The sequence below is a fragment of the Eptesicus fuscus genome, chromosome 1 (genome assembly GCF_027574615.1).
Source record: "Eptesicus fuscus isolate TK198812 chromosome 1, DD_ASM_mEF_20220401, whole genome shotgun sequence".
NCBI lineage: Eukaryota > Metazoa > Chordata > Mammalia > Chiroptera > Vespertilionidae > Eptesicus > Eptesicus fuscus.
Window position 1 is genome coordinate 42979768 of NC_072473.1, and position 63685 is coordinate 43043452.

The following is a 63685-nucleotide window of genomic DNA, read 5'->3' on the forward strand; positions in this document are numbered from 1 at the left end:
GAGGCCTCACCCAGATCCTGGGACGCATGGTCTCACCCGGACCCAGGGACGCTTGGCCTCTCCCAGACCCAGGGCCACTTGGGCTCACCCGGGCCTAGGTGCACGAGGCCTCATCCGGATCCAGGGACGCATGTTCTCGCCCGGACCCAGGGACGCTTGGCCTCTCCCAGACCCAGGGCCACTTGGGCTCACCCGGGCCTAGGTGCACGCGGCCTCACCCGGATCCAGGGACACATGGACTCGCCTGGACCCAGGGGTGTGTGGGCTCTCCCAGACCCAGGGGCGCTTGGCCTCGCCCGGGCACGGGATCCAGCGTCATCCGGGTCCAGGGGCACTTGGCCTCACCCGGACCCGGAGTCCGGCCTCACCTGGACCCAGGGGCATGTGGCCTCACCTAGACCCAGGGACGTGAGGCCTCATTTATACCCAGAGGCGTGTGACCACACCCGAGCCCAGAGGCGCGCAACCCCGCCCGCACCCAGGTCTCAGCGGGGCCCCGTCTTCCCGATCCCAATTCCTGCCGGTCAATCCCCCCTCAGCAATTCCCCTGGCCATCCTTCCAGAGCTCCAGTATGGCTGCTGCAGAACTCGTTGGGCGGCGGCTCGGCGAAGCTCCGGTGCACCCGGTGCATGGCGGTGGGCCAGTCTGGCGTCGCTGCGTCGGCCCTTGGGTCTGCATCGGTGGCCGGTCGCCGAGCATGCGCACCTGGCTGCTTCTGGGGCGTTGAGATTCTTGACGGACTCAGAGGTCAGCAAGCGCGGAGTCTCCCACCCCATGTCTCATAGGTGCTCTTCTGTCCGTGCTTGGCTGCCAGTGGAGCCGTCCCCTCAGCCGGAGACCGCCGGGGGAACTGTGCCGAGCACGTTCCAGGCCGCTGTTGTATCGCCTGAGCCATAGTTCTTTTGTGTCGCCTGAGCTGTAGTTCTTAAAGTGTGGTCTTTGGGTCACCGGCATCAGCATCATCCCACATACCCCTCTTTTATTCTAGTTGTAGAGCATCTACTCAGCTAGCCCTATGGTGGTCTTGGATGGTGTCTGCTCTGCTCTCTTGTCGTAGTCTCAAAGTTGTTGTGGTAGGCAACAATCAGGCTTCCGCCCTATGCCTCCATCTTGGTCCTCCTTTGTATAGTTAAGTCATGATTGTTGTTGGTGTCACTGGGGGGGCTCTCTTTGTCTATAAAGGAAGAGTTGCTGTGCAGGAGACACGTTTATGGGCCGGGTCTTGGTGCAGCAAAGCTTTGGCGCTCACTGAATATTCCCGTTGAATGTGTCCCTTATGCACGTGGTTGAAATCTGGTGTCATCTCCCACAGACCACTAGATGCCCTCGTTTCTGGGTCTCCAATGGGGTGTAGATCAGCTACTGCCTTAGGCACTCAGCAAGGATTACAGCAAAAACTGTAGTTTCTTCCTCCTGTCTGAGTGGCCCTGGAGCAGTCCGACTAGAACAGCGGATCATCTGGTCCGCTGCCAGAGGGCAGGCCACCCACATGCATAAGCCGTTGCTTGGGGCGCAGGTGTGCCTGCAAGACTTGCGGGGCAGGTCTTCAAAACGTGCGGGGCGGGTCCCAGGGCGGGGCGGGGTCTCAGGGTGCCAACAGGCCATGGTGCGGCGAGCCGCGATGGCTGTGAGTCTGGTCCTTCTGCCTTCCACGTATCTAAGTCCCATCGTTCCGCACTCCAGCGCAGCAAACACTGATTGCTGGGCGCACCTCTGCAAGAGTCCCGCCTCTCCCCGCAGGCATCTGGGTCTCCCGGGGTTCGCCAGAAGATGGGTTTCAGGGTGATGGAGAGCTAATCTCCCTTAGGTTTGGAACAAAAGCCCCTTTCCCCCACCACCAGCCAGACCCACGCACCTCCACACCTCATCCCCTCTGATTTCGCTGGGTGCGAGGCAACAGAACAGCCTTTAACCTCCGCCGCCATCTTTTTCAAACTTCCCGATTTGTACTTCTTAATCCCTTCATTTCAGTCAACTCTACTGAAGTCTAGCGCCGCTGGGAGGTGCACGGAAAGGGCGCCCAGGCCTCCGTCCGGTGTGCGGTGCGCGCGTCCCGCGGAACCAGGCGCACGAGGGCCGCGCGGCTGGGATGGGCGCTGAGCGGCCGCCGAGCTCCAGGCACCGCCATCGCTGTGTTCCGGATGTCGCCGCCGCGGCGTCCCCCCAATTTATACTTCTTAATCCCTTGAATTCAGTCAACTCTACTGAAGTCTAGCGCCGCCGGGAGGTGCACGGAGAGGGCGCCCGGGCCTCCGTCCGGTGTGCGGGGCGCGCGGCCCGCGGCACCAGGCGAGCGGGGGCTGCGCAGCGGGGACGGGTGCTGGGAGGCTGCCGGGCTCCGGGCGCCGCCGCTGCGGCGGCGTCCCCAGCGTCCCGGGCCGGGCGGCCTGCGGGGGCGGCGGAGTTGCGAAAGTTAGTGAGTTTCCCAGGGTTTCGCCCGGAATGGGGTTCAGTGCAATCGGAGCCGGTGCTCAGCGCACTCCGGAGCCTTTATCTCCTTCCTGCCAGTGAACTCCGGCCAGGTCATCAGCCGCCCCCTCCTCTCCGGTTCCATCCTCCCCGCAGGCGCGTGTGCTCGTGTCTCCGCCCGTTTCTCCATACCTCAGGCTTTTACGGCTTCCCCGACTGTCCCCGTGGCCTTCTCCTTCTCCCCAGCTGTGGGCATTTCAGTCCACCAACTTTCCTGTGGTTCTGGACGATGTCCGTTCTGACCTCTAGTTGTATTTTTGAAATTGTTGTGCCCGGCTGCAGGTTAGGTGTTTAACCTATGCCGCCATCTTGGTTTCTCTTGAATGTTTGTTAAAACTCCCCTGTGAAGCCATCTGGCCCCGGGCTTTTGTTTGCTGGAAGCTTTTTGATGACTGCTTCAATTTCTTCCATAGTTATTGGCCTACTGAGCTGTTTAGATTCTTCTTGATTGATTTTTGGAAGGTTATATTTTTCTAGGAATATGTCCATTTCCTCCAAGTTGTCCAGTTTGTTGGAATAGAGTTGTTCGTAGTATTTTTTAACAATCCTTTGTATCTCAGAGGGGTCTGTTGTTATTTCACCTCTTTCATTTCTGATTTTGTTTATTTGGGTCCTCTCTCTTTGCTTCTTGGTGAGCTTGGCTAGAGGTCCATCAATCTTGTTTATCCTTTCAAAGAACCAGCTTTTGGTTTTGTTGACCTTTTGTATTGATTCTTTGTTCTCTATGTCATTTATCTCTGCTTTGATCTTTGTTATTTCCTTTCTTCTGGTTACACTGGGCATTTCTTGCTGCTCTTTTTCTAGCTCTTTGAGTTGTAGGGTTAGGTAATTTATTACCATTGTTTCTTGTTTTTTGCAATAGGCTTGTAGAGCTATGAACTTCCCTCTCAAGACTGCTTTCGCTGTGTCCCATAGATTTTGGATTGTTGTGTTTTCATTGTCATTTGTTGCCATGATGTTTTTTATTTCTTCCTTGATCTCTCTGGTGACCCAGTCCTTGTTTAATAGCATGCTGTTTAGTCTCCATGTGTTTGATTTCTTTGGATTGTATTTATTGTAGTTGATTTCCAGTTTTATGCCACTGTGATCTGAGAAGATGCTTGATATAATTTCTATCTTCTTGAATTTGAAGAGACTTTGCCTGTGACCCAGCATATGGTCTATCTTTGAAAATGATCCATGTGCACTTGAGAAGAATGTATATTCTGTGGCTTTGGGGTGACATGTTCTGAAGATGTCAATTAATTCCTTCTGGTCTAGTGAGTCATTTAGGATTGCTGTTTCTTTGCTGATTTTTTGTTTAGAGGATTTGTGCAATGGTGATAGTGGGGTATTAAAGTCTCCTACTATGATTGTATTGCTATTAATCTCTCCCTTGATATCCTCCAGGAGGTTTTTTTTTTATGTATTTGGGTGCTCCTATATTGGGAGCATATATGTTTACCAGAGTTATTTCTTCTTGTTGGATTTCTCCCTTTAGTATTATGAAGTGGCCTTCCTTATCTCTTGTTATGGCATTTACTTTGAGGTCTATTTTGTCAGATATAAGTATTGCTACTCCAGCTTTTTTTCATTTCCATTTGCCTGAAAGATATTTTTCCATCCCTTCACTTTCAATCTGTGTGAGTCTCTTGTTCTGAGGTGGGTCTCTTGTAGACAGCATATATATGAGTCATGTTTTTTTATCCATTCAGCCACTCGATGTCTTTTGATTGGAGCATTTAGTCCATTTACATTTAAAGTTATTACTGAAAGGTATTTGTTTGTAGTCATATCTATTTTTGTGTCTGTATTCCTTCTTACCTGTTTATTTCTTCTTTTTACAGTATTCCCTTTAGCAATTCTTGCATAGCTGGTTTGGTGGTGATAAACTCCCTGAGCCTTTTTTTGTCAGTGAAGCTCCTGATTTCCCCTTCAATTTTGATTGATAGTCTTGCTGTATATAGTATTCTTGGATTCAGTCCTTTGCTTTGCAACACTTTGTATACCTCCTTCCATTCACTTCTAGCTTGTTGTGTTTCTGTTGAGTAGTCATTTGACAATCTGATGGGTGTTCCTTTGTAGGTAACTCTCTGTCTCTCTCTTGCCGCCTTTAAGATTCTCTCTTTATCATTTATATTTGCCATTGAAATTATGACATGTCTCGGTGTGGGTCTTTTGGGGTTGATCCTGCTTGGGACTCTCTGTACTTGCGCAACTTTTATCTTTCCCATATCCGGGAAGTTTTCTGTCATTATTTCTTCAAATAGATTTTCTAATCCCTGCTGCTCTTCTTGTCCTTGTGGCAGCCCTATTATACGCATGTTACTTCGTTTCATGTTGTCCCGAAGCTCCCTTAGGCTTTCCTCCTGCTTTTTAATTTTTTTCTCCAATTGCTGTTCAGATTGAGCTTGTTTCTGTACCTGATCTTCTAACTCACTAATTCGGTCCTCTGCTTCTTGTAGTCTACTGTTGAAACTTTCCATGGTGTTTTTGATTGTAGCTATATCACTTTTCGTTTCTTCCTGATTCTTGCATAAGTTGTTGATTTTCTCCTCCATCCGATGTATAAATTCCACGACCATTACTCTGAACTCCTTTTTGGTCATGTTGCAAGCTTCAGTTTCACTAATTTCCTTTCCTGGCGACTCCACTATTTCTTTCCTCTGTGAGTTATTTCGTTTCCCCATTCTGGCTATCACCAGAAAGCTCAAGCTTCCATTTGCGTAGACCTGGGCCATGTGTTGTGGGGACTTCGCTCCACCCAAGTTTCACTGAAGTGCTCTGACACTAGGACATGTGGCTGCTGTTGGTTGGTGGGAACCAGACTTGCCCAGGGTCAGTGTCCCCTGTGTTCCGTGTGGTCTCGTGTGCACACTTAGAATCAGGGGCCCTGTCTGCACCACACTGTTGGTATGTGCCGAAAATGAGATCCTTAGCATGTGCCAGGAGTCAGAGTTTCCCTGTGTCTGCACCAAGAATCGAGTGTCAGAGTCTCTGTTGCCTTGTGTGGTTTCTCGTTGAGAATCAGGGTCCCTGTGTGTGCATGCACCAACAATTGGGGTCGCTGGCTCTTAGTGTGAATGCGCTGTGAGTCAGGGATCCCAGGCAGCTGTGTCCGGCCTGCCAAATTCCCTGAAGTGGAGCTGCGTCCTATGTGTGCTCTCTCTACTGAGCCAAACCAGCTAGGGTGCACACTCTCAAATTCCTGAAGGTGAGCTGACTCCGTGCACTCTCCCAGATTCCCCGAAGGGGGGCGGGGTCCGTCCTGCACGCCAAATTCCCCAAAGGGAAGCCCCTCTGTGCACGCTCTATGATTCCCCGAAGGGGGAGCTGTGACCCTCAAGCCAAATTCCCCCAAGGGGAGCCCTCTGTGTGCACTGACAGATTTCCCTGACGGGGAGCTGCTTCTGTCCCACGCACCAACTTCCTTAAGGGGGAGCACGTCCCTGTGCAAAGCTCTGAAGCTTGGGCGAGGGCCGGGTCTATCAGTTACTATGGCGCTATCCGCATGCCTGCAGGGAGGGTGATAGGCTCTTTGACTCACAGAAATCTGCCTGGAAGTCTAGATTCTAGTTGTTTGTTGGTCTGAAGCTGTGAAAGCAATTCTCTGTCCCCAGTGGCTGCAGGGTCCTGGTTTGTGTCAGAAGCCAGGATCTGAGTCTCAGGCAGCTCTATTTCTCAAGATGGCATGGTCTCCGCGTTCGCACCAGCTGCCGAGAAGTGTCAGCTTTATGCGCAGGGCTCCGCCGTCTAGGACTGCCCGGTTAGGCAGCCCATTGGGAGACCTGCAGAATCTAACTAACCCTAGCTCATACACACACACACACCACACACGTCTACACTCTCCTCTATGGGTTCCTCACTCACTCTCTCTCTCTCTCCCTACCTTCCTGCCGGTCACCATCTTTTTTCTCTCTGTACCCTGTAAATATTCTTCATTTAAGTTAGTGTAGCCTTCATTTCTGACTGGTTCTTCTTTATGTTGTTGATGTACTCACTAAGTTTCTTGAAGTCCTCACTAAGTTCCTTGAACATCCTTATAACCATTGTTTTGAACTCTGTATCTAGTAGTTTGTTTGCTTCCAATTAATTTAGTTCTTTTTTCTGGATATTTCTTCTGTTCTTTAATTTGTGACATATTTCTTTGTCTCCACATTTTTGCTACTTCCCTGTATTTGTTTCTATGCATTAGGTAGAGCTGCTATGTCTCTTGGAATTGGTAGAGTGGCCTTTTGTAATAGGTGTCATGTAGGGCCCAGTGGCTCAGCCTCCCCAGTCACCTGGGCTGGGAACTCCAGGTGCAGCCCTGTGGGAGCTTTGTGCACTGTGCAACTGTAGCTGAGTCTTTCTTGATATTGACACCACTGGGAGGTATTGACCACCAGGCCAAACAGTTAGGAGGATCAGCTGCTACTACAGCAGAAAACCTGCTGTGCAAGACACACCCCTATGGAGTAGGACTTGCTTTAGTGGGTCTTTGGTGCTCACCAAGTCTGCCCCGTGAGTGTGTTACTCATGAATGTGGTAGGGTTGTAACTGTGTGGTCAAAGCTGATGACCAGGTGCACTGGGGCCTCCCTGGAGGTGGAAAGTCAATCACTGCCTGTACCCAGCCCAGCGCCACCCAGCGTGAGTTACAAAGCGTTCTGGAGATGGCTGCTAATTGTGTTGGGCTTGGAACTTCCAGGAGGAGGCCAAGCTAGGACCCAAGGCAAGTACCAGGCCTGGGGCCAGTTATTAAGAAGTACAGGTCACTCTCACCACTACTGTTTGACATAATACTGGAAGTATTAGCCATTGCATTACACAAGAAGAAGAAATAAAAGGCATTCAAATTGGAAAAGAAGTAAAACTGGCCTTATTTGCAGATGACATGATATTGTACATAAAAAACCTGAAAGATTCCATCAAAAAACTATTACACTTAATAAATGAATTCAGCAATGTAGCAGGATACAAAATTAATGCCAAGAAATCTATAGCATTTCTATACACCAATAGTGAACTTATAGAAAGAGAGACTAAAAACGCAATCCCATTTACCATCGCACCAAAAAAATTAAGATACCTAGGAATAAACTTAACTAAGGAGGTAAAAGACCTATATGCAGAAAACTACAGGACACTGAAAGAAGAGATAGAGGAAGACATAAACAGAAGGAAGAACATACTGTGTTCATGGATTGGTAGAATCAACATCATTAAAATGTCCATACTATCCAAAGCAATCTATAGATTCAAGGCACTCCCCATTAAAATATCAGCGGCATATTTCACAGAACTAAAAAGAACTCTCCAAAAATTCATCTGGAATAAAAAAAGACCCCGAAAACCACAGCAATCCTGAGAAAGGAGAACAAAGTAGGTGGGATCTCAGTACCAGATTTCAAGCTGTATTACAAGGCCACTCTTCTCAAAACAGCCTGGTACTGGCATAAGAACAGACATATAGACCAATGGAATAGAATAGAGAACCCAGATACCGACCCAAGCCATTATACTCAATTAATAATTGACAAGAAAGGCAAGATCATTAAATGGATTCAAGACAGTCTCTTCAATAAATGGTGTTGGGAAAATTGGATGGACACATGCAAAAAAATGAAACTAGACCACCAACTTACACCATACACAAAAATAAACTAAAAATGGATACAGGACTTAAACATAAGACGGGAAACCATAAAAATACTAGAGGAATCCACAGGCAGAGGAATCTCAGACATATGCCGAAAGAACTTCTTCACTGATACTTCTACTAGTGCAATGGAAACTAAAGAGAAAATAAACAAATGGGACTACATCAAAATAAAAAGCTTTTGCACAGCAAAAGAAACGATAAACAAAACAACAAGAAAACCCACTGTAAGGGAGAACATATTTGCACATGTTATCACTGGTAAAGGTTTAATCTCTAACATCTACAGGCAGCTTATACAACTTAATAAAAGGAAGATAAATGATCCTATAAAGAAATTGGCAATGGACCTAAATAGAATCTTTTCAAAAGAAGACAGAAGGAAAGCTAAGAGACATATGAAAACATGCTCAAAGTCACTAATTATCTGAGAGATGCAAATCAAAACGACAATGCAGTACCATCTCACACCTGTCAGAATGGCAATCATCAACAAATCAACAAATGACAAGTGCTGGCGAGGACGTGGAGAAAAAGGAACCCTTGTGCACTACTGGTGGGAATGCAGACTGGTGCAGCCACTGTGGAGAACAGTATGGAGTTTCCTCAAAAAACTAAAAATGGAACTCCCATTTGACCCAGTAATCCCACTTCTAGGAATATATCCCAAGAAACTAGAAACACCAATCAGAAAGGATATATGCACCCCTATGTTCATAGCAGCACAATTCACCATAGCTAAGATTTGGAAACAGCCTAAATGCCCATCAGCAGATGAGTGGATTAGAAAACTATGGTATATATACACAATGGAATACTACGCTGCTATAAAAAAGAAGGAATTCTTACCATTTGCAGCAGTATGGATCGACCTGAAGAGCATTATTTTGAATGAAACAAGCCAGGCAATTAAAGAAAAATACCACATGATCTCACTCATTTATGGAAAATAAAGAACATTATAACCTGATGAGCAAAAGATAGATACAGAGGCAGTAAAACACCGAACAGACTGTCAAATTACAGCAGGAAGTCTGGGGAGTGTTGGGGAGAGGGGGAAAGAAATCAACCGAAGGACTTGTATGCATGCATATAAGTACAACCAATGGACACAAAAGAGACTGGGGGCGGGGGTGGGATGAGGGCATGGTACAAGGGTTAGGGGAGGCTGGGGGACGGTCAACGGGGAAAAATAAGGAGATATATGTACGACTATATGTAATACTTTAAACAATAAAAAAAATCACAAAAAAGAATTACAGGGCATGCTGAGGCCTGGTGCTGCTTGTTTGAGAGCTTTTAGGAAAGTCCAAAGCATGAGGCAAAAGAAGCCAGTTGTATGGAAAAGTCACTGGAAATGGCTTGGATGAGTCTGAAAATAACAAGAGGTAGGGTCTCAGGGAATCACTAGGGTGGGGCAAAATGTGTGATCCAGGTTGATAGAGATTCATATATGGTGCCCTGTCTGCCAGCTGCATTGAAGTGAGGGCTCAGCAAAGAAACAATGTACTCTGCTAGCACTTATGACTTAGAGAAATCTGTCCCTTCAACTCTTGCCCTCATTCCGGGCAAGTTAGTTCCTTCCCCAATATCCCAGGTTCCTTTCAAGCTGCTACCCTAGCACTGGAGCTCAGAGACAGTGAGTCCAAGTAAGTTCGTGTGCGGGCCCTTTAAGAGGAACTGCCTGGGACTCCAGCAGCTTCCATGTCACTCGGCCACAATTCCCGCTGGTTTTTATAGCCACAAGATGTGGGGACTTCTCTTCCCGGTACTGGAACCCTGGCCTGGGGAGCCTAGTGTAGGGCTGGGCCCCCCCTATTCCTCAGGGAAACCTCCACAACCAAGATATCCCTCCTGGTTTTAAAACACCACATGTGGGTGTGGAACCAGCTGGTTCGAAGATTCTGCACTGTGTCTCTACCTTTCCTACCAGTCTGGATGTCTTTAGTTGTAGGACTTCCAGTCAGCCAGATTTCTGGTGGCTCTGAATGATGGCTGTTCTGCATTTTAGTTGTAATTTTGATATGGTTGTGGCAGGTGGTGAGTCCCATGTTTACCTACACTGCCATCTTGATGGAACTCTCTATTCTATTCTTGATGTAGCATATGCTGGATAGCTCTGTCCTCCATTACTATTGGACTTTCTTTTTAACATTTCCAGTGGTTTTGGCTCAGTAGACATGTCAGATGTTTGTGTTTTCATGCAGGGTGTTTTACCCCCCACATATTTTGATTTAAAAAAATAAAGTAACATTTGTAGTAGTATCTAAATATTGATCTTAGAAGGTTTTTCTGTGCATATGAAAAATAAATGAATGTTATTTCATATAAAATGATGGGATTGGAGGAAGAATGAATGGTAATAAGAATGTTTTGATTTGATTTGTTTTCTCTTTTTTCTTGATGGAAATTTCTTGAGGTCACAATTGGTAGCTTTTCCCTGCATAGGTTTCTCTGCTATTTTAGATTCAAGTGTAAGTTTGCAATCATTTGCTTAATCATATTTGAAAACAAATTATAGGCAAGTTCTGTACTTATAATACGTGGCTTTCTTTAAACAAATTACATCAAGTCCTATAATTTCATCTGACTAATGTGATTTTCCAAAGTACGCCAGTCATTAGTTCATTTATTTGTGATTTTTTTCAATCAATAACAATGAAAGATAAAAACTCTTTCAACACCTGTCATAAGTACATGCTAGAACATTATATTTGAAACTTTCTTCCCACTAACTTCATTGTGGGGCAAAAGTAACTACTTTCTTTTAGTTATCCTCAATGCTTTTATCTATCACTACTTATTAGGCATGAGGTTTTGACTAAGGCACAATATCATATTAATCTTCATATACTTATAATTTTAAAAATATTTCCTTGCCCAGAAAATTGTTACTCTTTCCTTTAAGGCTCAACTCATAGCTCTCTATAGTTGACATACAATCCTATATAATAAAGAGCTAATATGCTAATTAGACCGGAGTGCAGAACAACCTTCCGGAATGACCAGTGGGCAAGGCTACGAGGCAGCTGGGGCTGCGAGGCAGCGGGGGCCACGAGGACCAAGTCAGCTGGGGCCGCGAGGGCCAGGGCAGCCAGGGCCATGAGGGCCTACCCTTGCACAAATTTAGTGCATTGGGCCTCTAGTATTATATTAATTTCAGGTGTACATTAATTTCAAATGTCTAACATAGTGATTAGACATTTACATACCTTATGATGTAATCAATACATTGAGTCTAGTAAACATCTGTCACCCTGCAAAGTTATCACAGTATTATTGACTATATTCCCCTTCACCTTTTTTCACTCATCCACTACCCTCCTCTGGCAATTCTCAGTTTGTTATCAGTTTCTCTGAGTCTGTTTTTGTTTTGTTTTGTTTATTTGTTTGTTTTTTTAGATTTCACATACAAGTAAAATGCAGTATCTGTCTTTCTCTGTCTCTTAATCACTTTTCACAGTTTGTAATTATTAATTATGTAATTATTTTATTACTAGAGGCTCAGTGCATGAAATTTGTGCATGGGGGAGGTGTCCCTCAGCCCAGCCTGCATCCTCTCCAATCTGGGACCCCTTAGGGGATGTCCGACTGCCAGTTTAGGCCCTATACCTGGGATAGGGCCTAAACTAGCAGTCGGACATCCCTCTTACAATCCAGTACTGCTGGCTTCCAACCACTCGCCTGCCTGCCTGCCTGATTGCCCCTAACCACTTCTGCCTGCCAGCCTGATCACCCCCTAACCACTCCCCTGCCAGCCTGATTGATACCTAACTGCTCCCCTTCCAGCCCAGTCACCCCCAACTGCCCTCCCCTGCCGGCCTGGTCGCCCCTAACTGCCCTCCCCTGCCGGCCTGGTCGCCCCTAACTGCCCTCCCCTGCTGGCCTGTTCCCCCCCAACTTCCCTCCCCTGATGGCCCAGTCACTTCTAACTGCCCTCCCCTTCTGGCCATCTTGTGGCTGCTATCTTGTGACCACATGGGGGCAGCCATCTTGTGTGAGGTGTGATGGTCAATTTGCATATTACCTCTTTATTCTATAGGATTGTCTGGCTCCACTCCCCACCACCACCACTATAAACACTTTTATATCCTCAGCCTCTGACACATTTTCTGGTACTTAATTAATAAGTCAAAAAATAACTTTAATATTATATCATTCCTGAATTTTTTCCTAATATGTTCAACCACCACTCCCTGTCATACTAAGCTTAGTCTCATAGGGTGATTGGAGTGCTGCACAGAGCTGCAACCTTCAGAGTGCATCTTCCTGGAAGGCTCTTTTCAAAGTCTTGGACAAGTGCTGTGTTATGCTGCTATGGCACGGGGGTGACATTCTTACCCCATTCTATAACCCCACTACTCCAATCTACAACCCCAGTGACAGCATTGACCATTTCCTCTTCTATATATCAATGGAAATTTTCAAGTAACTTGAAGGAGTGACCAGACCTCAGGTTTGACTAGTGTTCTGACATAATAATTAACACTCCTCCTTTCATTCCCAAAACTGTCCCAGTTTGGACTATATTTGGAATGTATAAAATTGTGTTTCAGCACTTTCTAGGGCCACTTCTAGCCAATGTTTTTATTACTTTGCAAGTTCTTTGAGGACATGATCAGTTCTCATTTCTTTTCCTTTATCTAGAACTTATCATAGTGTCTGGCACTCAGTGGCTGTTCTTTTTTCATTTGTTTTGTTTGTTTTTTGGAGTAGCACAATATATTCAACATGATGAAAGACAAAAACCTACAACCAAAATACTCCAACCAGCAAGGCCACTATTCAGAACTGAAGGTGAGACCAAATTTCCCCAGACAAGCAACAACCAAAGTGGTTCATTACCACCAAATGGGCACTATAAGAAATGCCAAAGGGAATTTTTTTAATTAAATTTTTTAAATGTTGGCCTGGCTAGTACTCTCAGTGGTTATCAATGGCCTGAGCACCACAGGGTTGCAGGTTCAATTCCCAGTCAAGGGTACATATTTGGGTTGCAAGTTTGATCCTGCATGTGGGAGGTAACCAATTGATGTGTCTCTCTCACATCAATGTTTCTCCCCCCCCTCCGCCCCACCCACTTCCACTCTCTCTAAAAATCAAAGGAAAAATATCCTTGGGTGGGGATTAATAAAAAATTAAAAAATGAAGTGATTTAAAAATATTTTTAATGTTGACATTACTGCATGTGTCCCCCTTTCCCTCTTTTCCCACCTTCACTCATACCTGCCTCACTCTCCCTTGGCCTTCACAAAACCATAGTTTGTATCTATTGGGTATGAATATATGTTGTTCTTTTGCATAAAAAGATATTCCTGCAATCTTTACCTCAAGAGGTTTGCATTGTAAAACAAAACAATAACAAAATATACATGACACCTACACACTTACATAGGTTCTAGGACAGACAAAAACAACTTTAAAAATTATATTGCTGAAGGCTTTGAATAGTAAATCCATGTTTATATCTGCTAAGTCATTTATTTTTCTTCTACTTTAGGTTATTGAGTAGGAAAATTTCACAATAATAACTAGTAATTTCAATGAGGATTTACTATGTTGTGGGATTTTCCTGAGTTTAAATTTGCTATTGTATGTCTATGTGAACATGGTAAAGATGCTCACACCAATGTGAATTTGGACAGGTAGTAGAGAAGGAGAAAAACATTCTATGCTCCATTAGCTAAGAGAATTCAAACATGTTTTTTACAGGTACCTCTCATTTGTCATGAAAATATATATTTAGTCTTATAAACAGTTGTTGTTTTTGTTTTGTTTTTTTGTTAATTCTCACCCAACGATATTTTTCCATTGATTTTTTTAGAGAGAGTGCAAGAGAGAGAGGGGGAGAGATGAGAGAGAGAGAGAGAGAGAGAGAGAGAGAGAGAGAGAGAGAGAGAGAAAGAGATTGTTTCTAGAGAGAAGCATCAATTGGTTGCCTTCCGCACTTGCCCCTACTGGGGCTGTGGAATGAACTTTCATCCCAGATATGTGCCCTTGACCAGGAATCAAACCCACGATCCTTTGGTGTTCAGGCTGATGCTCTAAACAATGAGCAACACTGTCTGGGGCTAAACAGTTGTTTTAAGTGACTTTGGAGCTTTGAATAAATTCAGGGACAGAAATCTCAATGTCCTAGAAATTATTTTGAAGAGAATAAAAATTTAAGTCAGATAGTTAATGTGGAACTTATAAAAGGAATAGTCTAAGTGAAATGGGTGTCTATGTGTTGGCTAATTCATTAAATGAAAATATTGAAGTCATAAGTATTAGTGTAATCATTAGAGGAGTTATTATATGCTGTCTGAATGTCAGTTATCAGATATCAATTCTGTGTGCATATGATGTTTTCAAATGTGACTCTTCTAAGTAAACATGTAGTTGTCCATATTATTCTTAGAACTACTGGTAACTTTTCTTCTTTTTTGTATAAATAAGATTGAGGTGTAACTGGATTACCCTAGTACACTGATTATACAGATAGTCTAGTTTTAGATTAGTGAGCATGTTACAGTGAACCGGAATAAATCAAGCAATGCTCAGAGAGTTTGGAGTCACACTTTATTCACCGCGGTGGGCTTAGAGAAAATGAATTGAAATTCTAAGCAAAGCTACAAGCAGAACTTCCCTTTTTATTAAAGAGCCAGCCCAATGTGTGCTTAGTGGTTATGTTGCTGCTGGCCTTGAAAACAACACAGTTCTATCCAATTAAAAATACACCTGGCATGGCATTGAGAGTATGGGCATATCTAGTCTCTGGCCTACAAGGTCAGACAGTTATGTTTATCTTCCTCATTATTCAAGCAGGCTAAAGCAGGTTAGAAAGCAAAGTTATTTTTTTTTTTTAGAATAAGAGGCCATCTAAAAAATAGCAGAGAATTCCAAACAGTAGTTTTATAAAATAAGGGTTAGTCTTCTCAAGCACAGCTGCTATCTGAAGAGCTTGTCAGTGCTCACAGGTCTATAGCCTTCCATTATGGTTAGTCGTCGTCGTCTTCTTCTTCTTCTTCTTCTTCTTCTTCTTCTTCTTCTTCTTCTTCTTCTTCTTTTTTAACTGAACCCCTAGTGGTGTCTATTTTTCACCCTTTACATAATTTGAGAACCTAACTATGTTCTGTTCACTTTTCTAAACACTTTTCTTAATTATTGTATGTAATCTTTACCCTGTGAGGTAACTACCAATATCTTCACTTTATTTTTTTTTTCTTTTTTAATATTTTTATTGAGGTATTATATGTGTACATATCTTACTATTACCCCCCACCCCACACCCCCACATGCCCTCCCCCCCCCAGAGTTTTGCGTCCATTGTTTATGCTTATATGCATGCATACAAGTCCTTCGTTTGATTTCTTTTTTTTTTTTTTTTTTTTTAATATGTATTTTTATTGATTTGAGAGAGAAAGGGAGAGGGAGAGAAATATAGAAACATCAATGGTGAGAGAGAATCATTGATGTCCTGCCTCCTGCATCCCCCCCACTGGGAATCGAGCCCGAAACCCAGGCATGTGTCCTGACTGGGAATCGAACCCTGACCTCCTAGTTCATGGGTCAGTGCTCAAGCACTGAACCCCACTGGCTGGGCTGCACTCACTGTTCTTTTTTTTTTTAATTTTTTTTTTTTTTAAATTTCTTTATTGATTAAGGTGTCACATATTTTTCCTCATCCCCCCATTCCCATCCCACCCCTCTCCCCACGCATGCCCCAATCCCCTGTTGAACTTAACCGTTGGATAGGCTTATATGCATGCATACAGGTCCTTTGGTTGAACTCTCCCCCTCCCCCCACCCTCCCCCTACCCTCCCCTATCCTCCCTCTGAGGCCCGATAGTCCGATCGATGCCTCCTTGCTTCTGGTTCTGTTCTTGTTCCTCAGTCTATGTTGTTCATCATTTCCTCTAGATGAACGAGATCATATGTCACTAGATATATACTAATAAGAACTGAATGTGAGACGAGCAATAATATTTATGCTGACAGGCAAATGAATCAATCTGTAGCGAGCTTCCCCCTGGACCAACAGTTCTTTTGAGACCCAATTTCGATGTCCAGTAGTTCCTTATGTGTACATGTCAGCACTGACCCCTCAGCTATGGATGGTGGACAAATGGTGGTAATGGGGGTCCGACTCCCTCTGGTTTGGACTCGGCCGAACCCAGGGGCACGGCGTCACCCGGACTAAGGGGCACGTGGCCTCACCCATACCCAAGGGACGCGTGGTCTCACCCGGGCCTGGGACCCAGCCTCACCCAGATGGATCCAGGGGCACACGGCCTCACCCGGACCCAGGATCTGGCTTCACCCGTACCCAGGGACGCTTGGCCTCTCCCAGACCCAGGGGCACGTGGCCTCACCCGGGCTTAGTTGCACAAGGCCTCACCTGGATCCAGGGACACATAGTCTCACCCGGACCCAGGGACGCTTGACCTCTCCCAGACCCAGGGCCACTTGGGCTCACCCGGGCCTAGGTGTACGACGCCTCACCCAGATCCAGGGACGCATGGTCTCACCCGGACCCAGGGACGCTTAGCCTCTCCCAGACCCAGGGCCACTTGGGCTCACCCGGGCCTAGGTGCACGAGGCCTCACCCAGATCCAGGGACACATGGTCTCACCCGGACCCAGGGACGCTTAGCCTCTCCCAGACCCAGGGCCACTTGGGCTCACCCGGGCCTAGGTGCACGAGGCCTCACCCGGATCCTGGGACACATGGTCTCACCCGGACCCAGGGACGCTTGGCCTCTCCCAGACCCAGGGCCACTTGGGCTCACCCGGGCCTAGGTGCACGAGGCCTCACCCGGATCCAGGGACACATGGTCTCACCCGGACCCAGGGACGCTTGGCCTCTCCCCGACCCAGGGCCACTTGGGCTCACCCGGGCCTAGGTGCACGAGGCCTCACCCGGATCCAGGGACACATGGTCTCACCCGGACCCAGGGATGCTTGGCCTCTCCCAGACCCAGGGCCACTTGGGCTCACCCGGGCCTAGGTGCACGAGGCCTCACCCGGATCCAGGGACACATGGTCTCACCCGGACCCAGGGATGCTTGGCCTCTCCCAGACCCAGGGCCACTTGGGCTCACCCGGGCCTAGGTGCACGAGGCCTCACCCGGATCCAGGGACACATGGTCTCACCCGGACCCAGGGACGCTTGGCCTCTCCCCGACCCAGGGCCACTTGGGCTCACCCGGGCCTAGGTGCACGAGGCCTCACCCAGATCCTGGGACACATGGTCTCACCCGGACCCAGGGACGATTGGCCTCTCCCAGACCCAGGGCCACTTGGGCTCACCCGGGCCTAGGTGCACGAGGCCTCATCCGGATCCAGGGACGCATGGTCTCACCCGGACCCAGGGACGCTTGGCCTCTCCCAGACCCAGGGCCACTTGGGCTCACCCGGGCCTAGGTGCACGAGGCCTCATCCGGATCCTGGGACACATGGTCTCTCCCGGACCCAGGGACGCTTGGCCTCTCCCAGGCCCAGGGCCACTTGGGCTCACCCGGGCCTAGGTGCACAAGACCTCACCCAGATCCAGGGACACATCGTCTCGCCTGGACCCAGGGGTGTCTGGGCTCTCCCAGACCCAGGGGCGCTTGGCCTCGCCCGGGCACGGGATCCAGTGTCATCCGGGTCCAGGGGCACTTGGCCTCACCCGGACCCGGAGTCCGGCCTCACCTGGACCCAGGGGCATGTGGCCTCACCTAGACCCAGGGACGTGAGGCCTCACTTATACCCAGAGGCGTGTGACCACACCCGAGCCCAGAGGCACGCAACCCCGCCCGCACCCGGGTCTCAGCGGGGCCCCGTCTTCCCGATCCCAATTCCTGCCGGTCAATCCCCCCTCAGCAATTCCCCTGGCCATCCTTCCAGAGCTCCAGTATGGCTGCTGCAGAACTCGTCGGGCGGCGGCTCGGCGAAGCTCCGGTGCACCCGGTGCATGGCGGTGGGCCGGTCTGGCGTCGCTGTGTCGGCCCTTGGGTCTGCATCGGTGGCCGGTCGCCGAGCATGCGCACCTGGCCGCTTCTGGGGCGTTGAGATTCTTGACGGACTCATAGGTCAGCAAGCGCAGAGTCTCCCACCCCATGTCTCATAGGGGCTCGTCTGTCCGTGCTTGGCTGCCAGTGGAGCCGTCCCCTCAGCCGGAGACCGCCGGGGGAACTGCGCCGAGCACGTTCCAGGCCGCTGTTGTATCGCCTGAGCCATAGTTCTTTTGTGTCGCCTGAGCCGTAGTTCTTAAAGTGTGGTCTTTGGGTCACCGGCATCAGCATCATCCCACATACCCCTCTTTTATTCTAGTTGTAGAGCATCTACTCAGCCAGCCCTATGGTGGTCTTGGATGGTGTCTGCTCTGCTCTCTTGTCGTAGTCTCAAAGTTGTTGTGGTAGGCAACATTCAGGCTTCCACCCTATGCCTCCATCTTGGTCCTCCTTTGTATAGTTAAGTCTTGATTGTTGTTGGTGTCACTGGGGGGGCTCTCTTTGTCTATAAAGGAAGAGTTGCTGTGCAGGAGACACGTTTATGGGCCGGGTCTTGGTGCAGCAAAGCTTTGGCGCTCACTGAATATTCCCGTTGAATGTGTCCCTTATGCACGTGGTTGAAATCTGGTGTCATCTCCCACAGACCACCAGATGCCCTCGTTTCTGGGTCTCCAATGGGGTGTAGATCAGCTACTGCCTTAGGCACTCAGCAAGGATTACAGCAAAAACTGTAGTTTCTTCCTCCTGTCTGAGTGGCCCTGGAGCAGTCCGACTAGAACAGCAGATCATCTGGTCCGCTGCCAGAGGGCAGGCCACCCACATGCATAAGCCGTTGCTTGGGGCGCAGGTGTGCCTGCAAGACTTGCGGGGCAGGTCTTCAAAACGTGCGGGGCGGGTCCCAGGGCGGGGCGGGGTCTCAGGGTGCCAACAGGCCATGGTGCGGCGAGCCTCGATGGCTGTGAGTCTGGTCCTTCTGCCTTCCATGTATCTAAGTCCCCTCGTTCCGCACTCCAGCGCAGCAAACACTGATTGCTGGGCGCACCTCCGCAAGAGTCCCGCCTCTCCCCGTAGGCATCTGGGTCTCCCGGGGTTCGCCAGAAGATGGGTTTCAGGGTGATGTAGAGCTAATCTCCCTTAGGTTTGGAACAAAAGCCCCTTTCCCCCGCCACCAGCCAGACCCACGCACCTCCACACCTCATCCCCTCCGATTTCGCTGGGTGCGAGGCAACAGAACAGCCTTTAACCTCTGCCGCTATCTTTTTCAAACTTCTCAATTTGTACTTCTTAATCCCTTCATTTCAGTCAACTCTACTGAAGTCTAGCGCCGCCGGGAGGTGCACGGAAAGGGCGCCCGGGCTTCCGTCTGGTGCGCGGTGCGCGCGTCCCGCGGAAACAGGCGCACGAGGGCCGCGCGGCTGGGACGGGCGCTGGGCGGCCGCCGAGCTCCAGGCACCGCCATCGCCGCGTTCCGGACGTCGCCGCCGCGGCGTCCCCCCAATTTATACTTCTTAATCCCTTGAATTCAGTCAACTCTACTGAAGTCTAGCGCCGCCGGGAGGTGCACGGAGAGGGCGCCCGGGGCTCCGTCCGGTGTGCGCGCGCGGCCCGCGGCACCAGGCGCGTGGAGGCTGCGCAGCGGGGACGGGTGCTGGGAGGCCGCAGGGCTCCAGGCGCCGCCGCTGCGGCGGCGTCCCCAGCGTCCCGGGCCGGGAGGCCTGCGGGGGCGGCGGAGTTGCGAAAGTGAGTGAGTTTCCCAGGGTTTCGCCCGGAATGGGGTTCAGTGCAATCGGAGCCGGTGCTCAGCGCACTCCGGAGCCTTTATCTCCTTCCTGCCAGTGAACTCCGGCCAGGTCATCAGCCGCCCCCTCCTCTCCGGTTCCATCCTCCCCGCAGGCGCGTGTGCTCGTGTCTCCGCCCGTTTCTCCATACCTCAGGCTTTTACGGCTTCCCCGACTGTCCCCGTGGCCTTCTCCTTCCCCCCAGCTGTGGGCATTTCAGTCCACCAACTTTCCTGTGGTTCTGGACGATGTCCGTTCTGACCTCTAGTTGTATTTTTGAAATTGTTGTGCCCGGCTGCAGGTTAGGTGTTTAACCTATGCCGCCATCTTGGTTTCTCCCCCTTCGTTTGATTTCATAACTCCCCCACCTTTCCCAAACTTTCCCCCTGTAATTTGAAAGTCTGTTTGATGCTTTACTGTCTCTGTATCTATCTTTTTGTTCACCACTTTATAATGTTCTTTACTATCCCTAAATGAGTGAGATCATGTGGTATTTTTCTTTCATTGACTGGCTTATTTCACTTAGCATAATGTTCTCCAATTCCATCCAGGTTGCTGCAAATGATGAGAATTCCTTCTTTTTTATGGCAGCATAGTATTCCATTGTGTAGATGTACCACAGTTTTCCGATCCAGTCATCTGCTGATGGGCACCTAGGCTGTTTCCAAATCTTAGCTATTGTAAATTGTGCTGCTATGAACATAGTGGTGCATATATCGTTTCTGATTGGTGTTTCTAGTTTCTTCGGATATATTCCCAGGAGTGGGATTACTGGGTCAAATGGGAGTTCCATTTTCAGTTTTTTGAGGAAACTCCATACTGTTCTCCACAGTGGCTGCACCAGTCTGCATTCCCACCAGCAGTGCACGAGGGTTCCTTTTTCTCCGCATCCTTGCCAACACTTGTTGTTTGTTGATTTGTTGATGATAGCCATTCTGACAGGTGTGAGATGGTACCTCATTGTTGTTTTGATTTGCATCTCTCGGATAATAAGTGACTTTGAACATGTTTTCATGTGTCTCTTGGCCTTCCTTCTGTCTTCTTTTGAAAATATTCTGTTTAGGTCTGTTGCCCATTTTTTTATTGGATCATTTATCTTCCTCTTATTAAGTTGCATAAGCTGCCTGTAGATGTTGGAGATTAAACCTTTATCAGTGATAGCATTTGCAAATATGTTTTCCCATGCAGTGGGCTTTCTTGTTGTTTTGTTGATGGTTTCTTTTGCTGTAAAAAAGCTTTTTATTTTGATGTAGTCCCATTTGTTAATTTTCTCTTTAGCTTCCATTGCCCTAGGGGCAGTGTCAGTGAAGAAGTTCTTTTGGCATATGTCTGAGATTTTGTTGCCTGTGGATTCCTCTAGTATTTTTGTGGTTTCCCGTCTTATGTTTAAGTCCTGTATCCACTTTGAGTTTATTTTTGTGTATGGTGTAAGTTGGTGATCTAGTTTCATTTTTTTGCATGTATCTGTCCAGTTTTCCCAACACCATTTATTGAAGAGACTGTCTTGACTCCATTGTATGTTCATGCCTCCTTTGTCAGATATTAATTGAGAATAGTGGTTTGGGTCGATATCTGGGTTCTCTATTCTGTTCCATTGATCAATATGTCTGTTCTTGTGCCAGTACCAGGCTGTTTTGAGAACAGTGGCTTTGTAATACAGCTTGAAATCTGGTATTGAGATCCCACCTACTTTATTCTTCTTTCTGAGGATTGCTGAGGCTAGTCGGGGTCTTTTTTTATTCCAGATGAATTTTTGGAGAGTTCTTTCTACGTCTGTGAAATATGCTGTTGGTATTTTGATGGGGAGTGCATTGAATCTGTAGATTGCTTTGGGTAGTATGGACATTTTAATGATGTTGATTCTACCAATTCAGGAACATGGTATGTTCTTCCATCTGTTTACGTCTTCCTCTATCTCTTTTTTCAGTGTCCTGTAGTTTTCTGCGTATAGGTCTTTTACCTCCTTAGTTAAGTTTATTCCTAGGTATCTTAATTTTTTTGGTGCGATGGTAAATGGGATTGCTTTTCTAGTCTCTCTTTCTGTAAGTTCATTATTGGTGTGTAGAAAAGCCATAGATTTCTTGGCATTAATTTTGTATCCCGCTACATTGCCGAATTCATTTATTAAGTCTATTAGTTTTTTGATGGAATCTTTTGGGTTTTTTATGTACAATATCATGTCATCTACAAATAAGGACAGCTTCACTTCTTCTTTTCCAATTTGGATGCCTCTTATTTCTTCTTCTTGCCTAATTGCGATAGCTAATACTTCCAGTACTATGTCATACAGGAGTGGTGAGAGTGGGCATCCCTGTCTTGTTCCTGTTCTCAGGGGAAATGGTTTTAGTTTTTGCCCATTGAGTATGATGTTTGCTGTGGGTTTATCATAAATAGCTTTTATTATGTTGAGGTATGAGCCTTCTATTCCCACCTTGTTGAGAGTTTTTATCAAGAAAGGGTGTTGGATTTTGTCAAATGCTTTTTCTGCATCTATTGATATGACTATGTGATTTTTATCTCTCAATTTGTTTATGTGAAGTATCACGTGTATTGATTTGCGGATATTGCACCATCCTTGCATTCCTGGAATAAATCCTACTTGGTCATGGTATATGATCTTTCTGATGTACTGCTGGAGCCGATTTGCTAGAATTTTGTTGAGGTTTTTGGCATCAATGTTCATGAGGGATATTGGCCTGTAATTCTCTTTCATTGAGTTGTCTTTATCTGGTTTTGGTATTAGGGTGATGCTGGCTTCATAGAAGGAGCCTGGAAGTGTTCCTTCATCTTGAATTTTTTGGAATAGTCTGAGGAGGATAGGTTTTAGTTCTTCCTTGAAAGTTTGATAAAACTCTCCTGTGAAGCCATCTGGCCCCGGGCTTTTGTTTGCCGGAAGCTTTTTGATGACTGCTTCAATTTCTTCCATAGTTACTGGCATGTTGAGCTGTTTAGAATCTTCCTGATTGAGTTTTGGAAGGTTGTATTTTTCTAGGAATATGTCGATTTCCTCTAGGTTGTCCAGTTTGTTGGAATAGAGTTGTTCGTAGTATTTTGTAACAATCCTTTGTATTTCGTCGGGATCTGTTGTTATTTCACCTCTTTCATTTCTGATTTTGTTTATTTGGGTCCTCTCTCTTTGCTTCTTGGTGAGCCTGGCTAGAGGTCCATCAATCTTGTTTATCCTTTCAAAGAACCAGCTCTTGGTTTTGTTGATCTTTTGTATTGTTTCTTTGGTCTCTATGTCGTTTATCTCCGCTCTGATCTTTATTATTTCTTTCCTTTCTTTCCTTCTGCTTACACTGGGCTTATCTTGTTGCTCTCTCTCTAACTCTTTGAGTTGTTGGGTTAGGTAATTTATTACCATTGTTTCTTGTTTTTTGCAGTAGGCTTGTAGAGCTATGAACTTCCCTCTCAGGACTGCTTTCGCTGTGTCCCATAGATTTTGAATTGTTGTGTTTTCATTGTCGTTTGTTGCCATGATGTTTTTTATTTCTTCCTTGATGTCTTTGGTAACCCAGTCATGGTTTAATAGCATGCTGTTTAGTCTCCAAGTGTTTGATTTCTTTGGGTTGTTTTTATTGTAGTTGATTTCCAGTTTTATGCCACTGTGATCTGAGAAGATACTTGATATGATTTCTATCTTCTTGAATTTGGAGAGACTTTGCCTATGTCCTAACATATGGTCTATCTTTGAAAATGACCCATGTGCACTTGAGAAGAATGTATATTCTGTGGCTTTGGGGTGAAATGTTCTGAAGATGTCGATTAATTCCATCTGTTCTAGTGAGTCATTTAGGATTGATGTTTCTTTGCTGATTTTTTGTTTAGAGGATTTGTCCTATGGTGATAGTGGGGTATTGAAGTCTCCTACTATGATTGTATTACTGTCAATCTCTCCTTTGATATCTTCCAGGAGTTTTTTTAATGTATCTTGGTGCTCCTGTATTGGGTGCATATATGTTTACCAGAGTTATTTCTTCTTGTTGGATTTCTCCCTTTAGTATTATGAAGTGGCCTTCATTATCTCTTGTTATGTCCTTCACCTTGAGATCTAATTTGTCAGATATAAGTATTGCAACCCCAGCTTTTTTTTCATTTCCATTTGCCTGGAAAACCTTTTTCCATCCCTTTACTCTCAGTCTGTATGCATCCTTTTTTTTGAGGTGGGTTTCCTGTAGACAGCAGATATCTGGGTTTTGTTTTCTTATCCAGTCTGTTACCCTGTGTCTTTTGATTGGGGCATTCAATCCATTTACATTTAAAGTTATTATTGATAGGTACTTATTTGACGCCATTTTTATTCTATACCCCTGTGTACCTTCTTTGCTTCCTATTTCTTTCTTTCTTTTTTTTTTTTTTTTTTTTACAGCAGACCCTTTAGCATTTCTTTCATTGCTGGTTTGGTGGTGATAAACTCCCTTAGTCCTTTTTTGTCTGTGAAGCTCCTGATTTCACCTTCAATTTTGATTGATAGCCTTGCTGGGTACAGTATTCTTGGATTTAGACCCTTCCTTTGCATGACTTGGTATATTTCATTCCATTCCCTTCTGGCATGATGAGTTTCTGTTGAGAAATCAGTTGCTAGTCTGATGGGGGTTCCTTTGTATGTAACTGTCTGTCTCTCTCTGGCCGCTTGTAAGATTCTTACTTTGTCGTTGGTGTTTGCCAACTTAACTATAATGTGCCTTGGCGTCGGTCTTTTGGGGTTCATTTTGCTTGGAACTCTGTGAGCTTCTTGGATTTGTGTGGGTTTTTTCTTCCCTATATCAGGGAAGTTTTCTGTTATTATTTCTTCAAACAGGTTTTCTATTCCTTGCTCAGTTTCCTTTCCTTCTGGCACCCCTATTATCCTGATGTTGTTTTGTTTTGTATTGTCCCGAAGTTCCCTTACGCTCTCCTCAATCTTTCTAATTTTTGTTTCTAGAAGCTGTTGTAATTGGGTATTTTTTTCCATCTTGTCTTCTAGCTCACTTATGCGGTCCTCTGCTTCCTCTAGTCTACTCTTGATGCTTTCTATTGAGTTCTTTACAGCAGCGATGTCATTTTTCTTTTCTTCTTGGTTCTTCTTCATTTCTTCTTGGTTCTTACTCATATTGTCGAATTTGTCTTCCATCCTTTTCAGCCACTTTATGACCATTTCTCTGAATTCTTTCTCTGATAGGTTGTTTGCCTCTAAATCGTTTACTTCCTTTTCTGGTGATGCCTGCTTCTCTTTCCTGTGGGGGCTGTTTCTTTGTCTCCTCATGGTCTCTCTTCTCTGGATGTCTGGTTATATAGATTTCTCTCTCTGGCATTGATTTAAAGGTATAAAATACAACACAACCAGGCACAACAGACAAGGCACTGAACAGAATTGTATTCACGATATTAATAACCTCCAATAAAGGTAACCACCAGAGAAAGACAAATTAGGGAATAGGAGTGGAAGAGGGAGAGTAAAAAGAAAGAACAACAACGAAAAAAGAAAAAAGAAAAAAAAAACAAAGAGTGTGAATCTGAACTTGGGAAAAGAGCAGAAAGAAAGAAAAGAAAAAGAAATAACAGAAAAGAAAAAGAAAAGAAAAAAAAGTAAGAGAGACAAGAATGATACTAAGAGAGAAAAGGGGAACAAACTATATATGGGGAGTAAACTCCACTAGAACAACCACTATTCCCAGCAAATTCCAGCAACTCGAGCCTGGAGATTAATACAAACTGCAACAGCAGCTAATATCAAGTGAGGCAAGGGAAAACAAAAGTAAAAAACAAACAAAAACAAAGCAAACAAAAGAACCAACCAAACCAACAAAAAGAATAATCAAAACATTCTCATAAAAAAGCATAAAAATTCAATCTAATCAACATTCAAGCAAACAACAACAAAAGGCCCGAGAGAAAAATAATTGTTTTAAGGTAGCGTAGAGAGAGGTTTGTATGGATTTGGAGCAGGGGGTTGGGAATTAGATATATAAGTAGGGTGAAGTTTTAGCAGGGAGTAAACTGAAAAAGTAGGGAAAATCTAAAGCCAGAAAGGGTTAAGATAAACTGGGGACCAAAAGGGGAAAGGTTAGGAGGAGAGTGATGGCATAATGTTAGCTTTGAGATAGGGTAAAGCGATTGTAAGGGAAAGATGCAAATCGAATGTAGGACACTAATCCAAAAATAAAAGAAAGAGAAAATCAAATGACATTAAAAAAAAAAAAGTAAAATAATAGTAATAATAGTGCTGATTGAAAATAAAAATGTAATAATTAAAAAGGTGAAAATCGAGTGAGGAAAAAGAAAAAAAATAGTTTCTTAAGTAAAAGATGCAAAAAATGAAAATAAAAAAATATGAGAATAAAAAATTTAAAAAATTTAAAAAAGAATTGAAAATTAAAAAATAGGAAGACTAAAATGTGCAGTAGCGGCTGTCATTCACTTCCTCTATTATTCTGTTTGGTACGCCTTTTTCCCAGTCTGGGCGGTATTTCAGTTCAGCTTCATTCCAGGGCTCCTCAGTGTTGGAAGCCAGTCCTGCTTTTTAAGCCAGCCGTGTCTTAATTTCTCGTATTTATTTTTTATTACACCAGAGACAATTAGCGTTTCAGCCCCTGGGTGGCAGTGTTTCTGAATTGACTTCCGGGCCTCTCTAGCTCTTTTTTTTTTTTTTCCCCCCTCTATGGCACTCACTACCGGTTTGTAGAGGTGTGCGCCTCAGAGCTTGTGGAGGTGTGCGCCTCAGAGCTGCCTCTCTGATGGTCACACGCAGCTCTGGTCCCCAGGTTCCGAAAAAACACCTTCCCCCTGCAGTCTTTCAGGGTTTCCACCTGGGTTTTTCTATGTGTTGGGCTTAGCAATCAGAGTCGGAAAGAGCCCAGGTGTGCGGACCGTGGGTCTGTGCGCCAGACCAAGGAGCCTGCACTCCTTTGAAAACTCCTAGTCTGACCCTCCTCGTCAGATTAAAATGAGTTGCTTTCAAGAGGTCACTTCTGTTAGCAGCTCAGAAGACCCCCCTCCTCATTCACGGATCATGGCAGTTCCAACTGCCGCCGACTTTTCTAGGCATAGACCTCCAGGCTCCTGCAGGTCCTGCGGCTGCCACGCTTCCCTCACCCAGCGCCTCCCTCACCCACTGCGGGGATCAGAAACCGCAGCTTATTTCAGACGAAATCTGACCTTTCCGTGGTGCAGTGAAGAGTTTCTTTGAATCCGAATGTTTGCGCTGATAGGGGACCGGTGGTCTGGTGCTCGCAGCTGTTCAGTGTTTGCAGTTGTCGCGGAAAGTCAGGTTTCCACTAAAATCCTCCTTTCCTTGCAAGATGGCGAGGCGCCCGGCCAATATCTTCACTTTGCATATCAGCAAAGCAAGGCTCAAATTGAAAGAAACACTCTGGCCACTTTAGAACTCAAACCTACCAGGTAGGTGAGAGAAGTTTAGAAATAAAATTATCCCTGATTCTCTTCTGTAATTTATATATTTTTAAATGTTCTAGTTTTTCATGCAAGTTGAGTCTATTTTCTTTCTTTTACAATATAATTAAAACAATTACCAGTACAACAAATAAAAGAGGCTTCAGATACAATTCATTATTGTGCACAAACATCTTTCCTTATCTGGAGCACACCTCTCTATTTGTTTCCCTTCTAGCCTGCTTCAATGGCTTGAAAACAATTTTAATTGTTTTCTAATTTCCCCAGTAGATGAGGTCCCTGATATTTTGCATAGAGTAGTGCTGGAAAAGTTGTACTCTTCTAGAGTGGAGCTCAACTATAGCAAGAAGGATCCGGTGGCCCTAGCTGGTTTGCTCAGCGGTTACAGCGTCAGCCCATGGACGGAAGAGTCACGGGTTTGATTTCAGTCAAGGGCAAGTATATCAGTTGCAATCGGCAGTCAGGGCATGTGCGGGAGGCAACTAATCAATGTGTATCTCTCACATCAATGTTTCTCTCTGTGTGTTTCTCCCCCTCCCTTCCACTCTCTCTAAAAATCAATGGAAAAAATGGCCTTGGGTGAGGATTAACAAAAAAAAAAGTTGTGTGTTGTATTTTCTTAAAGAAGGATCTGGTGTGGGATCTTGACCACTTACCTGGCATAAAGGAAGAGATAGTCCTTTGAACGATATATACACACACACACACACATATATATATATATATATATATATATATATATATATATATATATACTAGAAGCCAGGTGCACGAAATTCGTGCACGGCAGGGGGTTGTCCCTCAGTCCAGCCCGTACCCTCTCCAATCTGGGACTCCTGGAGGGATGTCCAACTGCCCGTTTAGGCCCGATCATGGTGGGATCGGGCCTAAATGGGCAATCGGACATCCCTCTCACAATCCAGGACTGCTGGCTCCCAACTGCTTGACTGCCTGCCTTCCTGATTGCCCCTAACTGCTTCTGCCTGCCAGCCTGATCATCCCTAACCACTCCCCTGCCAGCCTGTTTGCCCCCAACTTCCCTCTTCTGCCAGCCTGGTCACCCCTAACTGCCCTCTCCTGCAGGGTTGATCACCTCCAACTGCCCTCCTCTGCCGGCCTGGTCACCCCTAACTGCCCTCTCCTGCAGGATTGATCACCCCCAACTGCCCTCCCTTGCAAGCCTGGTCCCTCTCAACTGCCCTCCCTTGCAGGCCGGGTGCCTCCCAACTGCCCTCCCCTGCTGGCCATCTTGTAGTGGCCATCTTGTGTCCACATGGGGGCAGGATCTTTGACCACATGGGGGCAGCTATATTGTGTGTTGCAGTGATGATCAATCTGTATATTACTCTTTTATTAGATAAGATAGAGGCCTGGTGCACGGGTGGGGGCCAGCTGGTTGGCCCTGAAGGGTGTCCCCAATCAGGGTGGGGTTCCCTTGGGGCGTAGGGCAGCCTGAGCGAGGGGCCTGTGGTGGTTTGCAGGCCGGCCACGCCCCCTGGCAACCCAAGCAGAGGCCCTGGTATCTGGGATTTATTTTCCTTCTACAATTGAAACTTTGTAGCCTGGAGTGGAGCCAACCCTGCTGCCCCCTCCGGGGCGGCAGCCATTTCTGTGGCAGTTAATTCACCTTCTATAATTGAAACTTTGTTGCCTTAAGCAGGTGGGCCGGGCCAGGGTGTTCGGAAAGCTTTGCTTCCCCTGTTGCCGCTGGCAACCCTGGCCTGCTCTCTCAAGCTCCATTCTGCCGCCATTTGTTTGAATTTGTTTACCTTCTATAATTGAAACTTTGTAGCTTGAGTGGAGGCTTAGGCCTGCAAAGGCTATGGAAAGCTTGGCTTGCTCTGTTACCTGGGAAACCTTGCTCTCTGTGGCTGTAGCCATCTTGGTTTGGGTTAATTTGCATACTCGCCCTGATTGGCTGGTGGATGTGGCTTGACTGGTGGGCGTGGCTTATGTGGCGGAGTGATGGTTAATTTGCATATTACCATTTTATTAGAGAGGATATATATACCCATACATTTGCATATATACATACACATTTGCACCCTGTTGAATTGCCATGTTTCTGTTTCTCTAAGTTGTGATAAGCTGTTAACTTTAGCTGTGATTTTTTGGGGGGTGGGGATTATAGCATTATTGCCACCACAGAAAGACATATGTCTAGAATTATTACATAATTTAAAACTCTATATTTTTATGCAAGGCGAGTCCAACTATTTTAAGTAGAAAAATAAAATGTCAGACAACCTGTAGTTTCTTAAGAAGAAATCACTATATTCTAAAATGCTTTTCCAGAATTTTACTAAATATGATTGTGGTATGTGTGTTCATTTGCAGGGACTGGTAACATCTGAACATACCAAATCAGACAAACCTTGCACCACCACACTACCACAAAGAAATGCCACTGTACGTGGGTTCCAAGCAGGCTAAAAAGAAAAAGAGTTGATTAGATCTCAGACCTACTAATCGGGATGACGGCCACGGCTGCAGTGGAGACACCAAAAATGAAGAAGAGTGCCTCCAAAGAAGAGAAGCAGCCACCTAACCAAGACAGCACAGAACAGGGCAATGCTGATTCTGAAGAGTGGATGAACTCTGAAAGCTTCCCTGAACAGATGAGCCTCAAGAGCAGCAACAGCAGTGACAATAGCTGCCAACCTGGAGTTGTTCAGTTGAAGAAAAAGGAGATTTCCTCCAAGCCACACCGCCAGCTCTGTAGATCACCCTGCCTAGATTGCCCAAGCTTCTCCCAGAGCAGCATTCTACAGGATGGGAAGGTTGACTTGGATAAAGAATACCAAGCCAAGGTGGATTTTGCTCTAAAGCTGGGCTATGCAGAGGAACAGATTCAATCAGTGCTGAACAAGCTGGGCCCAGAATCACTTATTAATGATGTATTGGCAGAGCTTGTCAGACTTGGGAACAAAGGTGATTCGGAAGGGCAGGTCAACTTGAGTCTGTTAGTGCCTCGGGGGCCCAGCTCCAGAGAGATTGCAAGCCCTGAACTGTCTCTTGAAATTGAAATAGACAGCAGTGACAATTTGAGGCCAGTTGTCATTGATGGAAGTAATGTGGCAATGAGGTAAGACTGGTGTATTTTCTCTCTCTTTAAAAGTGCCCTGAGCTCATAGAAATTGTCTTCCTTTGCCAAAGACTTTGAGAGGCCCTTGGTTATTGTCTGTAGCTTGTGCTCCTCTAAGTGGACAGAGGCTAAAATGATTCTGCCCTGGCTTTTTCTTTCTCTTTTGAAATGGTTGCCAACTTTTTTTTCAGGTATGCTGAAAGCAGCTTAGACACCAGAGATGCTTCAGAGAAGACATAACCATTTAGCCTTTGTTTTTCTTGGAGTTCCCTCTCCCATGTGTACTTGGCTGGACCAATCATTCTGAAAATGTTGCTTTTATAATGTGACTTGAGTGCATTATTGGGAACTTAACAGTAACTCCTGATCACCATTCCACCAAATTTGAATCCCTTTGCCTGGCTTTGTGATATGACCTTTTCTTCCTCCCATTTGATTTTATCTCTCACACTTATTGCATCACATAAGTCTCTTTAAAAATGTACATGTAAATTGTGCTGATTTCTATGCCCACTACTTGTGTTCATGTCATTTTCCAACCTAGGATGACCTCCTCCTTATCTTCATACCCTTCATGTTGTACCACCTCCACAAACAACGTTCAGCAGGAACAGAATAAATGGTAGGAAATGCAATGACAGAAGGAAGAGTATAGAGTTATGTAAAAAAGGAGCCATAGGTCAAGAAATGTGGGCAACTTTCAGAAGCTGAAAAGGCTAAGAAATGAATTATCCTCTGAAATCTTCAGAAAGAACACAGCCTTGCCAACACTTTAATTTTAGACTTCTGACTTCCTGAATTATAAGAGAATAAATTGGTGTGGTTTTAAGCCACTAAATGTTACATCAGCAATAGGAAAGTAATACACAACCAAGAATGCCTTCATACTTCATTCTGTACTCTCTGGTATAATTGTTTATTGCATGTCAGAGAGCCTTAGAAATTCCTTCTTCTGTTTCTCAAATGAGTTGTCATCCAAGTTTGGATTAAACATTCCCAGTGATCAGGAGCCAACTTTCTACTGAGTCCACCATTGCTTGATGAGTTCACTGGTATACTTAGACTGTACACAATCAGAACAAATTTTTTATTATACTGTGATATGACCTTTTCTTACTCCCATTTGATTTTATCTCTCACACTTATTGCATTTACATAAGTCTCTTTAACAATCTCCATGTAAATTATGCTAATTTCTATGCCCACTGTTGTTTTATGTCTCCCTTGTTTTCCCCACATCACATAGCACAGTATTGGATGCTCCCACAGAGATATGAGGGAGCAGGAATAGGGGTAGCTCTTATGAACAATACTATTGCTGTATTCAGGAGTTGCTTAACAGACTAACTGGAGGTACAGTTTAATATATAGTTCTACTTAATCCTCACAGCAACTTTATTTTAAAGATGACAAAAATAGAGTTCAGCAAAGTTAAGTGACTTCCTTGAGGTCACTTGCTATAGCACTTGAACTTAAGTTTCTGGCTTCAAATGAATGAAATTATACTAACATTTATAAATATACATTTTGTACCAGGTCTTTTTGCATATGTAATCTAATCCTCACTAAAAACCCTGAAAGAATGGACTAATTCAGTTCATTTTTGCATGTGAGGAGACTCAGGTTCAGAGAGACTGAGTAGCTGCCCAAGTTTGCAGAAGTAATAATTAACAAAGCTTTTATCAAAACCTTAAACTGACTTCATCGCCCCTCAACAATATCATGCAACACTACACTGAGTGGCCAGATTATTATGATCTCTGAACGCATAATAATCTGGTCACTCAGTGTATATGGCTGTTAGTGTTATTAAAAATACTTGGCGTTCCTCCTAGGAGCAGATAATACATTTACAGAATTCCTTTTTAAAATCTTTTAAATAATGACAGCAACATTGCCAGGTGGGTAAAGCAGGCTAGACATCTCTCCTGTTTTAATGAGGGGAAACTAGAAGCATGGTAACAAGGAAGTTAAATGCTCTGTACACAAAACAATAACGATGCTGTGGGGCCAGTGGAAAGGAGAAGGTGATTTTTTTTTTTTCAAAGGGTCAAGGGTAACTCTGCTTCCCTCCTAATAGGTATAACCTAGAGTGATTCTAGAGGAAGTAGCATGGGATCTGTTACACTCAAGCAGACAACCCTAAACACCTTAGACTGGGCGTAGGGTTTTGTGTTTTGGAGGTGGGGATGAGAAGAACTCAGGACTTCTTTGAGTACATGATGATATAAAATCTAGTCAATGATTCATAATTATGAAGGATACTATGTGGTTCTTTTACTTTGAAAGGAATAATGACAAATTCATTACCAAGGTAATTTGTTTTGACATATCTAGTTTGTGCCAGTAGCAAACTGTCATACTGATAGGAAGATGAACTATTGTCTTTCTTAAAAGTTGCTTTACTAAATTAAAGATATTTTACACAATTTAAATAAAGCAAAAACAAAAAATAATGCTGAACCTTATTTTTAGGAGTATGTTACAATAGTGCATAGTGGACCACATGCTTTTGTTTGCCTTTGTTAGTATCTCTTCCCTTATTTGACTAGGTAAGTTACTGGTGAGTCCCATTTATTCTGCAATCACATTGCACATGGTCAAAGTTCAGTGCCACAGTCAGCTTATAAATTTGTTAGTACCATTAATCTAAATTTGGCTTTTCTCATTGGTTACCTGTAAATTTATCATGATTCATACTTCTTAGACAAACTACATAATAACATCTGCTCTTTCTCAGCATGCTGGATAAGCCTGCATTGATATTATAATGCTTTGTTTGTCATTGACAGTATATGTTTAATATTTGCAGTGGTGGTGTACCTGTGATTTACACACTGATATATGCTAAGATACTAAATGATACATTCATTCTGCGAGCTCTTCTTTTGGGAGGAAAAATCCATTTCAGGGGAATTAAGGCTTTCAAATATAAATGCTACCATATTCTTTGTTAAGTCTAGGAGAAGCCCAAATATTTGAACCTTGTTTTTTAAAAAGCTCGGAGGGAGAGGCTAGTGACCCATCTGCTAAACAGAATTTGGTTTGTAACCTGAATCATGACATGTACCTAAGCCAGTTTACTGGACAAAGTAACATGTAGTGTCACCAAGACACTGTGTGACTTTCAGATCCTAGGCTTTTAGATTGCTTTTCAGATAGGCTTTTAGATCCCAGTTTTTTTTTAATTGCAAAGGAACTCTTTGTGGGATGGGCTAAAACAAGTCATCTTGGCAAGCTTTACTTTATTTTTCATTCTTTTTATTTATTCATTCCTTAAACATTTATTGAGCACTTCACTTTGCATACTGCACCCTTATGTAGGACTTCATTACCACCTTGGTAAATGTTGAAAGTGAATTCTGCTTCCTATTGGACATTTGATGCACTTCATGGAATGCTCCAATGACATGGTTTTAATATATATTTCAATGGAATGCTGTAGGTATTTTACATTTTCTTTAACATGATAATGCTGATTGAGAAGTTCTTGTCTCTGGGGGGTTGTAAAATAGATTCTTCAGGTTTTTTAAAAACAATATATTTTAAGTATTTTCCACATTTTCTACCATAAGTATATATTACTTTTATAATGATAAAAAATAATTTTAAACAAATAATTTGGTAGTAGAAAATATAGCCCAGTCAGGTGTGGCTCAGTGGTTGAGCATCGACCCGGAACCAAGAATTTACTGGTTCAATTCCCGGTCAGGGCAGATGCCTGGGTTGTGGGCTCAGTACCCAGTAGGGGGTGTGCAGGAGGCAGCCAATCGATGATTCTCTCTCATTATTGATGTTTCTATCTCTCTCTCCCTCTCCCTTCCTCTCTGAAATCAATAAAAAATATTTTTAAACAAGAAAATATAAAGTTGAGCTATCCAACAGCCAATGTTACTCTTGTATTTATTCCTAGTTTTAGACTGTTTTTGAGATGGCACACTTTATAGCACTGAAAAGCCAAGTAAAATGAAATCCCATCCCATTTCTCCAAATTTCTCCTCTACGGGAAATTGTGATGATTTTCTTGGAGTTCATGTTATTTTTATACTTACCAGTATTATAGCAGTGGGAAAAATCACAACTGGACATCTTCCCTATAAGCCAGTATAATAACTGTTTAAGAGCCATGGGCTTGCCCAATTTACCCATAGTTCAAATTTTTAGAAGCAATCAGTGGTAGCTAGCTGTCCCTAAGCCTACCTTGGAGTATATTGGCAGTTAAATACCATATTTTCCGGCGTATAAGACGACTGGGCGTATAAGACGACCCCCAACTTTTCCAGTTAAAATATAGAGTTTGGGATATACTCGCCGTATAAGACTACCCCTCTTCCAACACACACCAATAAAAATTAAAAAAACATTAGATTTTATTTCAATATGGTAATTTTAATTCAAATGCTTATGACATGCAGGTACTTAGCAGGAAAACTGTCACTTATAAACATAAGGCTGTTTGTCATCAAACACGTAAACATAAAACAGTGCAAGTGGATTAAACTTTTCCTAATTCACTCTAAAGCTGAAAGGAAGGATAAGACAATAAACCCATGGGAGCTGCCATGCTGTTTGTTTTCTAAGCTGTCAACCAAACTGGAACTGATGATGATAGGAGGAAGATAACAAACAATAGAGAGAGAGCAAGTGCCGGGCAAGTCCCTGGCGAGTTAACAACACCCATCATAACTGCAAGCTACAGTATTTTTACAGGTTTTGCTGGTGTGACAGTTTCCCTTTAAAAGCCTTCAAAATCCTGTTCGTCATCTGATATCATAAGTACATCAATGACATCTTGTGATACATTTGTAAGGCAGTCATTGTATGAATCGAATTCCGTATCAGATGGTGTGGTCTTAGCTTCGGCTTCCTCTTCATCTTGCCACAAGTAGTTGTCCTCCATACCATCTAATGAATTTGATATGCCACACTTCTTGAAAGACTTGATTACTGTTTCTACATCAATATCATTCCAAGCTTTTATGACAAACTTGCACAAAACATCCAACTGTGGAGCACGCATGTTTCCCCCTTTTGTGAATGACTTTTCACCACTAACTATCCATTCATTCCATTGTTCTTGAATGCGATCTTTAAATGTGTTTTTCTGGGCACAGCGCCGCTCTATCTCTTTTTTCCATACCCCGGGCGTCCTGGACGCCTGCAGCTTGCTCCGCCCTTCACTTACACCTTCCCGGTGAGGCGCCCCTTCACCTTGTCATCTGGACCGCATTAAGTCACTTCTTTCCACGAATACTGGTGAGTGGATTTTCTTCTACTGTACTTGTACAGTGCCACCCTTGCTGCTTTCATAAGGTCGCCGCATACGGTGGGGGAGGAGCTCAAAAACGGCCAAGGCCGCATCCCCGAAGTATGCGGGGAGCACCCTGCCACACTCCATTCATTTCAATGGAGCCAGACGAAGACCATATGCAGCACAAAAAGGAGCCGACCCGAGACACTTGAGGTCTCCCTCCGGCTCCATTGAAATGAATGGAGTGTGGCTGTTTTTGAGCTCCCCCCACCCTATGCGGCGACCACAGATTCTCCAGTCCAGCTCAGAAGTTTCAGCACCCGCCTTATAAGACAACACCTGGCGTATAAGATGACCCCCGACTTTTGAGAAGATTTTCCTGGGTTAAAAAGTCGTCTTATACGCCGGAAAATACGGTATGTTTTCTTTCTTTTACCTTAAGTGCTTCAACTTTTAGTAGAGTAGTAGAATTGCTTTACGGTACTTACTGGAGACTTTTAAACATTATTAACATGTTTGGAAATGTCCTTGTTAGGACATTTAATAAATTTTTGTCATGTACCTCAAAAATGATCAGAATGGAAACTCTTGAAGTGCATATATTAATGGGGCTTTGAGAATATGTATTAATCCACCCAAGATAATTACATCTAATTTCTCTTGTAGTGAGGAAGTGAGGAATCTAAAGAGAGCCCCCATCACATTGTCTTAATTAGTCATATAGCAAAATGTTTCTTTTCTTCTGAGCAGCCTTGTTACACAGGTAATATCAGTTATTGCAATGGAATTGCTACATGTAAGCCAACTTGTTTTTACCATCCAAGCTGTTTAAACTTACTGTAATTTATTGTGGTTTATGTATATGTCAGAGCACCAGATTTCATGCTAAGAGATCAGAATTTTCACAGCCAAACTAGTACACCATTTGTGAGTTTTTAAAGATTATTACAATAAATATATTTTTTCAATTCTTCTGCTAATTTTCCCTCTTCCGATTTCCAATCAAGTTAATTTTTTACATTGTTTGTTCCTACAAGTAATTGTGATACAATGTCTTCTCATTTTGTATCATGACATAATTTTAAAAGAAATACTTAATTTTGAAGGAATTTGAGAATTAGAGAAAGAAAATAAATCACTTAGAACCTTCTCACACAGAATAACAATTTTATTAGTATTTCGATATATCTATTTTTTAGTATTTGATAAACTTATACATAGACTGTTTTCTACAAAATTGGAATTGTATTATATATACTAGTCTGTATCCTTTCTTTTCTCTTTTATTATTATACTAGAGGCCCGGTACATGAAATTTGTGCATGGGGGGGGTCCCCTCAGCCCAGCCTGCACCCTCTCCAATCCAGGACCCCTCGGGGGATGTCCTGGGGATCGGGCCTAAACCGACAGTCGGACATTCCTCTCACAATCCAGGACCACTGGCTCCTAACTGCTCACCTGCCTGCCCACCTGATCGCCCCTAACTGCCCCTCCCTGCTGGCCTGGTTGCCCCCAACTGCTCCCCCCGCCGGCCTAGTTGCCACTAACTACCCCCCCCGCCGGCCTGGTCGCCCCTTACTGCCCCCTACTGTGGGCATGGTCACCCCCAACTGCCCCCCGTGTGGGCCTTGTCACCCCACGCAGCCTGCTGCTCGGTTGTTTGGTCAACCCTCACTAACCTCCTTGCTGGCCTGGTCACCCACGCAGCCTGCTGCTCAGTCATTTGGTCGCCCCTCACTGACCTCCCCTCCTGGCCTGGTCACCCCCAACTACCCCCCCTGTGGGCCTGGTTGCCCCACACAGCCTGCTGCTCAGTCATATGGTCGCCCTTCACTAAACCCCCCCGCCAGCCGGGTTGCCCCCAACTGCCCCCCCACAGGCCTGGTCACCCCACGCAACCTGCTGTTTGGTTATTTGGTTGCTCCTCACTAACCCCCCTACTGGCCTGGGCGCCCCATGCAGCCTGCTGCTCAGTTGTTTGGTCACCCCTCACTAACCCCCCTACCAGCCTGGTGGCCCCACATAACCTGTTGGGTCGTTCGTTTGGTTGTTTCAGATGCAACTGTCACTTAGCCTTTTATATACATATATATATATATATATATATATATATATATATATATATATATATTGTAAGCATTTCTCATATCTTAAAATTTTCAATAATATGATTTTGTTGGAGTATTATATTTAATTAAATGTGATAACTATTTTCAGTCAGCATTTATGTGTGTCTTTTTTGCTGTCAATGTTCTTTTTAAAGCTTAATATATGTACTTAAGACTCATCTCCAACTAATCCTCCATATAAACTTTATCTTTTCTCTTGCGATATCTCTTCTTCTTTATTTTTAATTTTTAAAAATTCTTTATTGTTGAAAATATTACATATGTCCTCCTTTCCCCCCATTGTTCTCTCCCAACCTGTACTCACCAACCAGCCCCGGCCTTCACTGCCCCATTGTTTGTGTCCATCAGTTATGCTTTTATGCATATAAGTTCCTTGGTTGATCTCTTATCCCCCATATACTCCCTGCCCACCCTCCCCTTCCTTCCCTCTGAGGTTTGACTGTCTGTTCGATGATTCTATGACTCTGGATCTATATTTGTTCATCAGTTTACATTGTTCATTATGTTCCACAAATAAGTGAGATCATGTGATACTTATCGTTCTCTGACTGGCTTATTTTGCTTAACATAATGCTCTCCAGTTCCATCCATACTGAGTTCTTTCTTTTTTACAGCAGCATAGTATTTCATTGTGTAGATGTAGCAAAGGTTTTTATTTTATTTTTTAAAATATATTTTCTTTATTTTTTTTGCAGAAAGAAAGGGAGAGGGTTAGAGTTAGAAACATCGATGAGAGAGAAACATCAATCAGCTGCCTCCTGCATACCTCCTACTGGGGATGTGCCCACAACCAAGGTACATGCTTTTGACTGGAATTGAACCTGGGACCCTTCAGTCCACAGGCCGATGCTCTATCCACTGAGCCAAACTGGTTAGGGCGTAGCAAATGTTTTTAATCCACTCATCTGCTGATGGGCACTTAAGCTGTTTCCAAATTTTAGCTATTGTAAATTGTGCTGCTATGAACATTAGGGGTGCATATGTTCTTTCTCTTTGGTGTTTCTAGTTTTTTGGGATATATTCCTAGCAGTGGGATTACTGGGTCAAATGGGAATTCCATTTTTAGTTTTTTGAGGAAACTCCATACTATTCTCCACAGTGGCTGCACCAGTCTGCATTCCCCACCAGCAGTGCACGAGGGTTCCCTTTTCTCTGAATCCTCACCAGCACTTGTCATTTGTTGATTTGTTGATGATAGCCATTCTGACAGGTGTGAGATGGTACCTCATTGTTGTTTTGATTTGCATCTCTTGGATGATTAGTGACTTTGAGCATGTTTTCATATGCTTCTTGGCCTTCTGTATGTCCACTTTCGAAAAGTGTCTATTTAAGTCCTTTGCCCATTTTTTGATTGGATTGTTTGCCTTCCTTTTGTTAGGTTGTATGAGTTCCCTATGAATTTTAAAGATTAAACCCTTATCAGATGTAACATTGGCAAATATGTTCTACCATGCAGTGGGCTCTCTTGTTATTTGTTGATGGTTTCTTTTGCTGTGCAGAAGCTTTTTATTTTGATGTAGTCCTATTTGTTTATTTTCTCTTTAGTTTCCATTGTCTTAGGAGATGTGTCAGTAAACATACTGCTATGAGATATGTCTTCTATTTTGCTGCCCATCGATTCTTCTATGATTTTTATAGTTTCCCATCTTACATTTTAAGTCTTTTATCCATTTTGAGTTTATTTTTGTTTATGGTGTAAGTTGGTGGTCAAGTTTCAATTTTTTGCATGTATCTGTCCAATTTTCCCAACACCATTTATTGAAGAGGCTGTCTTGCCTCCATTGTATGCCCTTGCCTCCTTTGTCAAATATTAATTGAGCATAGTGGTTTGGGTTGATTTCTGAGTTCTTTGTTCTGTTCCATTGGTCTATATATCTGTTATTGTGCCAGTACCAGGCTGTTTTCAGAACAGTGGCTTTGTAATATAACTTGATGTCTGACAACTCTTCTTTTTCATCTGTTGAGAATATCCAAATCTTTGTAAAGAAGGTTATAATAGGAACAGAAAGAGCAGAGAGAAAATTGAAGTAGTGATAGGAAATAACCTATCATTAATAAATTGGGAGTTGTTTTTAACAATCTGTGACCTTGAATGAAGGTATAATAATGGCAAAATTTGTAATGACTGAATAAAAATAATTTTATTTCCTCTTTTTAAAAATACATTTTCGGCATTATCAAGAAAGAAAATGTTAATATCTTGCTACTAAGAAAAAGTCTGTTTAAAGTATTTATTTCCTACCTTTTGTCAGTCCTCTCATCTTACTCTTTGTCTTTCTAAAGCCACGGGAATAAAGAAGAGTTCTCTTGCAGAGGAATACAACTAGCTGTGGATTGGTTTCTAGATAAAGGCCATAAAGATATTACTGTATTTGTGCCTGCATGGAGAAAGGAGCAATCCCGACCTGATGCACCAATTACAGGTATGATTTTAAATAAGACATTTTTTTCTCATCCAGAGCAAAGCAGCAAGATAGGTTAGAGAGATGTTGATGGTCCCAATTTAGATAATTATTTTTATAAGTTTATTAAGTATACTTAAAATGTATTTTATTAAGTGTATTTTAAGAATATTTTTCCAGAGATTAAAAATGGTGGAAGAGTAAGTGGATGCTGCACAGATATGCTCCCAGGAACAAACTGGTATGACAACTAAAATACAGAAAAACTTCCTGAATAATCAACTGAAAACTCGCAGGAGAGAACCTTGACACCTGAGGACCAAAAGTGGAGACCACATAGAGACTGGTAGGAAGGGCAGAGGCCTGAAAGGGTGGGTCAGGCGCCCACAGACAGCAACTGAAGTCCTGGAGAGATATCTCAGCTGTGGGGGGTTGCCATTGAGAATTCTAGGATCTAATCCCAAAGCTGTGCCCCCTAGCAGAGAGCACCAAAACGGAGGAGGTACCCACATAACAGCTGGCTATGAAAAGCAGTGGAGTACTGTCTGCCAGAGAGTAATAGCTGAAAATTCAGGCACCCTCTTAAAGGGCCAACACACAAAATTCCCTGTGGAGCCACCCACCTTGTGCTCCAGCAGAGAGAGGGTGAAGTGGACTGGAGCTGTGAGAGCAGAAGCCAGGACTGGGGATTCAGGGGATAGAGTTCAGAAGGAAGACACCCAAGTTTCCTGGGCTGAGTCATTCCCTCACACAGCGGAGGACATCTTTCCCACATAGACATTTGCCTTGCAGTGGGCGGGGAGAGGGAAGACAGTTAACACATCCTTTTGGAAAACACCTTACCCTGAGGCTATTTAAGAGGTTAAAAATAACAATTAGCCTCCAGGCAGAAGCAATTGTCCCACCCTGTTGAAAAAACATTTCACCACACCTGAGGACTATTGCCTGGAGGGCAATTCAAGTCAGAATCCTAACAGTCTGTAGGCAAAGGCAGTCTCTGGAGGCTTTAAGTCTTTGCCTGCTCTAATTCTTAAAAACAGCCTTTAACACTATCCTGTACTAGAGATTGAGAGGTATAGGGGATCCCTAATACATAGTCACAAACCCAAATAGAAAGCCAAAATGAGGAGACAAAGAAAAAAACCCAAATGAAAGAACTATAAAATTTTCCAGAAGTAGAGATAAATTAAGCAGAGAGAAGAAATTTATCTGAAGCAGAGTTCAGAGTAATGATAGTAAAGATGCTCAACAGCATGAAAAAAGATATAGTAACTATGAAAAAAGAACAGTCTGAAATAAAGAATGACATAACACAAGTAAAGAACACACAGAAGATTAGGGGAAGGAATACACAGCAGATTAGGGAAAGCTGAGGATTGAATCAGTGAATTAGAAGACAGAGTTGAAAATATCACTCAATCAGAAAACCAAAAAGAAAAAACAATTAAAAAACAGGAGGACAGATTAAGGGAGCTGTGGGACAATGTGAAACATAACAATATTGGAATAGCAGGTGTGCCCAAAGAGGCAGAAAGGGAGAAAGGCATAGAGAAGGTGTTTGAAGAAATAATGGCAGAAAACTTCCCTAACTTGGTAAAAGAAAGTCATACAAGTTCAGGAGGCACAGAGAACCCCAAACAAGAGGAACCCAAACAGGCCCACACCAAGACACATCATAATTAAAATGCCAAAAATTAAAGACAAAGGAGAATCTTAAAGGCAGTAAGAGAAAAAACTGTTACCTACAAAAGAGTTCCCATAAGGCTGACACCAGAAACTCTACAGGCCAGAAGGCAATGACATGAAGTACTCAAGGTAATGGAAAGCAAGGATCTGAGACCAAGATTACTATATCCAGCCAGGCTATCATTCAAAATAGATGGTCAATAAAGACTTTCCAGAGGAAAAAAAATAGTCTAAAGGAGTGTATCACCACCAACCCAGCATTACAAGAAATGCTAAAGGGATTGCTATAATGAGAAGAAGAAACAGAGAGAGAAACCTAATCATACAGAATTAAAATGGCAATAAATAAGTACCTATCAATAATAACCTTAAGTGTAAATGGATTAAATGCTCCAATCAAAAGGCATAGGGTAGCTGAATGGATACAAAAATATGACACAACCATATGCTGTCTACAAGAGTCCTGCCTCAAAACAAAAGACACACACAGGATGAGAGTGAAGGGGTGGAAAAAAATTTTCCATGCAAATGGAAAAAAAAAAAAAAGCTGGAGTAGCAATACTCATATCTGACCAAAAAAAAAACAAACAAAAAAAACCCCCACAAAACTTTAAAATGAAGGCCATCACAAGAGACAACAAAGGTCACTATACAATACTAAAGGGATCACTCCATCAAGAGGATATAACCCTGGTAAACATATGCACCCAATAGAGAAGCAACTAAATATATTTTAAAAAACTTCTACAGGACTTTAATGGAGAGATCGACACCAATACAGTCATAGTAGGGGACTTTAACATGCCTCTGACTTCACTGGATAGATCTCCCAGATAAAAACTTAACAAGGAAACAGAGACTCTAAGGGACACACTGGCTCAGATGTATTTAATTGATATTTAATGAACATTTCACCCCAACGAGGCAGAATATACATTCTTCTCAAGTGCTCATGGATCATTCACAAAGATAGACCACATGTTAGGACACAAAACAAGTCTCTACAAGTTCAAGAAGATTTAAATCATATCAAGCATCTTCTCAGATCACAGTGGAATGAAATTAGAAATCAACTACAGTAAAAACACCCAAAAAATTCCAACACATGGAGGCTAAATAGCATGTTACTAAACAATGAATGGGTTATGAAGAGATCAAGAAGAAATAAAAAACTTCCTGGAAACAAATGAAAATGAACACACAACAACTCCAAATCTCTGGGACACAGCAAATGCAGCCCTGAGAGGGAAGTCCATAGCACTACAAGCATACCTCAAAAAACAAGAAAAATCAGCAATATATTATTTAACACTATAACTTAAAGAATTAGAAAGAGAACAGCAAGAAAATCCCATGGTAAGTAGAAGAAAGGAAATAATAAAGATTAGAGCAGAAATAAATGACATAGTGACTAAAAAAATAATACAAAAATCAATGAAACCAAGAGCTGGTTCCTTGAAAGGATAAACAACATTGATAAGCCATTAGCCAGACTCAACAACAACAACAACAAAAAACAAAGAGAAAGGACCCAAATATATAAAATCAGAAATGAAAGTGGAGGAGTAACCTCTGTCACCGCAGAAATACAAAGGATTGTAAGAAAATACTATGAACAACTATATGCCAACAAGTTGGACAATGTGGATGAAATAGTCAAATTCCTAGAACTATACAATCTCCCAAAACTGAATCAGGAAGAATAAAAAAAACCTGAATAGGCTAATAATAATTTATGAAATAGAAGCAGTAATCAAAAACTTCCTACCAAACAAAAGCCTAGGTGTGGAAGGCTTCACAGGGGAGTTTTACCAAACATTCAAAGAAGAACTAACTCCTATACTCCTCAAAATATTTCAGAAAATCCAAGAGCAAGGAACACTTCCAAACTATTTTTGTGAGGACAGCATTATCTTAATTCCAAAACCAGATAAAGACACTACAAAGAAAAAGAATTACAGGCTAATATCCCTGATGAATAAAGGTTCTAAAATCCTCAACAAAATATTAGCAAATTGCCCTAACTGGTTTAGCTCAATGGATAGAGCGTCAGCCTGTGGACTGAAAGGTCCCAGGTTCGATTCCAGTCAAGGGCATGTACCTTGGTTTCGGGCTCATCCCCAGTAGGAGGTGTTCAGGAAGCAGCTGATCGATGTTTCTTTTTTTTTTTAATTTCTTTATTGATTAAGGTGTCACATATTTGTCCTCATCCCCCCATTCCCATCTGATCGATGTTTCTCTCTCATCGATGATTCTAACTCTCTATCCCTCTCTCTTCCTCTCTGTAAAAAATCAATAAAATATATTTTAAAAATATTAGCAAATTGCACCCAGCAATATATTAAAAAGATCATACACCATGAAGAAGTGGAATTTATTTCAGGGATGCAAGGCTGGTATAATATTCTCAAATCAATAAATGTGATACATCACATAAATTGAAAGACAAAAATCACATGATTATATCAATAGATGCAGAAAAAGTACCCATATTTTATAAAAACTCTCAGCAAAGTGGGAATAGAGGGAGCATATCTTAACATGATAAAGGCCATATATGACAAACCTACAGCCAACATCATACTCAATGGGCAAAAACCAAATCCATTTCTCCTAAGAACAGGAAAAAGACAGGGATGCCCATTTTCACTGCTCCTGTTTGACATAGCACTGGAAGTGCTAGCCATAATGATCAGACAAGAAGAAATATAAGGCATCCCAATTGAAAAAGAAGTAGTAAAACAGATGACAGTATATTGTACATAGAAAACCCCAAAGACTCCATAAAAAAACTACTAGACTTAATAAATGAATTCAGCAATGTAGCAGGATACAAAATTAACACCCAGAAATCTATGGCTTTTTTATACACCAATAATGAACACCCATAAAGAAAAACAATCCCATTTACCATTGCAAAAAAAATTAAGATACCTAGGAATAAATTTAACTAAGGAGGTAAAAGACCTGTACTCGGAAAACTACAACACGTTGAAAAAAGACATAGAAGAAGACATAAACAAATGGAAGAATATACCATGTTCATGGATTGGTGGAATCAATGTCATTCAAATGTCCATAATACCCAAAGCAATATATAGGTTCAATTCAATCCCTAGAACAAACTTTCCAATAATTCATAAGCCATAAATAAAGACTCCTATTAGCTGCAGCAATCCTGAGAAAGAAGAACAAAGTTGGAGGGATCACAATACCAGATATCAAGCTATACTACAAAGCCACTGTTCTCAAAACTGTTTGGTACTGGCACAAGAACAGACATATAGACCAATGGAACATAACAGAGAACCCAGAAATTAACCCAAGCCAGTATGCTCAATTAATATTTGACAAAGGAGGCAAGAGCATATATAATGGAGTCAAAACAGCCTCTTCAATAAATGGTGTTGGGAAAATTGGACAGATACATGCAAAAAAATGAAACTAGACCACCAACTTACACCATACACAAAAAACAAACTCAAAATGGATAAATGACTTAAATGTAATATAGGAAACCATAAAAATCTTAGAAGAATCCATAGGCAGCAAATATCAGACATATGTCGTAGCAATATCTTTACTGATACAGCTCCTAGGACATGGAAACTAAGGAGAAAATAAAACAAATGGGACTACATCAAAATAAAAAGCTTTTGCACAGCAAAAGAAACCACCAACAAAACAACAGGAAAGCCCACTGTATGGGAGAACATATTTGCCAATGTTATCTCTGATAAGCATCTAATCTCCAATATTTACAGGGAACTCATACAACTTAACAAAAGGAAGATAAATAATCCAATAAAAAAATGGGCAAAGGACCTAAAAAGACACTTTTTGAAAGAGGAAATACAGAAGGCCAAGAGGCATGAAAACATGCTCAAAGTCACTAATCATCCAAGAGATGCAAATCAAAATGACAATGAGGTACCATCTCATACCTGTCAGAATGGCTATCATCAACAAAGCAACAAACAAGTGCTGTGGAGCATGGGGAGGAAAATGAACACTCTTGCACTGCTGGTGGGAATGCAGACTGGTGAAACCACTGTGGAGAACAGTATGGAGTTTCCTAAAAAAATTAAAATGGACCTAACCCTACAACTCAAAGAGTTAGAAACCGAGCAACAAGAGAAGCCAAGTGTAAACAGAAAGAAGGAAATAATAAAGATCAGAGAGGAGTTAAATGACATAGAGACCAAAGAAACAATACAAAAGATCAACAAAACCAAGATCTGGTTCTTTGAAGGGATAAACAAGATTGATTAACCTGTAGCCAGGCTCACCAAGAAGCAAAGAGAGAGGTCCCAGATAAACAAAATCAGAAATGAAAGAGGTGAAATAACAACAGACCCCACAGAAATACAAAGGATTGCTAAAAAGTACTACGAACAACTTTATTCCAACAAACTGGACAACTTGGAGTAAATGGACATATTCCTAGAAAAATATAACCTTCCAAAACTCAATCAAGAAGAATCTAAACATCTCAATAGGCCAAGAACTATGGAAGAAATTGAAGCAGTCATGAAAAAGCTTCCGGCAAACAAAAGCCCGGGGCCAGATGGCTTCACAGGGGAGTTTTACCAAACATTCAAGGAAGAACTAAAACCTATCCTCCTCAGACTATTTCAAAAAATTCAAGAGGAAGGAACACTTCCAAGCTCCTTCTATGAAGTCAGCAAAACCCTAATAAGAAAACCAGATAAAGACAACAAAATGAAAGAGAATTACAGGCCACTATCCCTCATGAACATAGATACCAAAATCCTCAACAAAATTCTAGCAAATTTGATCCAGCAGTACATCAGAAAGATCATACACCATGACCAAGTAGGATTTATCCCAGGAATGCAAGGATGGTACAATATCTGCAAATCAATAAACGTGATACATCACATAAACAAATTGAGAGATAAAAATCACATAGTCATATCAATTGATGCAGAAAAAGCATTTGACAAAATCCAACACCCTTTCTTGATAAAAACTCTCAACAAGGTGGGAATAGAAGGCTCATACCTCAACATAATAAAATCTATGTATGATAAACCCACAGCAAACATCATACTCAATGGACAAAAACTAAAAACATTTCCCCTAAGAACAGGAACAAGACAGGGATGCCCACTCTCACCACTCCTGTTTGACATAGTACTGGAAGTATTAGCCATTGCGATCAGACAAAAAGAAGAAATAAAAGGCATACAAATTGGAAAAGAAGAAGTAAAGCTGTCCTTATTTGCAGATGACATGATATTGTACATAAAAAGCCCAAAAGATTCCATAAAAAAACTAACAGACTTAATAAATTAATTCGGCAATGTAGCAGGATACAAAATTAACGCCAAGAAATCTATGGCATTTCTATACACCAATAATGAACTTACAGAAAGAGAGACTAAAAAAGCAATCCCATTCACCATCGCACAAAAAAATTAAGATACCTGGGAATAAACTTAACCAAGGAGGTAAAAGACCTATATGTGGAAAACTATAGGACAGTGAAAAAAGATATAGAGGAAAACGTAAACAGATGGAAGAACATATCATGTTCATGGATTGGTAGAATCAACATCATTAAAATGTCCATACTACCCAAAGCAATCTATAGATTCAATGCACTCCCCATTAAAATACCAACGGCATATTTCACAGACCTAGAAAGAACTCTCCAAAAATTCATCGGGAATAAAAAAAGACCCTGAATAGCCACAGCAATCCTGAGAAAGAAGAACAAAGTAGGATGGATCTCAATACCAGATTTCAAGCTGTATTACAAAGCCATTGTTCTCAAAACAGCCTGGTACTGGCACAAGAACACACATATAGACCAATGGAATAGAATTGAGAATCCAGATATCGACCCAAACTACTATGCTCAATTAATATTTGACAAAGGAGGCATGAACATACAATGGAGTCAAGACAATCTCTTCAATAAATGGTGTTGGGAAAATTGGACAGATACATGCAAAAAAATGAAACTAGATCACCAATTTAGACCATACACAAAAATAAACTCAAAATGGATACAGGACTTAAACATAAGACGGGAAACCATAAAAATACTAGAGGAATCCACAGGCAGCAAAATCTCAGACATATGCTGAAAGAACTTCTTCACTAATACTGCTCCTAGGCAATGGTAGCTAAAGAGAAAATAAACAAATGGGACTACATCAAAATAAAAAGCTTTTGCACATCAAAAGAAACCATCAACAAAACAACAAGAAAACCCACTGCATGGGAAAACATATTTGCAAATGTTATCACTGATGAAGGTTTAATCTCCAACATCTACAGGCAACTTATACAATTTAATAAAAGGAAGATAAATGATCAAATAAAAAAATGGGCAACGGATCTAAATAGAATCTTTTTGAAAGAAGACAGAAGGAAGGCCAAGAGACACAAGAAAACATGCTCAAAGTCACAAATTATCTGAGAGATGCAAATCAAAACGACAATGCAGTACCATCTCACACCTGTCAGAATGGCTATTATCAACAAATCAACAAACGACAAGTCCTGGCGAGGATGCGGAGAAAAAGGAACCCTCGTGCACTGCTAGTGGGAATGCAGACAGGTGCAGCCACTGTGGAGAACAGTATGGAGTTTCCTCAAAAAACTAAAAATGGAATTCCCATTTGACCCAGTAATCCTACTCCTAGGAATATATCCTAAGAAACTGGAAACACCAGTCTGAAAGGATATATGCACCCCTATGTTCATAGCAGCACAATTTACAATAGCTAAGATTTGGAAACAGCCTAGGTTCCCGTCAGCAGATGACTGGATCAGAAAACTATGGTACATCTACACAATGGAAAAATATGCTGCCATAAAAAAGAAGGAATTCTTACCATTTGCAGCAACCTGGATGGAACTGGAGAACATTATGCTAAGTGAAATAAGCCAGTCAATAAAAGAAAAATATTACATGATCTCACTCATTTATGGATAATAAAGAACATTATAAACTGATGAACAAAAAGATAGATACAGAGGCAGTAAAGCATCAGACTGTCAAATTACCGCGGGAAGGTTAGGGAGAGGTGGGGGAGATAAGAGATCAACCGAAGGACTTGTATGCATGCATATAAGCATAACCAATGGATGCAAAACACTGGGGGTGAGGGCATGTATGGGAGTGGTGTGTGGGGGCAATGGTAAGATATGTACACATATAATACCTTAATAAAAAATGAAAAAAAAAATTAAAATGGAACTCCCATTTGATCCAGTGATCCCACTTCTAGGAATATATCCAAGAAATCAGAAACACCAATCAGAAAGTATATATGCACCCCTAATGTTCATAGCAGCACAATTTACAATAGCTAATATTTAAAAAAAAAGAATAAATAAGAACAAACAAAAAGAAAAGAAAGAAAGAAAGAAAGAAAGAAGAAAGAAAGAAAAGAAAGAAAGAAAAAAAAAAAGATTTGGAAACAGCCTAAGTGTCCATCAGCAGATGAGTGGATTAAAAAACTAAGGTGTAGCTCTACAATGGAATACTATGCTGCTGTAAAAAAGAAAGAGCTCTTACCATTTGCAACAGCATGGATGGACTTGCAGAGCATTATGCTAAGTGAAATAAGCCAGTCAGAGAAAGATAAATATCACATGATCTCACTCATTCGTGGAATATAATGAACAACATATACTGATGAACAAAAATAGAGCCAGAGGAAAAAAATACTTTAGAATATAATTGAAGTAACCCTGTTATTTGCAGATTTTTGATATTTACTTCAACTTTTGTGATATTATACTATGTAAGTATAGTTTTGGTAATACTATTATATTTAAAATCTTTTTTCTTGAAATATTGTTTATTGCATGTAATATATTTAAAATCATTTTTCTTGAGATAAAAAAAGGAATATTTTTCCAAATAAAACCATTATTCTGTTGTGGCATACAACAGTTAAATAGAGACACCTTCAATTCAGCAAAGAATCTAGCACACAGTTTGAAAAAAGGTGTGCTTTTCTATTTTACCATAGACTACAGACTAAAGGAGGTTGAATCTGGTTATGACTGTTTCCTAAAAGACTAAAGAAACTTTGGTAGAAAATTAATCTCATTCTGTACCAGAGAAGTGATGTGGTATTTGAAATTAGGGGGTAGAATAGAGAGAGAGAGAAGTCTCATGGCAGTCAGTGTCAACTTATCCATGAGACATAGTAGTCCCAGGGCCCAGGGTCCATGATGATAATTTTAGGGTCCCACAGAAATATTTCAAAATTCTATTTTTTAAATTATTTTTAAAGTCCTCACGTGAATACAAGGGGGGGGGAGAGAGAGAGAGAGAGAGAGAGAGAGAGAGAGAGAGAGAGAGATACTTTGATTGGTTGCCTTCTGTATGTGCCCCAACTGGGGATCCAACCTGCAACCCAGGAATGTGCACTGACTGGGAATTGAACCAGCAACCTTTCAGTGCACTGGACAATGCTCAACCAACTGAGCCACTCTGGCTGGGCAGAAATGCTTTAATTTATTTTCTTTTTAACATCAGGAGGAAAAAATTGGATACAATGATGATTAAATAATAATATAGCTAACTAGATAATTTGTTCCTATACCAGTGCAACTGTAAAGTATAATTTTTAATATTTCTTTATGAAAGAAGGGCCCATGAAGGCAAAACTGCCAAAAATTCACAAGAATCATATGCAGCCCTAATGTTAGGAAGCTCACTGTATTCACTAACAAAAATATGTGAAGCTAGCTCTTTATATTTCAGAGCATATAGACCCCAGTCCTCTGAGTATCAGCTATTGGCTGATGTGACAAATTAGGAAGTCCAGTGAATGGCTATTGGAGCTGTCTGCCAGCAGCTGAACAGGAGGCTCTCAGACTCAGTCTGAGTGGATCCTGGCCCTACATGTACGCAGCCTTCCTTTTCTCAACAATTAAGAGGCCAAAAGGAAAGATGGGCAGTACTAACATACCACAGCTTGATGTTTTCCCTTAGCTGTGGCCTTCCTTTGGGCAGAAGGTAAAAAAAGAAGTCCCTAGGAGTGATGCTTTATTCTCCTAGTGGCAGACACATTCTCAGTATACTGCCCTATTTTCTTCAGCAGCTAAAAACTGGTACATTAGTTTTTTTAAAATATAATTTTATTTATTTCAGAGAGGAAAGGAGAGGGGGAGAGAAATAGAAACATCAATGATGAGAATCATTGATCGGCTGCCTCCTGCACACCCACCCCACACTGGGGATTGAGCCCACAACCCAGGCATGTGTCCTGACCGGGAATTGAACCGTGACCTCCTGGTTCATAGGTCAACCCTCAACCACTTTGCAACACCAGCCAGGCTGGTGCTTAAGTTTTTAGCTGCATAAATTCTAGAATATCAGTGATATTTCTCACTCTTCATGGTAGGTTTAAAAGTTAGTTGTTATTGAATCCAGTTCTCTCATGTTTTTTTACTCACCCAAGGGTATGTTTTTATTGATTTTTTCTTTTTAGAGAGAGAGGGAGACACACAGAGAAACATTGATGTGAGAGAGAAACATCGATTGGTTGCCTCCCAAATGTTCCCCAACCAGAGATTGAACCCGCAACCTAGGTATGTGCCCTGACTGGGAATCTAATCTGCATTCTTTCAGTTTATGGGACAACTCTCCAACCCACTGTGTCACACTGGCCAGGGCTCCAGTTCCTTCATTTTATCTAAAAGAAAGCTGAAATCCAAAGGGAAAGGTGATTTGTCTAAGGTCACAATTCAAATTGGTGCCACAGCCAAGAGTAGAGGCCACTTTCTCTCTGAGGGAAAATAGTATATTCATCGACTACCAATTTATGAATTCGTAATGTTGTTAATTTCTGAAGATAATTTCTACTCTGTGGCATATAATCCATATTTTGACAGATCAAGATATCCTACGAAAACTGGAGAAGGAGAAGATTCTTGTCTTCACACCATCCCGAAGGGTCCAAGGCAGGAGAGTTGTCTGCTACGATGACCGGTTCATAGTCAAACTGGCTTTTGATTCCGATGGCATCATTGTATCCAATGATAACTATCGAGACCTTCAAGTCGAAAAGCCAGAATGGAAGAAGTTTATAGAAGAGCGATTGCTGATGTATTCTTTTGTGAATGACAAGTATGTTTCTTTCCTGTAGACTTTGAATAGCCTAAATCCAAGTTACCACTAGGAATAGATTTCATTTCACGTCAGTAAACATTTACTGAACACTTACTGTGTACCATGCATTATGCTGGCTGCCATGGGGATAAAATGCTGGATAAGAAACAAGACTTACCCTTAACAAGAGACAACCACAGTATGTTGTGATAAGTGCTATGGTTACAATTTTTAAATTGCTTTATCTATGTGAAACAATAGGAAAAGGCTTCACAGAGAAGATGACATTTAAGCTGAAGTTTACAGATAGAGGAGAGGGGGCTGCTGGGCATCACAGGTAAAGGAGACATCATGAATAAAGCTATAAAGGTGTGGAAGTGGGTTACATGTTGAGGAAAACCACAGGTATGCTAGTTTGGCTGGGATATATAGTCCATGAGAGAATTATATACAAGAAAAATCATTTTTTTTTTGTGATCAAGGGGGAACAGGGAGAAAAAATGCTGGCTTAGCAAAAGATAGACTTGAAACAGGAAGGGCAATTATGAGGCTGTGACAATAGTAATGAAGGTATAAACTTCTGATAAGGGGTATTGGGAACAGAAGGGAAGACATTTATCTCTTGCTTGCTTTCAGATTTATGCCTCCAGATGATCCTTTAGGACGCCATGGCCCAAGCCTTGAAAATTTCTTAAGAAAGAGACCTGTTGTTCCTGAACACAAGAAGCAACCATGCCCTTATGGTGAGTACCTTATGTGCAAAACTGAGTTCTGTACTAAGGAAAGCATAAGGACTCTGTGAATACTTTCTCTTCAAGATTTCCCTTTCAAATGGAAAATTCTGGCTTGTCTACTTTCTGTGAGTTAAAGTCTTGTCTTCATGTATTTTCATTTAGGTATTTAAAGAAACATCCTAGAAACTGCATGAGAAAAGGATAACTAGAATTGAAAAGATTAGTTGTTACTTGTTAAAATTAGTTGTTACTTGTGTTCTAGCTGCCTCTGTTCTGAGCAGTGTTGCTGGGGCAGGGAAATGCAAAACCCCACAGGGCTTACAGAAGCAGAAAGGACAATGCCAAATTGGGTTTTGCCCCAAGAAAGGTATCTCTCAGGCAGGTGATTGCACCCTCTGTCAACTAACAAATACCCTTCTCTTCAGATCTGTACTTACCAATTTGCTTCTAAACTTTGGTTTCATTTACTTTTAAAAAAATACAGGTTTATAGAGTACTTTAATGATCTTACTCAAGTCCCTCTGTTACAAAGTTTGTGAGCCTAACAGTGCAACATGGGCTGCCTGGTCTGAGGCTACTTTGGATGTTCAGTCTTTTGGGGGTAATCATTTATGAACATCTGGGTTTTTTACCTCAATTAACATTTATTTAAATCATAGAGTATTTTCATGTTCATTATCTTCATTTAATCTTTACAACAACCCTATAATATAGGAATAATTTCAAACCTTGTTTACAGAAGAGGAAACTGAGGCTCAGGAAGTAGTCACTCCCCAAGGTCACATGGCTAGTAAGTGACATAGCTGGAATTGAAACTTAACTCTGACTGACCTCCAAGCCTGTGCTCTTTGCATTGCACCATACTGCCTACTGCTGCTCTACACCACTTCAGCACACAGGTTATGCCTAGGCAAAGCTGTGAATTATAGGAAAATGAAGGCTATTCAACTGCTTAGCTCCTAGCTTTCACACTGCAGTTTCCTCCCCAGCTTTCTTCTTCTCTCTCCCCTCACAGTGTGTGATGCCTCCTTGGTGTTGTCTGTCTCTCATCTTTATGGAAAGTTACTTTTTTGCCTTAACTCCAAACAGTAAAACTCTAACCTGAGTGACCAGATTGTTACGACAGTTTCTGGCACAGAGAGTCACACCACTATGAGAGAGGTCTTACCCCAAGGCATTATTTTTCAGGCAAAAAATGCACCTACGGCCACAAGTGCAAATACTACCATCCGGAGCGGGCCAACCAACCCCAGCGTTCGGTGGCTGATGAGCTCCGCATCAGTGCCAAACTATCCACAGTGAAAACTATGAGCGAAGGCACCCTGGCCAAATGTGGTACAGGGTTGTCTAATGCCAAAAGTGAGATAACCTCAGAAGTCAAGCGTGTGGCCCCTAAGCGCCAATCAGATCCCAGCATCCGATCGGTGGCTGTGGAACCTGAGGAATGGCTGTCCATTTCCCGTAAGCCTGAGGCCAGTTCTGTACCCTCACTTGTGACCGCCCTAAGTGTCCCCACAATCCCACCTCCCAAAAGCCATGCAGTGGGTGCACTCAACACCCGTTCGGCCAGTAGCCCAGTGCCAGGATCCTCTCATTTCCCCCACCAGAAGTCCTCATTGGAGCACATGGCCAGCATGCAGTACCCCCCAATCCTGGTTACCAACAGCCATGGGAACCCTATTAGTTATGCCGAGCAATACCCAAAGTTTGAGTCCTTGGGGGACCATGGCTACTATTCAATGTTAGGTGACTTCTCCAAAATGAACATCAACAGCATGCATAATCGAGAGTTCTACATGGCTGAAGCAGACTCGGGGATGTATGCCAGGAATCCCAACCTCTGTCCAGACAGCCGTATGAGCCATACCAGGAATGACAACTATTCCTCTTACAACAACCTGTACTTGGCTGTAGCTGATGCCCATCCTGAAGGCAGTATGAAGCTGCATCGCTCAGCATCTCAAAACCGTCTTCAGCCTTTTCCTCATGGTTACCATGAAGCCTTAATGCGAGTGCAGAGCTATGGCCCAGAGGATTCTAAGCAAGCCCCCCACAAGCAGTCGGTCCCCCACTTAGTTCTGCATGCCCAGCACCCAGCAACTGGAGCACGATCTAGCTGTCCTGGAGACTACCCCATGCCTCACAATATCCATCCTGGGGCAACCTCCCAGCCAGGACGTGCCCTGGTGATGACTCGGATGGACAGCATTTCTGACTCCCGCCTCTATGAGAGCAACCCCATGAGGCAAAGACGACCTCCTCTGTGCCGGGAACAACATGCCAGCTGGGACCCACTGCCTTGTACAACTGACTCTTATGGCTACCATTCCTATCCCTTGAGTAACAACCTCATGCAACCATGTTATGAACCAGTGATGGTACGGAGCGTGCCTGAAAAGATGGAGCAGCTTTGGAGGAATCCTTGGGTTGGAATGTGCAATGATTCCAGGGAGCATATGATCCCAGAGCACCAGTATCAGACCTACAAGAACCTCTGCAATATTTTCCCTTCCAACATTGTTCTTGCAGTGATGGAGAAGAATCCTCACACAGCAGATGCCCAGCAGCTGGCAGCCTTGATTGTTTCTAAGCTTAGGGCTGCACGTTGACATGACATAGTATCTATTCCTTTATACAAATATGAATATTAATACTAATAATGCACTAATACTATGGTAAAAGAAACTAATAATTGTGTGTTGTGCTTTAAAAGTTGCAAACTGTTAATGTCATTGAAGCACATAACAACCCTGTGAGGTAAGTTTTACTAATGTGTGTTTGCTAGACAAGGAAACTGAAGCTCAGTGAGACTAAATTATTTGCCAAGGTCACACTGCTAGCAAATGACCAAGTCAGAACTCACACCCAAGTCCTCTGATTCCAAGTCTCATACCCTTTTGCACTGCACCATGCAGGTAATGAGGATAAAACCCAGGGGGAGAGGCCCAAGTATAAGAAACCCCAAGAGATTCCATTATGAACGTTATCATAGTTACACATTTTATATTATGAAGTATTGATGACATATCTAATTTAGAGAACATCAAGATCAGGTCATATGTTGAATTAACCTTTTAGAATTCTTAATAGGAATATTTAAAGCTATTTAAAAGCAAATGCATACTTTATTGCATGGATATCTGACCATTTAATATCTTTATTAACCAAGCTATAGAGTCACATCAAAGCTTCTAGAGCTATATTTCAAATCTACTGTTAGGAATTATATTGCATGTATGACTGTATGCATTTAGTTTGAAATGTGTGTGTATCTCTGTATAACTTTTTATATAGTGGTAAGATAGGCTCTGCATAGTCCTTAGTCTACAGCTAAACAAATCAAAATCTGAGTTGATAATTTTATGTCACATTTCATAGTTTCAACTCATTTTTAAAGTGAAATTACATGCCAATATTTGAACATTGCTTTCTCAGGCAACAGAGAAAACTATTTCCTTTGCACTTTTTTACTTATCAACATTTATTAACAGTTGTTAGCTTTTAAGTCTCTTCACCTCAGCAATTTAGGGATCAGATTCTGCCATCTTCTGCAGAATAGCTGATTGATAAGCTCAAGTTTCAAGCATAGTAGGTGTGTGCTAGACAAGCACAGAAGAGTTTGACCAGGGCCAAGGAATTTTCTACCAGAAAGATGGCCAAACTCATGCGGCATTATATGATGAACAAAAAGTTGCACTCAAGAAGGGTCTAATGGATGAGCTTTGGACTTCTGATCTATGCAGTATTCAACATCACAGAATGAAATGTAATGGAGGACAGTGCACAGACATGTAATCCACTTTCTCCTGCTGTCCACTCTTTGGGCAATAAAGTAGAACATTAGTGGAGCAGAATTTCTTTAGGAAACAAAACCAGGGGATTTTCTAGATAGAAAAAGGTAGTTTCCAAAAGAGGATGCTACATCTTTTCTAATAGCTGGCTGGCTCAGTTATGCACTTCAAATACATGCCAAGAGAGTAAACTTGCCCTTAGATAAGTCTTAGATGCATTACTAAAGAAGGCAGGACTTTGGGTTGAGTGGCATCATTTGCACAACTTGTTATCTTGCTCAGGGTGAGAACCTTTATAGCTAAATGCCTCTAGAAGAGGCATTTGTAGTTTTTCTTTTTTTAAAGCTGTAGTAAATGAACCCCCTTTTGAATCTATTGTATAGTTCAGCATTTTGAACCATGACCAGCTCACTATTTCGTGAGCTGGAACTTGATAATTTCTATGGTCATTTTTTCATAAAAGTTAAGAAGGCCTGGCCTTGGCCTTTTGTTTCTTCATGAGAAAGTGTGACACTGCCTATAAATGTTTCTTACTCTGAAACACTCCGAATGTGAGGCTGTAGTCAGGGTTGTTTCTGGTGGTTTGATAATGGCTTGCCTACTCTTTATTGGCTCTCCATATCTGTCCTAGTTGATCAAAACTGTATATCAACAAATGTTTCCCTTCTGTTAACCATAGCTTCACATTCATGTCCTACCCTCTGATTTTTCCATCGCCCAGCATATTGAGGTGTAAAAGTATTTTCTGTCATGTAGGTCCATAGAGAGTAACAGCTGCCACTGAAGTGCTTCCTATTTCACACAAACACCATTTCATACTTTCAACTTCTTGCACCTTCTAAATCTGTCCTAAATCAGGGTATTTGACAATCTTAGAGAACTCTATTGCCTTTGTGCCAGTTAGTTCATCTTCCTACCAAAATCATCAATGGCACCAGTGTCCACTACCTGCACAATTTACCAGGAAGCACAAGATTAATCTTGACAGCTACAATTCATCTTGAACATGTTCATGTTTAGTACTCAAAAAAGTATAAGCTCCTCCCAATGCAGGAAATATTTTTAAGGCAGAATATGTATTTCTTATTTCCTAAAAACAATTGTCATTCTCTTCTCATAAAATGTGTATGAACCAAAGCTGCTAAGAGCAATGCCTAAAATAACCAGAAATGACCTTTTGTTGATACAAATTGTATCTCTTTTTTTCCTGATTGTATAGTAACAAATGTACAAAACTCATCTTAAACTAGGTTTGGTACTGACTTTCACCATGATGTTTGTGGCACTGTGTGTCACAGGAAAGTAGCCCAGGAGACATGAGAGAGCTTTTATTTCCAACGGGCAGTAGTAGTTCATAGACAAAGACAGTTTTTCAAGGCCTCTTTATTACTATGTGCACATTGTATATACAGTTTCAAGCATTATATTGCAATAAATTCTCCTTAGCCTATTAAATTTAATATGTCCTTGCAAAAGGAATTTTGTATATCAAGTGTGTTAGTGAATCATTTGCAAGAATTGGTAAGTAGAGCTATACAATTATGAATGCATAAATCCAGCTTGTTTCTTAGTGAAGTTCTTAGAGAAACATTTTCTTTACATGGAGGCCTGCACACTTCTTGACTTTTACATTGTGTCTGTAATTATAAAACAGCAAATACAAAGAAGCATTGGAACCCCCTTGGCTTCCTTGATAATGAAATCAAGCTTCCTTTGTGGACCTAAGTGGGTGTCCTTCCGGATATTTACCTCAAAGCACTCAGCAGGGGTTACTGCACAGTGTTTTGTGTGGTTTTCAAGCAGTAGTACATTTTGCAAGAGGTGCTTTGCAATTTTAATTCTTCCACTGAGTTTCTGAACTCATGGAAAGTCTACACTTGTTCAGACCTTAGATTTTGTAGATTTTGTGATTTTGTTGTTGTTATGTTTTATTTCAACCTGAGGAAGTGTGACTCTGGAGTGGCATGTTCAATCCAGGGAACCTTTTCAAAGGTAGCATGCAGCCACTACACTCTCTCTTAAGGTGCAAGGTATGGAAGGGAGAAGGACAGATGTCTTATGGAAATGGTCTACAAACTTTTCTTCTAAGTAATTATTTCTGTCCCTCTCTCTCTCCCCCTCTCTCTGCTAGTTTCCAGGAGAATACTTCTAAATCCCATTTTTCTATTTTAGAATAAATTGTCTTTATACAATATTCAAACATTGATACCCATTAACCTTTGGCGCTGGGTTTTCCTCTAACAAAAAAAAAAAAAATTCATTGGAGATACCATTATATCTATGCTATACAAATGCCCCTTTTGAGGGCCAATTTTCCTTCCTTCCTTCCTTCCTTCCTTCCTTCCTTCCTTCCTTCCTTCCTTCCTTCCTTCCTTCCTTTCTTCCTTCCCTCCCTCCCTCCCTCCCTCCTTCCCTTCCTCCCTTCTTTCCTTCTTTCTTGGAGATACCGTTATATCTATGCTATACAAATGCCCCTTTTGAGGGCCAATTTCCCTCCCTCCATCCCTCCCTCCCTCTGGATATGTTTTTATTGATGAGAAAGAGAGAGAGAGAGAGAGAGAGAGAGAGAGAGAGAGAGAGAGAGAGAGAGAGAGAGATATTGATGTGAAAGAGAAACATCGATTAGTTGCCTCCTGACCGGGAATCAAACCCATGACCCTTCGGGGCAGAGGGAGATGCTCCAACCAACTGAGCCACACTGGCCAGGGCTGAGGGCCAATTTTAATACACTTTGTTTTACTCTGTGAACCAGGTCTGGAACTACACAGGGAAAGTAATGTTAAGCTGTCCAAAGAGTCCTGCTCAGGTCTCCTGCTAACCCTTCTCTGCCTTCCCCTAGTTTGCTTCTCCTCAGGTTTGACACTGAGGAGTATATAGTCTTCAAATGAAATGTTAGTTCTCATTGGAAACCAAACCAGTATATTTTGGGAACCTGCTTGTCTAAAGTAGTCAATGCCTTTGAAAAGACTCAGAATGTTCAATATGTATCCATATGTAGCTAGCTATATACATAGGCAGATTTGACTATTTTCCATCCTGGTTTGTGAATCATTGAGCTATAGTAGTTTGCTTTATCTATTTGTAGGATTAAACAATACTGTTTAATGGTTGTAAACTTTCATAAAATCTCTTTGGGTTTTTTGTTTGACCCAAACATAATGTAAGTCTCAATGACAAAATATACAAAGCTAACCAGAGGTGAGTGAAAACACATTCCATCCCATTTTGTCTGACTCTATAATGCATGTGCAATGCTTTGCAATATGTTCTTACTAGCATGAATGTGCTATGACTATGAGGTTTTAATTTGTTTCACCTATAATAGTGATGGAAAATGGTGTATACTTGACAACAATGAACTGTAACCACACTTATTTACTGCATAAATTATTTGTCTACTAACCAGTAATGGCTTTGTTTCTTTAAGAACAACACCAAAAGTCATACCACACCTATATACATACACACTCTGGTTTGCTCCTAAAATAATTAAATTTCTGTCCTTGGAACTGCGATCTTGAGATAAGCTGTAAGGAGAGGGATCTTCCCAATTCAACTGAATTTTATCACAGGAGCAGTTTTTGTCTACTAATACAGCTCTCAATGGTAGTCAACTGGAGATTCCCACAGGCTTGGGTGGGGCAAGGCATCCATTGGTGGGTCAGAACAAGGTGGACACCTCAGATTTGAGGCTTATTTCTGTAAAGAACCTATAGTTTATCCCCTGAATAGCCTCAGGGTCACAGAGGCATCATCTGCTGGGCCTTAGAGCTAGAAGCCACCTGGCACTCTATACTTCACAGAAGTCACTCGGGGAGTACTGAGCAGTATCAACTCTATCAGGTTATAGGTGTGGGAACTGAGATTCCTAAAAATGAAGTAATTTGACCAAAGCTTAACAGGGAGTTAGTGGCAAAGCCATGAATGAAACCCTGGCCTCAGTGCTCCAGACCAGTGAGCCCTTTATCACAGGGGTCTGCTCTTCCCTCAGTCCCCTCTGGAGCCTCCTACTCACCCCATCCCTGCCACTCCAGGCCAGTCTCATTATAAAGGCAGAGGTGGCTACAGCTGCAGAGGAATTCAGCCTAAGAGCCTTTGGGAGGGGCTATTCGTGAATCTGAGACTATCTTGTTTTTTCTTTCATTTTCCTTCTTGAGATTAAGAGTGCTCATCTCTCCCCACCCTCTTCCTCTCTGTGTCCTTCCCCTTGCTTCCTTCTCACACATTTCTCAGGCATACTTATGTCAAGTTCTTACTGAGTACCAAGTAGGGGCCTGGCCTATATTGGGCTAGGGAGAGATGAAGAGTAGGAAACAGTTCCTGTTTTCTGAAACTTGAACTCTAGTGAGGGAATGAAGTACACTTAGAGGAATAAATTAATAAATTAAGACTTTCATTGTTATAGGATTGGACACCTGAAACTTATATAATGTTATTAACTGATGTTATCCTAACACATTTAATTTTCTATTGATGAGAGAGAGAGAGAGAGATTTGCTGTTCCACTTATTTATGCATTCATTGGTTGATTCTTGTATGTGCCCAGTCCAGGGATCGAACCTTCAACCTTGGTGTATGGAACAATGCTCTAACCAACTGAGTTACTTGGGCAGGGCTAATACATTTAATTTTCTAAAAAAAGACTTTCTTGGAGGGCAGTAGCAGCGTGAGGGTAGGGGAAGTAATAAAAATAGAATTCCAGGAAGGAACAATTCAATGTTCAATGACTCTCCCTAATCAGAGGTAGAAAATCAACTAGTCTGACCATAACCCACTGTATGTAGCTTACCTCTCTGGCCTCAAGACCTACATTTTCTTCACATAACACATGTTCCAATCATCCTGAACTCTTCACAGGTGCCCCAACATGCCATGCTCTTTCTTATCCCCTCCAGATATTCCCTTCTTTCTAATCCTTGTTGTGACTAGTACTCTATTGACTTTGAAGACACACTGCTAATGTAATCTCCTCTATTAAGCTGTCCCACCTCCTTGTCCAGATAATGTTAGTCCTCCCTCCAGTGGGCCTTGCAAGTATCTTGAACAATACCTCTATTTTAGTACATGTCACTCTGTTATAATTGTGTTGGCACAGCAGACTCCCCCACAAAACAGGAAGTTCCTTTGGGGCAGGAATCATGAAAGAGTAAATCTCAATTACTGTTGTTAAATAATATAATCTATGCTCCCTTCACTTGACTCCCAACTCTGTTTCAGTTAAATTTGTGCAGTTGAGTTTCTAATCAATCTCTAGTCAGAAGGAAAAGGTCCAAGAACACTGAGCTAATGTCTTTCCTGGCTGGTCCTTCCCCACACCCCCTACTCATCCCAATTCCCACTCTATCTCTGCCATCTGAAGCAGCCCATCCAGGAACCTGGCTCCACAAATCCCAGGTTTTAGGAAGATTTCAGCCAACAATGACCCTTGCCTCTTACTCTCCTTTGACCTGGACTAGAAATGAGCTCAGATAGCCTGCTCCTCATCTTTAGGTCAGTCTTTGAAGGCCAGGAGAAAGCACTTTGTCCAAGGTTATATGAAGACCTGAGTCCTGAGATCAAGGCCCATCAACTCTGGTATGAACCCATATCACTCATATATACAAAGCATCATAAGCTTTACAGAGCACTTTCACATGTTATCTTTTTTGATCCTTGCAACAAGCCTGTGAGGCAAATAGTATTCTCCTACATATGAATAAACTGTGCCATTATTTGCCTCGGGTTGTACTCATTAAGTGACAGAACTTGCCTGGAACATAGGTCTTTGGGTAGCTTTCTACTCTATACCAGTGCATCTCAAACTTCACCATGCATCAGAGTCATGTGAAGGGCTTGTTAAACTAGATTGCTGCCCATCTCAACCTTGCTGATTCTGGTTAGAAGTGGAGTTAAATGTTTACATGTCTAACAAGTCCCCAGGTGATGCTGATTTTGCAAGAAATGTGGATCTACACCAAGCTATTAAATTGTTCTGTGCCCTTGGGCTATTTCCTTCCCTTTTTGTCTGCCTCAGTGTCTCAATGCCTAAAATGAGGGGTCTAGATTAAAACTATGACCTCCAGGCCCTGGCCAGGTAGCTCAGTTGGTTAGAGCTTCATCTCAATACACCAAGTTTGTGGGTCCAATACCCAGAGTCAGGGCCCATATAAGAATCAACCAATGAATGCATAAATAAGTAGAAAACAAATCAATGTCTCTCTCGATGCATAAATAAGTAGAACAACAAACTGATGTTTCTCTCTCTCTCAAATCAGTAAAGGAAAAAAACTATGATTCCAAACTTTTTAGCCACAAAACCCATTTTGCAAAAAATTTAAAAATCCTATGTAGAATACCAATACATAAATAGTAGATAAAATTCAGGCTGCTCTAGAGAAGTGGTGGAGGGCAACCAAGAGATTGCAGCACCCATCTTCTCATGGAGCAGGCACTGAGCTATCTCCCAGAGTACTTTTGCAAGTCTCTTGACTAGATATGGCCTAGATGCTCCTTGAGGGCTCCTACAGCTCTGACATTTCAGGATGCAAAAAGACAGCATTTGTCATTGTGGCAGGAGAGTGAAGAGTAAGAGAAAAACTGGCATTAATAAATGCAGGAGACTGCTTGGCCTGTGCTTAATGCTTAGGTCCACACAGCACAGGAAATCTTAACCCCATTGGGCTGCTGGCCTCATGGACCCCACAATGTCCCTTTAGTAATTGGATTTGATCTGTGGACCAGCCCTAGAAAAATTATATATATAGCCACAGAGATATTCAGGATATCCTTTAAAAGGTGTTGAGCAGTCCCTAGAAGTCCTAACTCAAGTTAAAACCATTGACAGAGGGCTCTAGCATAACATTTTCATTAAATTCCTCCTTAGCATTTTTTTAAATTGATTTCAGAGAGGAAAGGAGAGGGGAAACATCACTGATGAGAATCATTGATCGGCTGCCTCCTGCACGCCCCCCCACTGGGGATTGAGCCAGCAACCGGTCATGTGCCCTTGACCGGAATCGAACCTAGGACCCTGCAGTCCGCAGGCCAACACTCTCTGCTGAGCCAAACCGTTTAGGGCCCTCCTTGGCATTTTCATAGCATAATCCTTCTCCATCGTTCCTTGGCTGAGCCACTTCTTGGACCAGCTTCTTGACTGGAGAGTTGCCTGGTTCCATCCCTTGCTCCCCTCCCTCCTCAAGGCCCAAACTTGGCCCCACAGAGATGCTCACTGTCTCACACAGTTAATTACTATCCCCAAAGTGGTAGCTGGAGATACTATAGCTAGACT

At 42.4% G+C, this 63685-nt stretch overlaps 1 protein-coding gene across 1 annotated transcript; it reads left to right on the plus strand.

Annotated features, from left to right (window-relative positions):
• The first annotated feature begins 29709 nt into the window (after positions 1–29709).
• ZC3H12B (zinc finger CCCH-type containing 12B) lies at positions 29710–55236 on the plus strand. The gene is made up of 5 exons (XM_054716225.1): positions 29710–30320; positions 39984–40123; positions 51677–51911; positions 52530–52636; positions 53816–55236. The coding sequence occupies exons 1-5, from the start codon at positions 29710–29712 to the stop codon at positions 55234–55236; spliced, it is 2514 nt and encodes an 837-aa protein (XP_054572200.1).
• Positions 55237–63685: the final 8449 nt, after the last annotated feature.

Coding starts and splice junctions, on each gene's coding strand:
- ZC3H12B (XM_054716225.1), top strand. CDS start 29,710: ATGACGGCCACGGCTGCAGTGGAGACACCAAAAATGAAGAAGAGTGCC. Junction 30,321..39,983: donor GGAAGTAATGTGGCAATGAG/GTAAGACTGGTG, acceptor GTCTTTCTAAAG/CCACGGGAATAAAGAAGAGT. Junction 51,912..52,529: donor TATTCTTTTGTGAATGACAA/GTATGTTTCTTT, acceptor GCTTGCTTTCAG/ATTTATGCCTCCAGATGATC.